Raw genomic sequence first — 70,146 nt, forward strand, 5'->3', positions numbered from 1 at the left:
TACAGTAAACTGATCCGTACAAACACATGCATCCGGTCATTTTAACAGCAGTTACAACCCCGCCCCCCCCCCCCGCCCCCCCCCCCCCCCCCCCCCCCACCCCCCCTTGTGGGCAGGGTGTTGAAAGTTGAGAGGATGCAGGGTGACGCACGCAGAGAACGGAGGCAATCGTAGCCCAGCGGCACATATTTACGCACAGACACCGCTGCCAGAATCACCCCACTTCTGCGTGTGCTCTTCCTTAAGGACTGTTCCACCTCCTTATCCTACCTGTTGGACTCTTTCTGCTCTCTGCCAGGTGAATTCCGGTGAGCTGACACTCCAGCCCTTACCTCAGGTTTGACTGGCTGGCAGAAAGCCTTTCGACGTCCAGTCGCCCTGAAGCATTGAGCAGGACGAGAGCAGAAAGGGCGGGAAAATGAGGTTCGATGCGCTCCGTAATCGAAAGGCACCCTCGCCTCGTTCAGGCGAAAACGCATCACCGGTCACTGTCATGTCACAGACATTGAATATCATTTCCCGCTCACTTGAAAGAGCTGGAAAAAAAAAAAAACACAGACATGTCTGGAGAAAGAGTTTAATGTGATTGGATGGAAGGAGAGAGATAGATAAGAAGCAGTAACTGGGAGAATATGGGCTGTTGTAAAGGGATCATAATACAGGGAAAACACAATTAATTTACCCGTTCCTCTCCTGCCCTCTAGTGGATAAAGCAGGCAATTATCCTTCATTCTGAGATGATCCACTGCGCAGTCAAAGCAAGTCAGTGGTGTGGCCCAGTGGTTAATTCTGTGCATCTCTCTTATGGGTAATTAACAAGAATCCCTGGTTCCCCCACCTTTCTTTTGATTTTTATTTTTTTTCACAAAGGAGTGGCAGGTACACTGAAAATGTGAAAATGAAATACGGTGACAGAGCAGATGGGATGTTCAAATTGTCGATGTACTCAATCACACACACCCAGCCCTGCACATTTTAACTGTATTTGTGAGGACCAAGTTATGGTGAGGGGATCCTGGCTCTACTCCCCACTTTGCAACTGCCTGAATTGTATGATCAGTCCAATGACATATCTGGACCCTTGCCGACCTTATTTAGTCTTTATTTATTACTTGAGAGTTACAAGGACACATAATGTGATTATTGTAATCCATTCTGTGACATTTATACTGCTCAAATTATTCTTTTGTTGTCTCCAACTGGGGAAAATTGTTTGTACTGCAGAGCAGGAACAAATGTGTGCAAGCGTGCGTGTGTGGGTATCCATGTTTATAACTTCCTATTTCCTGGAAAACCCTTCTGTTTCTTTAGTACAATCCTACACTCCCCACACATGATATAGCATGATATATTTCCAGAAAAGTTTCTCATCCAGGTCCGTTTATTAATTTGTTTGTTTGTCCAGGGGAAGTTCTAAGATGGCTGCTGCACAAACAATAGGTGTGGGCAACAGAACAGGAAGTGGCACATTGCAGTAATAACTAAGCTGAAGTGAAATGTAGACAAAACAGTGATTTGATCAGCACACAACCAACCAATTTAGACACATTTGGCTCCTTATTCTTGATAAGGGAATAACTTTAAAAACATTATCGTATCACAGATATGGAGCCTAAGAAATATAACAAGAGCTACAGGTCTAGTAACAGAATAGACAGGCTCAGTGAATGGCAGTTTACCATGTTCTGTCAGTCAGATGTGTTTGAACCAATCGGATGCATTTGTTGGTCTCCGCAGCAATGTAGGATATTGGCCCCTCATATCGCTGCAAAGCTCCTCCCATGTTCACACTCTCTCTTCCGTGCATTGCTTGGGTTACTAAACAGGAACTTTAAAACTTCCTCCTTCTGTTCGTCTTTTGGGTCTGTCAGTCTCTCAGTCTCTGTTTTGGGTATCCAGGCACCTCCTGAATCTCGCACAGCCTCTCCCCACTCCTCAGGAGCACACAGACAGGTGAGTCTGCCTCTGTGTACACAAACAGATCATTTTATAGATAGATAGATAGATAAAACACTCTCTGCGTATCCCTGACTGGGAATGTCTTCCGTGAAAACTTAAGAGGAAATCCGTCTTCCTGAAGCGTGTTTTACCTTGTCTGATGGAGTGTGAGGATAAGGAATGAGCATGTGTGTGTGTGTGTGTGTGTGTGTATTTGTGTGCACGGTTCTGCGTGGTTGCATGGTTGTGTGCATCAAGGGGCTCTGACGCTCTATTTGACGTGGCCGGAAGAAAAGGGCAAGCACAGAGCACGGCTGAGGCTCCTTCACGCAGATTTCTCAAATAGAGGAAGTTGGTGTTTCAGAGCTCGAGCTGTGCTTCCTCCATTAAAATAAGAAGGATCCGGTGTCGTTGCGTCGAGAGAGAAGAAATGCATCCTCCAGCTGATGCGGTGTTGCGAATGTCAGCTGCGTACACAGTCGGGCAGGGACACCACGGCGCTGATGCAGTCCTGTGCCTGGCAGGGTAGTTGCCATTATCAGGCACGTGGGCGTGTCGACACAGATACGGACGTCCTTTTTCTCGCCTGCTTTTGCATTAAGCGCTGTGGCTGTGTGCTCAAGCTCAGCTGGTTCTGAAAGTTTCAGATCAATCACCATGGAGAAGGGCCAGGGACCCCCCCAGGACGTACCCCCACCGTACACAGGGCCTCCGGCCAACTACAGGGGCACGGAGTCGGCCCCCCAGCCAGGTTTCTCAGTACCCCCCTACCAGGGAGGTAAGTGACTCCCCTTCCCTCTAACGCTGACACGGATAGATGGCATTGCGGCAAGTCTTGGCCTGGCAGTGGAAATCTTCTGGTTGAATGGGCACTCGCACCAGGGTTGTGTTAGGTGACCAGCCCAAGGTTTAAAAGTGTGCTTCTTTTTACAGTAGGCGTCTGAGACCAGAATCTGCATGCCAAGTGAGATAGAAATGCACAGAAGAATTGAGCTGGAAAGTTTCCGTGTTGTTTCTCTCTCAGTCTCTCTGTGTTCGGGATTTCGGTCTCAGACGTCACGTGAGCCAGCCGTGAGACGACCTTTCAGACAAACGTCTTTTTCTCTGTTTTTTTTTTCAAGCTCCGAATCCCGTCATGTACCCGCCACCGACCCAGGGCATGGGGGCGGCAGGGGTAATCTCCTTCCCCCCAGCTGGTGAGTCACCAGTGCCCTACCACCTCACCCCACCTTAACCCTACCCCCCCTCCCGGTTACATCGCCGCACACACCCTCATGTGAAGCATGTCGTCTCACTGAAGCATCAGACAGAAGCCATGTTTCCATGTGGTGTCATACCGCTATATTCATGGCTGTTGAGTTGCGGTGGGGCAGGACGGGAGCCATATTCACTTGATTCACGCGATTGGAGGACCGATTTGAATGCGCGCATCGGTTGGACGTGGTCCTCGCTCGCAGTGAGCCGCTTAATCACCGTTTAATTGCATCGGTGAATCGCCTCGCCGAATGATATTCGTGAGGAAGACTGACTTTCGGGGTAAGCTATCGCTCACAGTGCCCACCTACAGTACATCTCTTAAGCGGGACCTGTTCTTTTTACATTGCCGTGCCCTGGAGTAAAACAACAAACGTGTTTCCAGCACGACGGAGTGCTGCGCTGGTGAAATCTGCATGTCGCAGTAGGGTAAACCGCTGACGATCACAGCTACAATGTGCTGTCTATCACTGGCGTATGTTATGAACCAATCAAAGACTTCTTCTTTTTCAAGAAGTTATGCGGTCGCTTCAAATCAGCAGGCCACTTAACATGTGATAAATGTACCCATTATAGTATTTCATAGTGCCATCAATGCTGTATGCCTGCAATGGTGAAATCAGTACAGTGCCCTGTTATAAAACACTGCGAAGCTGGTCTATGTGTCCCCACAGGGTCCCAGGTGCATCTTATATCTGGCCTGTCAGATCTGCCCAGCCAGACCCAGTGCCCATTCTGCCAGACGCTGGTTGTCTCACGCACCATCCCCCAGCCAGGCCTGCTGACCTGGCTCATCTGTGGCTCCCTGGCCCTCGTCGGGTATACAAACTCATATTGTTACTTTTTTTTTTTTAAGGTTAAAATTAATTTAAAATACAGCATCTCCCAAGGCTCTCTAAGACTTTTACGGCCAACAACTGCCATCCCTGATCTGTAGCACTGTTCATTATATCTGTAGGCTTGAGAGCAGTGATTCTATAGTATTGTGCTGACTTCTTTTATAAAGGTAGATAACTAATAAAAGCACCGGCGTGTGTGTGTGTGTGTGTGTGTGTGTGTACTGGTTAATCTGAGTGTTGCTCGGTTTCTTCTGTTTCTCCCACAGGTGCTGGCCTTGCTGTCTTATCCCTTTTTGTGTAGACGGGTGCCAGGATGTGGAACACCGCTGCTCCAACTGCAACAACCTTCTCTTTGTGTACAAGCGCCTCTGATCTGCCCTGAGAGAGACAGAGAGAAAGAGAGAGAGAGAGAGATCAACTGGGAACCGCTTTACCTTCTGAAACTGTCTCCTTGATAGCCCATTTGGCTGCTTCTTTGTATAATTGGAAGCCCCACAATTAAAAAAAAATTTTAATGGCTTGAATTGGTTACTTCTGTTGATCGCTGCCGTGATCTGAAAGTATTTATTTCAATAGAGGGTTTTACACTCTGTAATATGTTCAGCTGTTGCACTGATTGTATGAAATTACCATGGCAATGACTGGAGAATGTAATTTCAGTGTGAAACTATTATAATAATTTTTTTCTGTTAGTTTCAGACTTTTATATTATTTTATGTTGGAGATTCCTGAACTGCAAATTTGCTCATTCAGTTAGTAAAGACTTGTCAAATGTGTTTCTAATCAACAAAAGTCAAGCATGTTGTTCATAATGTTCTAATTGTTTATCTGATCTTATAAGAAATAAGATATCTTCATAATCTTACACACCTCCTTCTTTCCTGTATTTCCTTAAATGTGCCAAGGTTACGTAGGTATTATTTTTCCCAAAACTTTGTCAATAGGCATCATGTTTAACGGTACCTGCATACCTTTACCTTTTACCTGGTTCTCAATTGTATTTATGTGTGGTTCCTCTAACTATTTCTGTGTGATTTTGGAGATCCCTGAAATGGATGTGAGAAAGGCATTGTCCTGTTCTGCACCTCATCTTTTAAATTAAAATTTGATTAAATCACGCTACTGGAGAGACTGTTTAAATTCGTTTCAAATGTAATCAATATGGTATTATAGATTAAACATGCTAAAACATCTGTTTTCTTGCTGAAAAAGTACGGGTTTATAGAGTATGAACTGAGGACCAACTAGCATAAAGTTTAAAAACGCACACCACCAGGGGGCACACATGCTAAACTAACTTTTTGGCCGAATTCCGGATAAAACAAACAGTTTTAATACACACATCCACATTACTGTACTTCAATAAAAAAGCAACATGTTCGAATTTCAATTTGATATGGAAATTGAAATTAGAATTATAAAACTGTCGACAGAAGTATTACATACTACGTTTGAATCACTAGCTATCGACTGTACTTCCATATTACTTTAAAAGTAGATAGCTGTAAATCTGGAGATATTTCTTATTTTTTTGGTGTTCTGTCGTTGCATAACAATGTATTTAGCGATTTTTTTTGCCCCCTATGGCCCCTTGTCGTTGCAGCTGCCTTTCAAAACTGCTCCTCTTTATTGTATCCCATAATGCTCTTTTCAGGAAATACATTCTATGGTGTACCATCATTTTTTGAAGAGTATCGCTGATTTCTCAGGCTTCACAATATCACAGAGCCGTCTTCCACGCTCTTTCTCAATATCTATATTATAACGTCTCCTCTTCTAAAACTGATGTGAAATCGTCTGTTAAAATGTCGTACTCCATTACGTTGCAGACGCAGTTGATCGACATTATGGAGGTGTTGGCCAAAGCGGCGGTGGCTGATATTTGCAAGCTTTTCGACGCCGAGTCCGCGGTATTGCGGTCGGAAATGTCTCTGAGTCAGTACGAAAACAAAGCACTGAAGAGAAAATTACTGCACATGGAGAGAGAGTTGATGACCGTACGGGCTATAAAAACGTCGGGAAAGGCAAGCTCCACCGAAGCCGACGTTGAACGAGGTATACAGTAGTTCATGCTAGCTCAGCATGCTAGTTTGAACATTTTGTTTCGATTAAATAATAGTGAACGTTATCTGTGCAGATGAAATGCATGAAAATTCCGCATAAAAGTGGTGAGTTAATCTAGTCTTCATCTCTTGCCCTCAAATTATAGGGGTGGAATATTCCTCCACTTTAAGTGTCTTGGAGAAAGAGCCTCACATGCACTTGTGGAAAGATGGAGTGCCCGTCGTGCATGACGCTGATGTTGACAGCTCCCTGCAGTCAGTCACCGAGGTCTGTCTGCGGAGACCACTGAGGTCTCAATGCGACAAGCAATCCCATGCCATGTTATTCATATTTAATGTTCAAATATTTAATGTCAAAGTAGCTATATATTATAGGTGGCTGAGCAAGTTTCGGTATTGTGTGGCTTTTTTACAGAATGGTGTATGAGTGATTGCCCCTGTGCACTGTGACTTTTTGTCTGCTTTTCTAAGTTTTCATTATGTTGGCATCTCGTGGTTTCTTTAATTCACTTTTACTGTTTAAAGCAAACAACGGTTGGGACTGGCTTACATTTTTCACCTGATATGAAAACTTTTTCAACATTCATAAACATTACATTACATTACATTTATTTGGCAGACGCTTTTATCCAAAGCGACGTACAAAAAGTATATACTCATGTGTATCTGGGTACGTACTGTATGATCAGACACCTGACGATACCCAGTCCTAGCCTTCCGTGCTGAAGACTGGGCCCCAGCTACGGGAGGTAATTGACTGACTCCTCTCAATTTATTTTTAAGAACGATGATGGGATTTAGCACATGGATAGTGAGATGGTGTGTGTGTGTGTGTGTGTTATTTTTGAAGACTAGGAGATGGGACCTGTTGAAAATAACTCTCTTTTCACACTTATTGCAGTTCGCAGAATCGATGGAGGAGAGGACTGATTTTTTTCTTGTAAAAGAGGAGAAATTTGAAGACTTTGGGAACAGTGACTCACAGAGTGGGACAGAGTTTGGCATGGAGAGTAAGTGCAGTCTGAAGATGGCTGAGTTAAATATTTGGGTGAATTGGTGTTTATGGAATGTTTTCTCTACATTTGATTGCCGGTTGTTTCTGTAAATAGTTTTTTTTTTTTTTTTCCTCCCCCATAAGAAGTTTTACCCCCTTTAAACACGTGAAACATAATAGTTAGTTTAAAATTTTTTCAAAGCTGCAACTTAAAGAAAATCAAAGCACATTGAGGAATAAGTAGTAGCAGCTGGACGTTTCGTTGTTAAACTGCTATTCGGGGGAGCCATTTCCCCCCGGCCTCTTGTTTGTTAACACCTGCTTCTCCTGACAGAGGTTTTGGAATGTGAGGCTCAAACCGGGGAGGGGCCTCGTCGCCGGGAGGCGGAGCCTGGCGCACACCCCGCCCTCCTTTCGGGAGCTGAGCAGGAGCTGGATTCGTATCCCGGGGCCGCGGGGACGGCGGGAGGCGAGGACCCCTGTGGGTTTTTCCTCTGCGGAGAGAGCCTCGGTGCGGCGAAGGAGGCCGGGCCCTGCGGGGCGGACGGCGCAGGAAACCAGTTCATCTGCACGTACTGCGGGAAGAGCTGCGTCTGCTTCAGCCAGTTCCAGAGGCACGTGCAGACTCACCTGGACGGGAGACCGCACGCCTGCGCCGAGCGCGGGGACGGAATCCCCCAGAAGAGCGGCGACGTTCGTCAGGACGTCCCGGCCGCGGAGAGATCCCCGGGAAAGGGAAATTTTGCGTGCGTTTATTGTGGGAAGGGTTTCTCTAAAAAGCAGTGTCTCGACGTGCACCAGCGGATTCACACGGGAGAGAAACCGTACCAGTGTTCCGAGTGCGGCCGGAGGTTCTCCAAGAAGTGCAACCTCAGTTTTCACCAGCGCACTCACACGGGAGAGAAACCGTTCAGGTGCCCCAAGTGCGGGAAGACTTTCTCCCAGAAATCCAACCTGAAGAGACACGAAGACAAGCACGTTCAGACTGCCCAGAGGGCCCTTAAAAAGAGCCGCTGCAGCTGCAGGCATTGTGGGAAGGTTTGCGTTTCTCCGTCGCACCTTGAAATACACCTGCGCACTCACACGGGGGAGAAACCGTACCAGTGCTCCGAGTGTGGGAAGAGCTTCGCCAAGAAGTGCAACCTCAATTTCCACCAGCGCACTCACACGGGAGAGAAACCGTTCAGCTGCGCCATGTGTGGGAAGTGCTTCTCGCAGAAGTTCAATTTGAAACGACACGAAAGCGTTCACATCATCGGGAACTCCTCTAGAGAAGAGTTTGTTCAGTTCAGTGCACTGTAGGGGGGGATTCCAGTGGGATCACAGGAGAAAAACCCCCAGCTGTGTGCAGAGCCCTTACGCATGGGGGCCTCTTCATCCAAATTCAACCGGGATTTAGGCGTTTTACCAGCTTATTTTTCCGGTTTTCTCCTAATTTCCTTCAGGCAGTCTTTGTGTATTTAAATGAATAAAACAGAATTTTAGACATGGTATAACAGATACAGGGGTCTAAAGATGTTCCAAAATGGTTGCTACTTTGGGGAGTTAACACAAATATGAATGTACTTCCTATGAAAATTAGATTATTAAAGGTCCAGGGTACTACATTTTAATTGTGGTTATATTTCCCAGAATTGATTGTCGTCTTAATATTTTTTTCAATTATTTAATCCAGTTATAACCATTAAATTGTAATAAACAGCTTTAGATTATTGTGACCTGTTCAGCGGGAAAGTGGGTGCGTATCCTGCACTCATTAACATTAATATCCGTAAGACAGTCCTATGTAAACCGTTCCTCAGCTAGACAGTTGATATGTGGACCAGGTCATCATCCTTATAGAATTCCTTCATGGTTAAAATCTATTTATTCTTAATCCTGGTTGTGCACCATGTGTTCATGCAATACACTTTTTGGGCACAGGGCCCTTCCCTGACATTTCTGAACTATAAGCCATAGAGAATAGAGAATTGAGGTTCTCTTCCATCCTCTAAACAGTTATACATTAAAAAGCTTTGTGTTTTTTAAAAACAGGACAGTAGTTTGCAACAATGTGTGTTTTTCTGTGTGAGCTCTGAACCAGAACAGCGATCTCTGGTGGCCAAAGACTATATTACAGGTAGACATAATCAAGGTTGGGTGTTTGTCACGGAAATATTAGCTGAAGTTGCGGGGCAGTCATGGCTAATTTTTTGAAAATCACGTAAAAATTAAAAGTTGAAGAAATCATGGAGTTTAAAAAAATAATAATTTATTGAATTAATATCTCATGCTCAGTGCAGCCGTGGCAAACAGTTGACATGCGCCGCTTTAGCAACAATAGCAAGTGCTTCAAAAAAATCTACAGACAGTTGCCAGCTGCTATCGCTGTACGAGTTAAATACATTGATAGGCTATTTTCCGTGGAATGTAAATATTATTTATGATGGAATCAGATTTCACATACTCAGAATGGGAATGATTTTCCTGCTTGTATTCTGTATATGGTCATGTGAAATGCAAGATGGACAGTAACTGAGTGCTCATGAGTAAAATAATGGATTTACAATCACTGCCTATGCCTTGTTCAGCCTGTGCAGGGTGGGTACTTTTAAGGGCATTCATTCCTTGGGCAAAATAATGTTCCATGTTCTTTTCAGAAAACCTGGGAATTGACTTAGAATAAACTGCGTCTTTGATATTTAACAGATGTTATCACTACTTTTTAACTTTTATGTTTGTACTTTCTGATGTGCAATGACATTGATTGAGAAATGATTTCATGCATAATTTGCGCTCCAGAAGGTGGTATTTCAAGGTATTTTATGGCTTTCCACGCTGTGGAGTGTAGTCTTAAAACATTTGTGTTAAAAATAATCACACTTTAACAATGGTGAAACTTTTATCTACTGTTGTGATCAGGCTGAACTTTGTATTTAAATTAAATTCATTTAGAAAAAAGACCTTCCTTTCTGACTTCTTTCTCCAAAAAATGATGTTACCAGTTAATACAATAGGAATAGCGGAATTTTTTTTAATATTCTTTTTTTTTTTTACCTTTTTCTCCCCAATTTGGAATGCCCAATCACTTTCACGCCACACAGCTCATTGGAGCCTGTGTTATTTTGTGAGAGTATAGATGAGCAAGTGTTCTTAGAATTTTTTTTTAGCTGGAAGCAGAGCTTGAAACAATAATGCAGTAATGACATTTGACCACAAGAGGGGGGGTCACAACTTTTACTACTCCAAAGAGCTACCTGTAATGTAGGAAAAACACTAGTGTGTTGGCCTGATTCACATAAGCAGTGGTGTCAGTCCTGGCCAGCGCCATTCCCAGAATACAGTAGGTGCAGATGCAGCTAGTGATGGTAACGTTACGTCTGTGTCAATCATGCCATCTTTCTCTCTTCTTCCTTCCTATTCCCCCGTGTGTACTGTCCCGTTTTCCTCGTTTCAGTGTGTGAGTGAATCTGATGGTGAGTGACACGTCTCGTCTCAGTGTGAAGGGCATTAGCTCCGTTTGTAAAACCGCTGCCTACCTGTGGTCTCCTGCACGCCAAAATTCACACTTGCCATAATCTGTTTGGGCAAACTTGTCTGGCTTCCTGAGTGACTGCCACATTCAGTTCAAGTCTCTCACTCACACTGGCATACCGAGCGAAATGGTACTGCCCCCCATCCTGTCTTCAGACAGTGATGTCACCACCCGCTCCAGCCTGACCTGCTCGCTCTGTGTCCTCTCACCTGCTGGCTGTCCCGTCTCTTCAAGCTCCTGGGGATTTTGGTGCCCTGCCGTGGTGGTCTGGTGGGGGTGGCTCTCTGCTATGCAAAGTGGGTACTGCCCCTTCTCATCTTCATACGATGATTACTCTGTACACTCCAGCCAACTGCAATCTGTGTACCAGACCGTAGTGGACAGTGCCTGGCTGTTGAGTTGCTGACTTCAAATAATCCCCCCCCCCCATCCCCCACGCACACGCATGCACACTCACACACACTCGCTCTCTCACACATACTCACATACCTAGTAAGGGCCTTGACCCAATCGCAGCTGCAGCAGGCTGGGGAATCATTCATTAGTACAGTGGCACTGGCATACAGAAACACACAGCTCCATAGAACAAAGCCTCTCACTCACACTCACACAAACACACTGTTTCTCTCTTTCCCTCTCTCATGCGTTCTCTGTCCAGCTTTCTCTCGCATGTTCTCTTTCTCTCTCGCTCTCTCTCTCTCACAGACACACAGTAACACAATGTCTCTGTCTGTTTCTCTCCCTTTCTCTCCCTATCTCTCTCTCGCTCTCTCATGCATTCTGTCTGTCCAGCTCTCTCTCGCATGCTCTCTCTGTCTCACACACACACACGCAGACACGCTGGCAAGAACCGTACTTGGTGTGACTAGAGGCCTTCAAGGCTGCTTGAACACACTTGCTGGGAGAAGTTTGGTTGTTGGTTTTCATACTCTCTCAAATTCAAATGAGCTTTATTGGCATGATGTATATAGGTGTGAGTACAACCAACAGAGTAAACACATAAAAAGGATTCAAATTTGTGCGTGCGTGTGGTATATGTGTAAATTAGGTGAAACGAACCATTAGAATGGTAACATTCAACAATAATGAAAAAAAAAATTGATTGAGAAGCAACCATTGTGTAGAGCGTGTGAATGGAACATTGTGTAGTGGGCTGGGGTTGATCCGGATGTATCTGTTGTGTCATTGCTTATGTGTTAACATTACTGGCTGTCCCTCAGTTTGTGGCATGTGGCGATGAATTGTGCAGCCGAAGCCACACTTTCTCTCCTCTCTTCCCAAGAGGAAGGGCAGCTTCTCTGCCTCCAAAAGTGTCTCGGATTCAGGACAAGTACTGTCTCCCTGCCTAACTGTATTTTTCACATTTTGTGAGGAAATGAAGCTCTGTCTCCACCTCCTGAATATTACTGAGGGAGCGCAACCTGTCCCCTCTGGGCAGCCAGGTCTGTCAGTGTCTGCTGGTTTCCATGGCCAGGTTGTGATCGCTGAGTCTATATTTTGTCAACGTTTTCCCTGTTTTTTTTGTTCACCGTGTACTTTCTTTTTAGGGCCTGATAGCATTCTAATTTGCTTTGTGTTTTTGTTTGTGTGTTTCTTGTGTCCCTCTCTTTCTCCCACTCTCTCTCTCTCTCTCTCTCTCTCTCTCTCTCTCTCTCTCCCTCTCTTTCTCTCCTCTCCCTCCTCTCCCTCTCCTCTCCTCTCTCTCTCTCTCTCTCCCCTCTCTCTCTCTCTCTCCCTCTCTCTCTCTCTCTCTCTCTCTCTCTCTCTCTCTCTCTCTCGTTTAATGACACTAACCACACGGCCCAGCGATTGCCGTTTTATCAGCCAGGCTCAGCCTTGTCCTTCTCTCGTTTATGTTTCCCTCCCTCCTCATTTCTTTCTCCGATGGAAGGGCCGTGTTGTGTGTGTCTGGAGGAATGCCACATCTCTTAAATGGCCAGGTGCCCCAAGGCGTCCCGACACTTACTCTGCGTTTCCACTGTGTGGGCATTTTCGGTGGAATTTTGTCATTGTACACAGAAGCACGTTCCCCGCTGGATGGGCCAGTTGCGATCTTGATAAGAACACTCGGTGTGTGAAGCAAAGGGGTGTTGGAGCGAGAGCGTCTCCGCTCCACCCACTTTCATCACAGTGAGAGAAAACGAGAAAATGGGGTTTCATAAGAGTTGTGTTGCTACTAAAAAGTGAGAGATGTATTTAAATTAAAATAATTCACCCGTATTTAAATATCCCTCAGTTAAAACCGCTGAGAAAACCTCAAGCACATGAACAAATGTTAAAATACATACCGACCGAATGCAGACTGAAGTACAGATTTTGGATTTTGGCTTATCTGGCTGTGGAAGGAGCGTTTTTCCCTTTTGTTGAATTTTATTGAAAAATATCAAGAAGTAAATCCCCAGCACAGGGATTGCTTGTAATTCAGCTGTTGCCTGTTGCCAGATATGCTTAACCAGGCACTTCTGAGGTCTAACTCGACCATATTGCACTACAAAATGATGCTCAGTGAAAAGACACAGCAAAGAATATTGGTGGGGGGCCGTCTGGGTAGTGTAGAGGTATAACCACTCTGCCGACCACCACAGAGACCCGGGTTCAATCCCCGGCAGCGGTACTTCCGGCTTGGTCAGACGTTCCTACGAACACAATTGGCAGTGTTTGCGGGTGGGAAGCCGGTGAGGGTATGAGTCCTGATCGTTGCATTAGCGACTCCTACTGGTTGGTCGGGGCACCTGTTCAGCAGGGAGGGGAATCTGGGGGAGATAGTGTGAACCTCCGCGCGCGTTACGCTCTCCCAGTCAAACTCCTCGCTGTCAGGTGAAAAGAAGCGGCTGGCGACTCCACATGTATCGGAGGAGGCGTGTGGTAGTCTACACCCTCCCCAGACTGACAAAGGATAGCGCATCGACCAGGACTGTGAAACACACGGGGAATTGGTATAACGACTAAATTGGGGAGAAAATGGGAGAAAATGCCAAAGAAAAAAATAAATAAATAAAGAATATTGGTGGGACTTACAAAAATTTGTTTTGACAGCAACAGTTTTTGCAGTCAAATCTGTGGAGATTTGAGAGAGCGGTTGGTATCGCTTGGGAGAATGGAGAATATGCCTAAGTATAGTATGTGTGGGATTAAGAATTTGTTTGACAGCACGTTGATCATCTGTGGAGATTTGAGAGTTTGGTTACGCTTCTGTATGGCGGGGCAGACAGCTCTTCTCCGCTTCCTTCTGCCGTGGCGCTAAGCCGGAGAGCCTTGGTGTCTGCGAGCAGGAGAGATGCAGGGGAATCCTTCTGGCTGGCTGAGATAGAGCAGCCCGCTGCAAGATCTCAGACTGAAATAATGAAGATCCATTAATGAGACTGACAAAGAAGACCGGGCCGCCGGTCTAGTGCTGTGATGATGATGTGTTTGTATACAATGCGTATCTGTGAACACGTCATGTTATCCACATGCAAGCACACATGAACACACACACACACACACACAGCTACACTTCTGCGTCCTGTGATTGTAAGGGACTCCCTTGCGTGCACTTGTATGTCTTTTAAAAAAATAAATGTCTGTGTGCTTCTCTCGCCTGTCAGACCCTCATCTGTATCTTAATCTGTTCCTCCTTCATCTAACTCCACTCATGCGTTCACCCTCTCGGTCTCGTTCTCAGTCCCTTCCCCACTCCTCCCCCGGGTTCCCATCATTACCAGCACTCAGTCTTGCTCTTTGTTTTTGTCCTTTGTTCATTTGTTTTCCCTTTTTTACCCCCTTGCACCCTCATCTTTTCAGAGCTGCCTCCTTTGCTCTCCCCCTCCCTCCATCTCTTTCTCTTTCTCTCTCTCTGTCTCTAATTTTTCCTTTCACAATTTTAGAAATCTCTTTCATTTTTCCTGTCACTGTTCCAGCGATCTCTCTCTCTCTCTCTCTCTCTCTCTCTTTCAATCTCACTCAATCTTTCAATCTCTCCCTCCCTCTCTTCTTTCTCTCTCTATCCCCCCCTCTCTTCCCCCTCTCTCCCCTCTCTCTCTCTCTCTCTCTATCCCCCCCTCTGTCCCCCCTCTCTCCCCTCTCTCTCTCTCTCTCTCTCGCTCTCTCTCTCTCGTTCCTGTTCTTACTCAGTCACACACATGCAGGATCTCTCCTCACCAGTCTTGCCACTGCTGTCCCTTCTCTCTCACACTCCTCCTCTCTCTGCATCTCTTACCAAATCATCACTGCTTTTCTTCTTCTCTCTCTCTCTCTCTCTCTCTCTTTCTCATTCTCTCTCACACACACACGCACACACACACACACACATGCCGACTGACTCCCAAGGACAGTGCACCCTCTCTCTCAGCCCCTCTGTCTGGCGCTGATCTTCGCAGGAGGAGGAAGAGGAGGAAGAGGCAGGACGGGTCCTGGCTCCTGGATGATGGAGCACAGCCACATCTTCTCCCTCCTGCCCTCCAACAGCAGCGCGTGGAGCCCAGGGCAGCTCCCCCCCAGCCCCCTGCGCTGCCCGCTGGGGCCCCTGCCCGTTATCTACTACAGCACCCTGCTCTGCCTCGGCCTGCCCGGTGAGTGTGTGTGCGTGCATGCGTGCGTGCGTGTGTGCATCTGTGTGCGTGCGTGTGTGTGTGTGCGTGTGTGCATATGTGTGCGTGTGTGCATATGTGTGCATATGTGTGCGTGTGTGCGTGCGTGCGTGTGTGCATCTGTGTGCGTGCGTGTGTGTGTGTGTGTGTGTGCATATGTGTGCATATGTGTGCGTGCGTGCGTGCGCGTGTGTGTCTGCATGCATATGTATGTGCATGTGTTTGTGTGTGTGTGTACGTGAGACTGCATACATGTTTTCCATGCACGTGTGCCCATGTGTATGAATGCATATGTCTGTTTGTGTGAGAGGAGAGAGAGAGTGTGTGTTTGTGTCTGCTTGTCTGTCTGTTTGCTTCTGTGAATGGGTGTGTGCGCATATGAGCGTGAGTGTGTCTGCACGTGTATGCGCTTGAATGTGTGTCCTTGTCTTCCAAGTGTCCCGTCAGCTGCATTTTTTGTCTCTTTTTCCTCCTTCGCTTTCTTATCTTTCCTTTCAAACTCAGGGGCAGCAGATGAGGGGTAATTTTCAGGGTTAACTTGCTGTTAAATAAGGCTCCGTTAATAAAAGCCCGCAGGACGAACCAGAGTGATGCCCTGATGTCAGAATTTTAGTCTTTTTTTTTTACATTTTTTATTTCTTCCCAATTTGGAGCGCTCGGTCGCGCGCTAGCTCGTGAGGCAGCCCCCGCCGCGGATTCGGGAGAGCGCCGGCGGGCATACGCTCTCCCCCGAAGCGTGTGATGTCATGTCAGCCGCCGCTTCCCGGCGCACCGCAGTCAGCGAGCCGGGCCTCATGCAGATATGAGTCACAGGACCACGCTCCGGCGGGCGCGCTCGCAGGGCCGCCGGCTGACCAGCAGGGGTCGCTGGCGCGCGGCGCGATGCCGTCGTGCCGAAAACCCTCCCCGTCCGTTCCGTGGGCGGCGTTAGAGCCAAACGTGCGTCGCCCGGCGGACCCGTCAGCCGCAGAGATCACCGGCGGCTTCTGGGTCTGATACCGGTCCGCGTGGCCCACACTGCCTAGAGAGGAAGAGCCGTCGATTGTGTCTGAATGTAGCAGTGAAGTCAATGGGTTTATTGGACTGATGAGAGACACCAGGAGGACTAGGAAGTCTCTGGCCGCCCGACTGTAGTTCAGTCTGTTCAGCGGAGCCCATAAGCCATGTCTAGCACACATTCTGCTGGTCAGCCGGGCCTTTATACGCTGATGTGGTACAACGCAGGAAGTTACGCTGAGTCTCTTGTGAGCAGCGGCGGATTGATCCTCCTTGGCCGTTCCATCCTCTGAAGCGTCAGCCAGAGGCTGGGTTGGCGGATGTGATTGCGGTCGCTGGTCTGCAGTTCAGTTTGTGGGCGCCGAGTGCACACCAGCGCTTCGCAGAAACCTGTCAGCAAACGGGTCACAGATATCTGGGACGAGTAAGTGTCATCCAGAAGTGGGCAGACAGAGAGAGGTTGAGAGACTGAGGATGCGCGTACACGTGTGTGTGTGTGTGTGTGTGTGTGTGTGTGTGTGAGAGAGAGAGAGAGAGAGAGGTGGAGAGCCATAGTGAGGAGATGTTTAGAGGAGAGGTATTGAGCTTTGTGCGGGAAATGTAGCAACGAAGCTGAGAAATGGCAACTTTTTTTGACAACTCCTTCACCACCTCGTTCTGCTATGTCCCACAGGTGCTGTGAATTATACCCCCATACCGCTGCCATGGCAACATGTCTTGCTGCAGATCTGTTAACTGTATTTTTTTTTTTGCTCGGGTCTCAACGTATCTCTTTAATGTCCTGTTGCTCAAATCACGGACCTCGAGGTGCAAAAACTGCTGGTTTTCCTCCCTCCCTTCGCCTGGCAGTCAGGTGTGAACACCGTCTGGCCAATCAGCAGCACTAATTGTTCAGTTAGTTACCTGGGGGAGAAGAAAACCAGGGCCGGATTTGGATTTGAGGTCCAGATTTGAGTATTCATACTCAAATGCGTCACGGCCCAAGGTTTGAGTCCATTTTTCCAGCCGCCACGTGACATGGATGTCCCAGGTTAAGTTGTGTTTCTTTCTGCATGAAGGCCTCTAGCTCTCTGCTGTCAGTTCATAGGTTAAATGTGTCAGTGTGGAGAACATGTTTAATGTTTTTTTTCAGTATGTATCACGTGGCTGCACGCATGTTGATTCATTATGCCCTGAAATAACACGTCCATAACCCAAAAATATGCATTTCAATCAAAGGTCTTTCTGTAGGGAAATCACTACAACATGCACACACACACACACACACGTACACACACATACACATACATCCACACGTAACGCACACATATACGCACATGCACAAGCACACACACCACACACACAGACCACACATCACACTACATCACACGTAACGCACACATACGCACATCACAACACGCACACAGACTCACACACAACACACACACAACACACTCACACACACACACACACACACTACACTCACACTCACACCACACACCACAACCAACAGACTAACTCCAGCGCCCAGAACCTAAGACGCCTCAGACCCTTAGAGGTGTTTTGTCTCTCTTCTCTGCCTAACAGTGTAAGGAGGCTCAGGACAAAAGGCTGGTCCAGAATTGGGCCATCCCATCAAGCGGGGGACGACTCAGCCAGCGGCCCTCGCGGGCTCACACCTGACCCCCTTTATTTGTGTGAATGAATCACACCCCCAGCACCCGTCCACATGCAGACGCCCCCCCCCCCCCCCCACAGCGACACACAGGACGGCAGCTCCTTCACCAAGCAGGAAGAAAGGAAAGGCCTTCCTTCCCTCTCCACTGCTTAATCACTTAAATGAGGCTCGACCTAGAACAGGCCTTCGCCATGACAACGCCAATCGCAATGATTTCTAGGGTTTTTAATCCCCCCTGCCCCGTGCACCCTGGTTTTTCGCGGAGCGCCGTGCCGCGCGACCCATGCGGGGCCCACGCGTGTTCCGGCGTGTTCCGGGGGGGCGTCCTTGGCGTGTTTGTCTACAGATTGAACAGATTTGCAGCCTGTTCTTGTGTCACACTGACACCGTCACCTGGAAGCCTGTTGTGCCCGGTTAGATTCCCTATTGTGAGCACAGATAAAGCAGAATGATTGCAAAGCCGGGAGGAGGGGGGTGGAGGGGGAGGAGGAGGAGGAGGGGAATTGTGGGGGGGCGGGTGGTGGGTGGGGGGGGGGAGGCAGTAAGAGTGATGTATGAGGAATGGAGGGAGATGGATGGAGAGATTGAAGTGCAGTTTTATTTTCACATTTTTATTCCATTCTCATTTTATTTTAACACCTTATTAGACTCACAATTATTGTTTTGTTTATCTATGCATGTTTGTATCACAAACAATATGGCATGGTAATTAAATATATTTTAAATTTGGATTGCACGGCATATGGTTACTCTGGTTAGTCATGCTGAACGAGTGAGAGAGAAAAAGGGAGTGAAGAAAAAACGAAATGAGGGAAGGTGTTACAGAGAGAGAGAGACTTTTTTATTGTTCCTTTACTGAAACACAAAAACTTCCCACGGTTTCCTTAAAACATATCCCAATCCCACATTTAGAAATCCAAATCTCCCACCCCTATCCACCCCCCCCCCCCACCCACCCCAAAAAAAGAAAAAAACAATGATGCCCAACACCTACACTCAATCTAAACATATTTTCATCTCTTCTTAATTTACCGCACAAACAGCATCCTTTTAAAATACTCAGATTCTACCAAATTCTAAGGCACGCAGAGACATAGCACCTACAAACTTGCAATACATCCATTGATTCCTTGGCAATATGCATTTGGACATTTGTCATGCCAATAAAGTATTCAAATAGAGAGAGAGAGAGAGACAGAAGGAGAGAGGAGGAGAGAGAGAGAAGGAGGGAGAAGAGAGAGAGAGCGACAGACAGAAGGAGGGAGAAGGAGAGAGACACAGAAGGAGGGAGAAGGAGATAGAGAGAGAGACAGAAGGAGGGAGAAGGTGAGAGAGAGAAATGGACGCATGGAAATAGACGCAGATGGCGTGCATACGTGTGCAGGCATGTGTGATCAGATGTGCATGTTTGTGCTTCTGTGTTGATCTGAATTGAGATGCCCCCCGTGACTGAAAGACAAACGGAACACACTCTCTCTCTCCCCTCAGAGCTCAGACCAAGAGTTCAATTAAGCTTCAATAGCAGGATGAACGGCAGCCGTTCTGTCACCAGGACGTAAATAATGATAACGGTTAATGGCACAAGCTATGACAGAAATACTGCTCCTTTTACTGCAATTACTACTGCTGCTTCTGCTGCTGCTACTACTATTACTGCTACTGCAATGGCTACTGCTACTGCTACCACAAATACTATCACTACTGCTACAAGTACTGCTGCTACTACTACTTTTACTACTGCTACTGCTACTGCTACTACGACTACTATCACTACTGCTACAACTACTACTACTGCTTATAATAATAATAATTATTATTATTATTATTATAATAATTACTATTATTATAATAATAGTAACAGGGCAACCATTAAGAACAAAAACATGTAATGATAAAATGACAGTGTATTTTAGGGTGATGTGATTCTGTACTTGCCTGTTTGTAGTGCTTAATATGCATGCTGGCACATTGTGTTGTGTGGACGTCCCTGAGAAAGACTTCACGAGCTTTAAGAGCCAGTGTCTGATCCATCTCTGCCCTTGCCTATCACACACAACTCCAAAGTGTGAAGTGCTGCAGTTCATTATGTGAAAATGTTCTATGCCAGTATACTTATTATTATACATCTGTCTTGCAAAGACACTCTGTTTTCGCATTTCTGGTACAAAGCTCAAGACTGCCTCTTTGGAAGGTCAAATATATCCTCATTATCTCTGTCTCCCTCTCTCTGCACCTTTCATTTCACTATTTCTTGACCCCTCTCTCTCCGTCTCTCTCTCTCTCTTTCACTTGCTCTAGGTCTTGTTTTGTTTCTGTTGCTCTTGCTGTTACACTCTTCTCTGTGAGGGGGTGTGTGTGTGTGTGTGTGTGTGTGTGTGCATGACTGCATGTACGTGTGCATGTGTGTGTGTGTGTGTGTGTGCACAAGTGTCTACTTGTGCATTGAACGAATGATAGCAGTGGAGCACAGTTGAATATCGTACTTCCTGCTACACTCATTTTTTTCTCCTTTGATGTAGCACGACTCTTAAAAGCTGAGTGTTTATGTGCTGCATTTTTTCCAGTCACTCTGGATAAGAGTGTCTGTTAGTCGGATGCACTGGAAATGAAAATGTCATCTTCATGTGATGATGACGAAGATGGAATCTGCCACTGGTTCTTCCTCCCTAAAACATCCTGTTCTTTTATTGCACTCACTTCCTTGTTCTCTTGTTGCTTGCAATGATTGCTAAATACCCCAGCGACTAATTTATGCTAATGCTCTACTTATCATTACCATAATCTTCTTTTATTATTTCCTTCCTACTGTCCTCTCCCTTTGTCTGTCTCCCTGCCCTCCTTCCATGTGTTTTCATTGTTCTTTCTATACTCTTTCTCTCCTCTTTCCCCCTTCTCTCTCTAACTCCCCCCCCCCCCCCCGTTCCCGCCGCAGCGAACATCCTGACGGTGGTGGTGCTGTCCCAGCTGGTCCTGCGGCGGCAGAAGTCCTCCTACAGCTACCTCCTGGCCCTGGCGGCGGCCGACATCCTGGTGCTCCTCCTCATCGTGTTCGTGGACTTCCTGCTGGAGGACTTCATCCTGGGGGCCCCGCTGCCCCCCTCCCTGGGCAAGGCGGTGCTGGCGCTGGAGTTCTGCTCGCTGCACACCTCCGTCTGGATCACCGTGCCGCTGACCGTGGACCGCTACGTGGCCGTCTGCCACCCGCTGCACTACCACGTGCTGTCCTACCCCGCGCGCGCGCGCCGCGTCATCCTGGCCGTCTACCTGGGGGGCCTGCTCTCCGGCGCCCCCTACTACTGGTGGCCGGACCTGTGGCGGGGGGCGCCGGGCGGGGGGTTCGGGCCGGGCCAGCAGGCGCTGGTTTGGGCGCACTGCGTGGCCGTGTACCTGGTGCCCTGCGCCGTCTTCCTGGCCCTCAACTCCGCCATCGTCCGGCAGCTCCACAGCCGCCGCGCCACCCTCCAGCTGCGCGGCCGCTACTCCACCGGCAAGACCACCGCCATCCTGCTGGCCGTCACCTCCGTCTTCGCCGCGCTCTGGGCGCCCCGCGTCATCGTCATCCTCTACCGCCTGTACGCCGCCGGCCCCGCCCCCGACCCCGCCCGCCCCCAGCTCCACCTGCTGGCCGACCTGGCCAACATGCTGGCGCTGCTCAACACCGCCGTCAACTTCTTCCTGTACTGCTTCATCAGCCGGCGCTTCCGCGGCATGGCCGCCGCCGCCATCGCCGCCTCCCTCTGCTGCCGGAAGAGGCTGCCGCCGCCGGCCTTCTGCGCGGGACACAGCCTGTCCGTCACCAGCAGCTCCCGGATCTCCCCCGCCGGCTCCCGCTGCATCAAGATGCTGGTGTACCAGTGCGACCGGAGCTCGGCCCTGTCTCTCTCTCCCCCCCAGCCCCAAAGCCTGTCCCCCTCCCCCTGCCGTTACCGCCCCCACCAGCCACTTCCTGGGGGCAGCTGACCGGCTCTGTTAGGACAGACCTACAGGGGTCGGGCTGTCAGGAAGAAAGTGATTGGATGGCGATGCCCCCTGTCTGCTCCAGGTAGGAGGGGATGGAGGGATGGGGGTTTGAGAGAAAGATGGAGAGGCCGGGGGGAGGGGGGGGTGGTGGAGAGGGATGGAGTGAGTGCAGCAGCCTGACAGACTGTGACCTCCGGAGCTGTACACCCACAAAAACAACTCCTGCAATAAAAAGATAATGCTCTGCATCGCCTGATAAGGAAAGGTAAAGAACTGGGAAAAACTCATGTACATTATTTTGTGTTATCTTCCTTTGCAAAAATGTCTATGCTTCACTTTTAAAATTGAGGGAAAAGCAGAAGAGAGAGATGCAGAGGCAGAGACCTAGCGGCTTATAAGTGCACTGTGCATTTTTAAATAACCACAAAAAGGTACAAAGTGGATGGGGTCTCTGCCAGTACTGGTGCCGGAGCGGGTGTACCAGAGAATTTTACGGGTGGACTGAGACGGGAGATTGAATCGCGGGCTGGGGGCAGGGGGGGGGGGAGACATTGGTGGAACCACCAATTTTTAGGTGTTCCAATCAAAAACTGGGCATGTCTAGCTAGGCCACCCAGGACACGGCACGCCACCGCCACCAGGGGTCTCTGCTCTCTGAACCTCAGAACCTCACATTCGCCGGTTTGTTCATTTACTGAAGTCATAACACCTGATTGGCAATCTTGTGGAAGTTCCCCTCAAACAGGGGGTTGATATCTATGGTTTTGATCCTCCAATCGGGAAACACAGGCAGGCAAAACCCAGAGAGAGCTCTAGTGAGATGCAGCTTGGAGCAGGTGCAGAACACGCGATGTCGAGCGTGGCGTACACACAAACACAAAGGGCCAGGCGATGTGCCATTTCTCCCCTCCCCTTGCATTTTGGGGTTCAGTCCCCTGCCATGGCACTTGCTGTGCTCCCCTCTCTGTCTGCTGCCCTCTCTGCGTTCTACCTGTCTGAACAAAGCAAAAATACAAAAGGTGGGCAGTCTGTCCCACTCTCCTTTAAAAAAAAAATAAAAAATCAGGGCGAGAATAGATGCTGATATCAGTTGGCCTGATTCTCATTTGTGTGTGTGTGTGCACCTGTGTCTGTTTGCCTGGCTGTCTGTCCGTCCGTCCGTATTACAAGTTTTTTGTTTTAACCTTAATTTCATTGTCGTACCAAAATTTCTAAAGATATATGGATGTGAAACTCTTTACAAAGTGAATGTTACAATTTAACTTGAATATGTAATGCAGTGCAATGTATTGATCGATTGATATTTATTCTCTGTTGGGTAGGTGTGCCTTCTTTATGTACATGTCTGTGAGGACACCAGTTCAGTAACAGTTTTTCTATAATATATCTTTTTTTATTTATTAATGTCCTACATTTTGCGTAAACATTTGTAAATGTAAATATGTACGCATGTGCTGTATTTGCATTTATCTTGTGTTTAGATTCCTCTGCTTCATATTCTAAGGTCAGTATTTCTTCACTGTTCCTTTTTCATGGCCGACCGCATGCGGTCGATTTTAATAAAACTCGATTGGCTGCACAGTGAGTTCCAGGTTCCAGAATTCAAAATCACATTCTAGAGCATCTCAAGTTGGTGGCTGATGAATTCAGTGCTGTTTTAAACCATAAATATATGAAAGCGAGGGTGGGTAGCAGGTCCCTGTATGTGTTTGTGCACAAATGGAAGGACTGAGAACCATAGTATTACAGCATACTTTATGCATACTTATTCTTTATAGGAGGCCTTGCTGTAAACAACATGCAATATTTCTAACAGGGGAAATGGTAGTGGGGTATTCTGTGCAAAGTACCTTTTTTTCTCTAGCTAACGATTTTGTGGCATTTTTATTTGTTGGCAAGTATTTTCAATTTATTCTCTTGTATCAGCTGACAAATAATCCTCTTTTGAAATGCACCAGGAAATTTGATGAATGTACTTGCTACATACATAAGCCTGGTTTCAATCAACATTTTTTCCTTCACTTTGATTCTTGATTAAATTCAAATGCTTGCATTTTTCATGACAAACACAGTTTGGCGTGTTTGACAGCGACCAAAATTAATGTGTCAAGCCGAGACTGCGTGGAAAAAAAATCTTGAATTTAATTGCAAAAGTCAAAGGTGCAATATACAAGGTGGAATTATTTTTATTTTTTAATGTAAACATATACCCTGCTTCAATAGGATGGAGGGTAGAATGAGATTTCTGTGGACCAATTAGTGGCTCAAGAGGGATGCAGAACAGTAAAAATAAATCAGTTTCTCTCTCGGCAGCAAGAAAATTTAACTCATTCTGCCAGTGTAATAATAATGAATTGTAATAATATGTGTGTACTGTACAAATTAATTAGAAAGAGCATTTGCCATTTGCCTCAAGTGTACAGGATGAAACTCTGCTTGGAGAGTAACTACGCTACACATTACTTGACTAGCGCAAAAGAGGATGCCATTCGTTAAGGCAAGGTGAATTCATAAACTCGTCAGCCTAGAACCGTCATCATCTCCCGGTATACAAACAAGCAAATTCACTGATTTTCCCGAACTCCTTCAGGACGTTCAGTGAAATTCAGACGCGAGAAACTAGAAAGGCAAAACACCTCTGTCTTAACCTCGCATTCTCTTGTTTTTTTTTTTTTTTTTGCTGTTTGGCTCTGGACACTTTTATTCAATCTACCCATACCTCTTGTTTGTCAAAATTCAGCAGTTCTACTGTGAAAGCGCTGCTAAATCCCGTCCTTTGAAACGACATGTCTCCCTCCTGTGGCTAAATTGTTAAATTGCAATGGCCTGGCTGGACCGAGAACACTCGGAAGATTATTGCGCGTGATTGTTTTCAGATCTCGGAGATAAGCACTAGAAAGGCGTGGGCGACAGCAGCGGGTCAGGTTTGACGCATCAAAGAGGGCAGTTAGTGAGTCGCGACCAGAACTGCTAGGGATCAGCAATACCGCGACAGGATTCAGACACGGAATCGAAGGTCTGTACCAACGCAAAACGCACGTAAGCCGTTTGTCTGTCATCTTTGCAGCTACATGGCAACATTAAATGCACGCGCAGGAGTGTATAGCTAGCTGCGGGACATCGCAATTGCGTATGAATACTTTATTTACCAAGGTCACAATTATTCATCCTTTGCCGATAGGTTATATATTGTTATGAATCTGCTTTTTAATAAATCCACGTTTTTATACGCAATATAGAGTACTTAGATTATTTTCATTTTATTATGTAGCTTTTTAAGCATTTATGCGGCAGCAGTAACGGTAGCTAATTTCTGGACCGTTGAGTCAATGTTGTTTAAATAATAATAATTAAATAGATAACATTAGTGATTTGGGTGGGTTTTACCGTTGTACCATCGTCTTTGTCTTTTGTGGACATGCAGATTGTATAAAATGGTATTACAAAGTACACCACATGATGTCAGTATTGGAGCGATCACTTTAACGTTTTGGCTGGCCGTAGCTTACTCGTTTGTTACGTGTGGAATAACTCATCACAATAAAGTTCGTTTCAATGCCTTTTCGTATTTATGTCTGACCTGGCTGTTTATTTATTTAGAGAAAAAAGAAACTAATGGGAAATGAACATAATTATGTAAACAAATTTGACATTTTTCCCAGGATGAACTTTACTGCGTGTATTTCTGAAAGTATTTGTTTATAATACTAATTAAGGTTTCCTGGCTCTCATCTAAAAGAACAAATCCTTATCCAGGACGCGAACCTGCAATCTTTGGGTTTCAAGTATATTACATTATATTTACTTAGCTTATCCAGTGTGCCTTATAAAAATGGAGAACATCAGTGTTGGTCTCAGGAATGCAAGATCACTAAGAAAATTAAAAGAAATAAAAAAATTGAGTTAGACAAACAAACCGGCAATCATTATTATAAACACAAGTGAATACCAGTACAAGCTAAATGTATCCTTTCACAGAAATACCTATAACGTTACTATCACAGATGGAAATTCAAGAAGAATTTCTCCCGTGACCATGACCCAATTTTCCTACCCTTTCTTTTAAAAAGAATATACCACTCCAAAAGTACCACCCCACCCCGCCCTCCCCCCTTCCTCTGTGTTTCCCCTCTGCAGTCCAGTGGGTGGAGAGTGGGACCGTGGTCGAGTCTTCCTCTTGGGCTTTGGGGGGGTGGGGGGGGGGTGGCTACAACAGCCTGAAATGCGTTGTGATTTGTCCTTGTTTGCAGGGTGAACTTTGAACCCCGTGGGGTTGATTTGATATAGCGCACAGACCAGGGGCCGGGCCCAGAGCCTCTGAGACAGACGGCCACACAGCGTCGTCGCCACCATGGGCATCCCAGCCATCGCGCTTACTCTTAGCCTGCTGCTTGGCACGACCACCGCCCTGCCAGACCACCGCTCAGGTATGCCGCTGCCAAGAGGGTGTTGAAATAAGAAGGGGGGGCATTGTCATTTGAGTAGGTTTCTCTGCCCTGGGAGATGGAACCCATTTTCCTGTGCATGGTTTCACTTCCATTCAGTTGTGGGACGCTTCTGTGCAGAATTATTTGCAAATCAAAGAGCACCGTTTCTTTCTTATTGGTTCGCAAGAACAGAAAATGACAGTTGGTCCTGCTGGAGGCAGTGGCAATGTATATTTGGAGCCGTAGAACTGAAGCAGGTTTACTGTTAGCATAATCGGCTATCCTGTGAATCCTATGAAACTGTTCTGCATTAAATCTAGACGCTGATAGCTGGAGAAGGAAAAAAAAGGTTTGAGGTTTTAAGGGAGTTGTGATGAAGTCGGAAGAGGCCATGATAATCCTGTCTTCCTATGCTGATTGAAGATCCACTTCAGGGGGTGGGGGAGGGGCTCAGATAGACCCAGACTGAGGAACAGAGTGTTCCGGCCTTCCGTTCCATTCGCTCACAGGCAGGCCTTTTGTGCGGTCGATTCTCAGCCCTGCGTGCTTTGTACGACTTCCATGTTAGTTTCAAGAAATTTACCACCACCCCACCTCGCCCACCCACCATTGTGGTCAGCTTCGGTGCACTGAACAAAGTAGCACAACGACATCAGTTTAGAACTGATGCCAATAGCAACATAGTTGTTAGCAATGGATGCAACATGATTAGCAGGAGGTCATTTTTAGCATGCAGTGTCGTGTTAAACGGCGCAAAAGCCTATGAGTCGGTGTGACTCCCCCAGAAGCAAGAGGGGATTTGGGAACAACGCGCCCTTTTGCTTGTAGTGTGTGTACCATGGAGGGGTCAAAGTTAATGTGTGGCCGGTGTTTATATTTGTACAGCGCTGTTCTCGGTTTGGCTGAAGCAAACTGCGGGTTAATGAGTGTCATAGCAAAATTCATTTCAGAACCACTGTGCATGGGTTAGCAATATTTCTGCTATTGATCCAACTACTTCCTCCTTCATTAAGCTTGCTGGAACAACGTAGAATATTCCAGAACACAGGAACAGTGTAAATGCTACATAATTAATACATTTGGAAAATATTCTTATTATGGAAGAACCCATCCCCCCACCCAACAAACCAACCAAGGTCTTGTGACCTCATTTCAGATTTAAATGTATTTCACTGTAGAGTAAGCTTTCTTACATTATGTTACAGGTTAGTATTGTTTACAGACTGTAAGGGATGGATGCACTTTTTGGAGGCCAAGCACAAAGGGTGTTTGTTTCTTCTTCTTCTTCTTCTTCTTCTTCTTCTTCTTCTTCTTCTTCTTCTTCTTCTTCTTCTTCTTCTTCTTCTTCTTCTTCTTCTTCTTCTTCTTCTTCTTCTTCTTCTTCTTCTTCTTCTTCTTCTTCTTCTTCTTCTTCTTCTTCTTCTTCTTCTCCTTCTTCTCCTTCTCCTTCTCCTTCTCCTTCTCCTCCTCTTGCTAAAATTAAAATTTTGCAAGTATGTCTAATATGGCTGCAAATTTGTTATGCATAACTCCCATGCTACTGTTACGGTTAGGGTTACAGCTAGAGTTAGGGCTAGAGTTTGGGTTACAGCTAGGGTTGGGGTTTGAGTTACATCTACAACTAGAATTAGGGTTACAGCTAGGGTTAAGGTTAAGATTAAAGCTAGGGTTAGGGTTAGGGTTGCAGCTGCAGCTAGGGTTAGGGTTTGGGTTACAGCTAGGGTTAGGGTTAGGATTAGGATTACAGCTACAGTTAGGGTTAAGGTTTGGGTTACAACTAGGGTTAGGGTTACATCTACAGCTAGGGTTAAGGTTAGGATTAAAGCTAGAGTTAGGGTTAGGGTAACAGCTAAGGTTCGGGTTAGGGTTAGGATCAAAGCTAGGGTTATGGTTAGGGTTGCAGGTGCATATAAGGTTAGGGTTAGGTTTACAGCTAGAGTTAAGGTTAGGGTTACAGCTACAGTTAGGGTTAGGGTTTGGGTTACAGCTAGGGTTAGGGTTACATCTACAGCTAGGGTTAGAGTTACAGCTAGGGTTAAGGTCAGGATTAATGTTAGGGATAGCGGTAAGGTTGCAGCTGCAGCTAGGGTTAGTGTTTGGGATAAAGCTAGGGTTAGGTTAGTGTTTGGGTTACAGCTAGGGTTAAGGTTAGGGTTTAGGTTACAGCCTGGGTTATGGCTAGGGGTAGGGTTACGGCTAAGGTTAAGGTTATGGTTAGGGTTAGGGTTATGGATAGGGATAGGGTTACGGCTAAGGTTAGGATTACGACTTGGGTTAGGGTTAGGGTTAAGGTCATGGCTAGGGTTAGGGTTAGGGTTACGGCTAGGTTTTGGGTTACGTCTAGGGTTTGGGTTAAGGTTTCGGCTAGGGTTAGGGTTAGGGTTACGGCTAGGGTTAGGGTTAGGGTTACGGCTAGGGCTAGGGTTAGTGCTAGGGTTAGGGTTAGAGTTGCGGCTAGGTTTAGGGTTAGGGTTACGGCTAGGGTTTAGGTTAGGTTTACAGCTAGGTTTTGGGTTATGGCTAGGGTAAGGGTTAGGGTTATGGCTAGGGTTAGGGTTAGGGTTACGGCTAGGTTTAGGGTTAGGGTTCCGGCTAGGGTTAGGGTTAGGGTTACTGCTAGGGCTAGGGTTAGGGTTACTGCTAGGGTTAGGGTTAGGGTTGCGGTTAGGGTTAGGTTTACTGCTAAGGTTAGGGTTAGGGTTGCGGCAATGGTTAGGGTTAGGGTTAGGGTTACGGCTAGGGTTAGGGTTACGGCTAGGGTTAGGGTTAGGCTTCCCGCTAGGGTTAGGGTTAGGGTTACTGCTAGGGTTAGGGTTACACCTAGGGTTAGGGTTACGGCGAGCGTTAGGGTAAGGTTACAGCCTGGGTTAGGGTTAGGGTTACGGCTAGCGTTAGGGTTAATGTTTCGGCTATTGTTAGGGTTAGGGTTACGGCTAGGGTTAGGGTTAGGGTTACCACTAGGGTTAGCGTTAGGGTTACTGCTGTTTTTTAGGGTTAGGGTTAGGGTTACGGCTAGGGTTAGGGTTAGGATTAGGGTTAGGGTTACGGCTAATGTTAGTGTTTGGGTTACGGCTAGGGTTAGGGTTAGGGTTACTGCTATGGTTAGGGTTAGGGTTAGGGTTACTGCTATGGTTTGGGTTAGGGTTAGGGTTGCAACTAGGGTTAGGGTTAGGGTTACGGCTAGCGTTAGGGTTAAGGTTTCGGCTATTGTTAGGGTTAGGGTTACAGCTTGGGTTAGCGTTACGGCTAGCGTTAGGGTTAAGGTTTCGGTTAGGGTTAGGGTTAGGGTTACATCTAGGGTTAGGGTTAGGGTTTCCGCTAGGGTTAGGGTTAGGGTTACTGCTATGGTTTGGGTTAGGGTTAGGGTTTCGGCTAGGGTTAGGTTTAGGGTTATGGTTAGGGTTATTGCTATGGTTTGGGTTAGGGTTAGGGTTGCGACTAGGGTTAGGGTTAGGGTTACGGCTAGGGTTAGGGTTAGGGTTACTGCTAGGGTTAGGGTTAGGGTTACGGCTAGGGTTAGGGTTAGGGTTACTGCTATGGTTTGGGTTAAGGTTAGGGTTGGGTTAGGGTTAGGGTTAGGGTTTCGGCTAGGGTTAGGGTTAGGGTTACGGCTAGAGTTAGGGTTAGGGTTAGGGTTTCAGCTAGGGTTAGGGTTAGGGTTAGGGTTAATGCTATGGTTAGCGTTAGGGTTGCGACTAGGGTTGGGGTTCGGTTTTCGGCTATGGTTACGGTTCGGGTTACTGCTAGGGTTAGGGTTAGGGTCACGGCTAGGGTTAGGGTTAGGGTTACCGTTAGGGTTAGGGTTACAGCTATGTTAGGATTAAGGTTAGGGTTGCGATTAGGATTAGGGTTAGGGTTACGGCTAGGGTTAGGGTTAGGGTTACATCTAGGGCTAGGGTTAGGGTTACCGCTAGGGTTAGGGTTAGGGTTACTGCTATGATTAGGGTTAGGGTTAGGGTTGCGACTAGGGTTAGGGTTAGGGTTACTGCTATGGTTTGGGTTAGGGTTAGGGTTTCGACTAGGGTGCGGGTTAGGGTTACGGCTAGCGTTAGGGTTAATGTTTCGGCCAGGGTTAGGGTTACATCTAGGGTTAGGGTTAGGGTTACCGCTAGGGTTAGGGTTAGGGTTACTGCTATGGTTAGGGTTAGGGTTAGGGTTGGGACTAGGGTTAGGGTTAGGGTTACGGCTAGGGTTAGGGTTAGGGTTTCTGCTATGGTTTGGGTTAGGGTTAGGGTTACGGCTAGGGTTAGGGTTAGGGTTACAGCTAGAGTTAGGGTTAGGGTTACTGCTATGGTTTGGGTTAAGGTTAGGGTCGGGTTAGGGTTAGGGTTAGGGTTTCGGCTAGGGTTAGGGTTACGGCTAGGGTTAGGGTTAGGGCTAGGGTTAGGGTTAGGGTTACGGCTAGGGTTAGGGTTAGGGTTAGGGTTACAGCTAGGGTTAGGGTTAGGGTTACAGCTAGGGTTAGTGTTAGGGTTAATGCTATGGTTAGGATTAAGGTTGCGACTAGGGTTACGGTTAGGGTTTCGGCTAGGGTTAGGATTAGGGTTACAGCTAGGGTTTGGGTTAAGGTTACAGCTACGGTTAGGGTTAGGGCTACAGCTAGGTTTAATGCTAGGGTTAGTGCTTGAGTTTTTTTTTTTCCATTGGAGACGACTGTCTATGTGGAATGATGTATATTTTAGATACTTGCAGACATTCTTTTGTGACCAGTGAGCATTGCTCCAGCTGATACATGAGCTTTTGTTGGTTTGTGGTCTAAAGCAAGAGAATTTACTTACTGAAGTACCTGCAATGCTGCCTGCACAGTTATGTTATGTTTCCAATGGTTGTACATATGATCACATTATAGTGTTATCTCGCAATTACAGATGTAAGCATCAGCTTTAATGTGATGCTGGTATTACCTGAGAAGAATGGTCTGAGGTTGCATGTACTGTAGCAAATATTTCAAAGCAAAAATAAGGTTAAACATAATTTTAAAAAGTATAATCAGGGAATGTACACATGTACAACCTCTGGAGGCACAATGTCACAGTACAAGCTATTGTGCATTGCAGCATTGTAAAATACACTTCAAATGAACCCGAAATGACGTTCCTGAGAATTCCTAATTTTGAGATAAAAGGTTTTTGCCATTGATAGATTTAATGTGGCATGTTCCCACTATTGTTTCAGCCAATGTGTGGTACGATCCAATATGGTACACATGAAAAATATCTAATTATCACTAGGAAACAGGGGAGGAGGAATCAATATGTTTAGTGCTCCCTTGCAACAATACGCACACTGTTTAATGCTCCCTAGTTGCACAGGCAATAAATTGCTCTTGGGATCATTAAACCGTGTGAAGAGATATTATTCCTTATATCTGTCAGGTTATGGGTCATGATTTAGATAGCTTAGAGAATGGCAAAGCCTGTGTGCTTCATAAATGTGGCCATGAATGTTGGTGATTTACTGACATATAAAACTGGGCTTGTAGCTCAGAGACTACAAGTTCCGTCCCCAGGAGGGGTACTGCCCTCAAGCAAGGCACTTAGCCTAAATTGCATCAGAAAAAAATGCGACTTTTTAAATAGGTTGTGTGTTTAAAAAAAAACATAAATTCATTATATATTTTAAGCCATGTAAGTTGCTCTGGATAAGAGCATGTGCTGAAGGCTTAAATGTAAATGTACAATGAGAGAATTTTGACATCAGGAATAACGATGTGAGTGCAGACAGGATGATGAGAAAGCCAAATATAGGAAAAGCTTCACCCTGTTCTCCTGTTATGTAATGTATAGACTCCTGCTGTGTTACAGTTATCCCTTCTAAACCAGTTACCAATTAGTCTTTCCTGGATGCAACGTGAATAACTCATTAAAGAACATATCGGGTTGAAACATTAGTTCAGTGTGTATACCTGGAACCAGTGGTCTATTTGTGGTAAAGGCTGCCTGTTGACTTTTAAGATGAAGTCTTATCTGAGAATATTGTCGGTTTACAGTTGCTGTTTTGCTGTCCGGCACCCGCATCTCTGGTTTCACCATTAATTTTTGGAAATATGATGTATTCAATTATATTTCACTATAAATATCTGAAAACTCATTGTATTCAATTCAGATGTATTTCGTATATTTGATTAAATGAATTGAATACAATTAATTTTGTGGAGTTTATTGTGATAAAATGATTTCTCCACTGAATCAGAAAAATACAGAAGTCATACATACATAGTCTTATGTCCAAGAACTGAAAAAATTTGACAAATATGTGTTTTAACTGCTTGAATGAATACAGAAGGGAGAATATGTAATAAATATGAATAAATAAATAGAATACAAAGATTTTTCAGGCATTTATGGTGAAAAAATGATTTTGCACTGAATCAGAAAAATATAAAAGACTATAGTCTTATGTCCAAGAATTGAAAAAATGAGAAAATTTTTATTATATTTTACATTTGAATGGATACAGAATAGTGTATTTAGTAATTGATTAAATAAATTGAATACAATTAGTTTTTAGGATTTATGATGAAAAAATGATTTTTGCACTGAATCAGAAAAATATAAAAGACTATAGTCTTATGTCAAGAATTGAAAAAATGTAGAAGATTTTTATTTATATTTATGCAATTGAATGGATACAGAATAGGATGTATTTAGTAATTTGATTAAATAAATTGAATACAATTCGTTTTTGGAGTTTATGATGAATAAATCATTTTGAACTGAATCAGAAAATTCATAAGACTATAGTCTTATGTCCAAGAATTGAAAAAATTGACAAGTTTTATTGTGTTTTAACATTTGAATGGAACAGATTGGGAAAGAAAATATAAAATGAATAAATAAATAGAATACAAAATTTTCAGGATTTATGGTGAAAAAATGATTTTAGGACGAACTAGAAAAATATAAAAGACATAGTCTTATGTCCAAGATTGAAAAATGAGAAACATTTTATTTATATATTTATGCAATTAATGGATACAGAATAACGTATTTAGTAATTTGATTAAATAAATTGAATACAATTAGTTTTATGGATATTTATGATGAAAAAATGATTTTTGCACTGAATAAAAATATAAAAGACTATAGTCTTATGTCCAAGAATGAAAAATAGAAGATTTTATATTAATATTTTATCATTTGAATGGTACAGAATGGAATGTATTTAGTAAATTGATTAAATAAATTGAATACAATCGTTTTGTGGATTTATGGTGAAAAAATCATTTTTGAACTGAATAGATAATAAGACTATGTCTTATGTCCAATAATGAAAAAATTTGACAAGTTATATTGTTGTTTTAACTTTGAATTGACAAGATTGGAATGATTAATAAATATGAATAAATAAATAGAATACAAAACATTTTCAGGCATTTATGGTGAAAAATGATTTTGAGGCGAACTAGAAAAATATAAAAGACTATAGTCTTATGTCCAAGAATGAAAAAATGAGAAACATTTTATTATATATTCTATGCAATTGAATGGATACAGAATAAGATATTTAGTAATTTGATTAAATAAATTGAATACAATTGTTATGGATTTATGATGAAAAATATTTTTGCACTGATCAGAAAAAATAAAGACTATATCTCTATGTCAGAATAAAAATTTGACAAGTTCTATATGTGTGTTTTAACATTTATGGACACAGATTGGAATGATTAAAATATGAATAAATAAAATTGAATACAAAGATTTTCAGGCATTATGGTGAAAAGACTTTGAGCGAACTAGAAAAATATAAAAGACTATAGTCTTATGTCCAGAATTGAATGAGAAACTTTTATTTATATTTTTATGCAATTGAATGGATCAGAATAGTACGTATTTATGAATTTGATTAAATAAATTGAATTACAATTCGTTTATTGGATTTTATGGAATAAATATTTTGACTGAATCAGAAAATATAAAGACTATATCTTATGTCCAAGAATTGAAAAAATGAGAAATTTTATTTATATATTTTATGCAATTGAATGGATACAGAATAAGGATGTTATTTAGTAATATTGATTAAATAATTGAAAAATTTTTTGCAGGATTTATGGTGAAAAATATTTTGAACTGAACAGAAAATTTCATAAGATAAGTCTTATTCCAAGAACTGAAAAATTTGGACAGTTATTATTGTGTTTTAAAACCATTTGAATGGACAAGATTGGAATGATAATAAATATATAAATATAATAGAATGAAAAAGATTTTCAGGCATTTATGGTGAAAAATGATTTGGAGGAATAGAAAAATATAAAAGACTATAGTCTTATTCCAAGAATGGAAAAAAAAAACATTATTTATATATATATTAGATTGAATGGATACAGAAAATGACGTATTTAGTAATTTGATTAAATAATTGAATACAAACATTTTAGGATTTATGATGAAAAAATACTTTGAGCGAACTAGAAAAATATAAAGACTATAGTCTTATGTCCAAAATTGAAAAATGAAATTTATTAATATTCTATGCAATGAATGGATACAGAATATGTAGTATTAGTTGATTTGATAAATAAATTGAATAATTAGTTTTTGAATTTATGATGAAAAATATTTTTGCACTGAATCAGAAAATATAAAAGATATGTCTTATGTCCAAGAATGAACAAATAAGAAGATTTTATTATTTTTTCAATGAATGATCAGAATATGATTTAGTATTTGATTAAATAATTGAAACAATTGTTTGTGGAGTTTATGGTGAATAAATCATTTGACTGAATCAGAAAATTCATAGACTTGTCTTATGCCAGAACTGAAAAAATTTGAAAGTTCTATATGTGTTTTAAATTGAATGACACAGATTGGAAATGATGAATAATTGATAAATAAATAGAAAATTTTTCAGGATTTATGGTGAAAAATTGACTTTTGAGATAGAAAATATAAAGACTATAGTCTTATGTCCAGATGGAAAAATGAAACATTTTATTTATATTTCTATGTAATTGAATGGATACAGAATATACGTATTTAGTGATTTGATTAATAAATTGAATACAAAACATTTCAGCATTTATGGTGAAAAATGACTTTTGAGGCGAACTAGAAAATATAAAGACTATAGTCTTATGTCCAAGAATTGAAAAAATGAGAAACATTTTATTTATATTTCTATGCAATTGAATGGATACAGAATAGTACGTATTTAGTGAATTTGATTAAATAAATTGAATACAAAGTTTTAGGAATTTATGATGAAAAAATGATTTTTGCACTGAATAAGAAAAATATAAAAGACTATAGTCTTATGTCCAAGAATTGAAAAAATGAGAAGATTTTTATTTATATATTTTATGCAATTGAATGGATACAGAATAGGATGTATTTAGTAAATTTGATTAAATAAATTGAATACAATTCGTTTTGTGGAGTTTATGGCGAAAAAATCATTTTTGAACTGAATCAGATAATTTCATAAGACTATAGTCTTATGTCCAAGAACTGAAAAAATTTGACAAGTTCTATATGTGTGTTTTAACCATTTGAATGGACACAGATTGGGAAATGATTAATAAATATGAATAAATAAATAGAATACAAAACATTTTCAGGCATTTATGGTGAAAAAATGACTTTTGAGGCGAACTAGAAAAATATAAAAGACTATAGTCTTATGTCCAAGAATTGAAAAAATGAGAAACATTTTATTTATATATTCTATGCAATTGAATGGATACAGAATAGTACGTATTTAGTGAATTTGATTAAATAAATTGAATACAATTAGTTTTATGGAATTTATGATGAAAAAATGATTTTTGCACTGAATCAGAAAAATATAAAAGACTATAGTCTTATGTCCAAGAATTGAAAAAATTTGACAAGTTCTATATGTGTGTTTTAACCATTTGAATGGACACAGATTGGGAAATGATTAATAAATTGAATAAATAAATGAGATACAAAGATTTTTCAGGCATTTATGGTGAAAAAATGACTTTTGAAGCGAACTAGAAAAATATAAAGACTATAGTCTTATGTCCAAGAATTGAAAAAATGAGAAATTTTATTTTATTTTCTATGCATTGAATGGATTCAGAATAGTACGTATTTAGTGAATTTGATTAAATAAATTGAATACAATGATTTTGGAGTTTATGGTGAATAAATCATTTTTGAACTGAATCAGAAAATTCATAAGACTATAGTCTTATGTCCAAGAATTGAAAAATGAGAAGATTTTTATTTATATATTTTATGCAATTGAATGGATACAGAATAGTAGTATTTAGTAATTTGATTAAATAAATTGAATACAATTCGTTTTGTGGAGTTTATGGTGAAAAAATCATTTTTGAACTGAATCAGAAAATTTCATAAGACTATAGTCTTATGTCCAAGAACTGAAAAAATTTGACAAGTTCTATATGTGTGTTTTAACCATTTGAATGGACACAGATTGGGAAATGATGAATAAATATGAATAAATAAATAGAATACAAAGATTTTTCAGGCATTTATGGTGAAAAATTGACTTTTGAGGCGAACTAGAAAAATATAAAAGACTATAGTCTTATGTCCAAGAATGGAAAAAATGAGAAACATTTTATTTATATTTTCTATGTAATTGAATGGATACAGAATAGTACGTATTTAGTGAATTTGATTAAATAAATTGAATACAAAACATTTTCAGGCATTTATGGTGAAAAAATGACTTTTGAGGCGAACTAGAAAAATATAAAAGACTATAGTCTTATGTCCAAGAATTGAAAAAATGAGAAACATTTTATTTATATATTCTATGCAATTGAATGGATACAGAATAGTACGTATTTAGTGAATTTGATTAAATAAATTGAATACAATTAGTTTTATGGAATTTATGATGAAAAAATGATTTTTGCACTGAATCAGAAAAATATAAAAGACTATAGTCTTATGTCCAAGAATTGAACAAATAAGAAGATTTTTATTTATATTTTCTATGCAATTGAATGGATTCAGAATAGTACGTATTTAGTGAATTTGATTAAATAAATTGAATACAATTCGTTTTGTGGAGTTTATGGTGAATAAATCATTTTTGAACTGAATCAGAAAATTTCATAAGACTATAGTCTTATGTCCAAGAACTGAAAAAATTTGACAAGTTCTATATGTGTGTTTTAACCATTTGAATGGACACAGATTGGGAAATGATGAATAAATATGAATAAATAAATAGAATACAAAGATTTTTCAGGCATTTATGGTGAAAAATTGACTTTTGAGGCGAACTAAAAAAATATAAAGACTATAGTCTTATGTCCAAGAATGAAAAAATGAGAACATTTTATTTATATTTTCTATGAATTGAATGGATACAGAATAGTAGTATTTAGTGAATTTGATTAAATAAATTGAATACAAACTATTTTCAGGCATTTATGGTGAAAAAATACTTTTGAGGCGAACTAGAAAAATATAAAAGACTATAGTCTTATGTCCAAGAATTGAAAAAATGAGAAACATTTTATTTATATATTCTATGCAATTGAATGGATACAGAATAGTACGTATTTAGTGAATTTGATTAAATAAATTGAATACAATTAGTTTTATGGAATTTATGATGAAAAAATGATTTTTGCACTGAATCAGAAAAATATAAAAGACTATAGTCTTATGTCCAAGAATTGAACAAATAAGAAGATTTTTATTTATATATTTTATGCAATTGAATGGATACAGAATAGGATGTATTTAGTAAATTTGATTAAATAAATTGAATACAATTCGTTTTGTGGAGTTTATGGTGATAAAATCATTTTTGAACTGAATCAGAAAATTTCATAAGACTATAGTCTTATGTCCAAGAACTGAAAAAATTTGACAAGTTCTATATGTGTGTTTTAACCATTTGAATGGACACAGATTGGGAAATGATTAATAAATATGAATAAATAAATAGAATACAAAGATTTTTCAGGCATTTATGGTGAAAAATTGACTTTTGAGGCGAACTAGAAAAATATAAAAGACTATAGTCTTATGTCCAAGAATTGAAAAAATGAGAAGATTTTTATTTATATTTTCTATGCAATTGAATGGATACAGAATAGGATGTATTTAGTGAATTTGATTAAATAAATTGAATTCAATTCGTTTTGTGGAGTTTATGGTGAATAAATCATTTTTGAACTGAATCAGAAAATTTCATAAGACTATAGTCTTATGTCCAAGAATTGAAAAAATTTGACAAGTTCTATATGTGTGTTTTAACCATTTGAATGGACACAGATTGGAAATGATTATAAATATGAATAAATAAATAGAATACAAAGATTTTAGGCATTTATGGTGAAAAAATGACTTTTGACGAACTAGAAAAATATAAAAGACTATAGTCTTATGTCCAAGAATTGAAAAAATGAGAAACATTTTATTTATATTTTCTATGCAATTGAATGGATACAGAATAGTACGTATTTAGTGAATTTGATTAAATAAATTGAATACAATTCGTTTTGTGGAGTTTATGGTGAATAAATCATTTTTGAACTGAATCAGAAAATTTCATAAGACTATAGTCTTATGTCCAAGAACTGAAAAAATTTGACAAGTTCTATATGTGTGTTTTAACCATTTGAATGGACACAGATTGGGAAATGATGAATAAATATGAATAAATAAATAGAATACAAAGATTTTTCAGGCATTTATGGTGAAAAATTGACTTTTGAGGCGAACTAGAAAAATATAAAAGACTATAGTCTTATGTCCAAGAATTGAAAAAATGAGAAACATTTTATTTATATTTTCTATGTAATTGAATGGATACAGAATAGTACGTATTTAGTGAATTTGATTAAATAAATTGAATACAATTAGTTTTATGGAATTCATGATGAAAAAATGATTTTTGCACTGAATCAGAAAAATATAAAAGACTATAGTCTTATGTCCAAGAATTGAAAAAATGAGAAACATTTTATTTATATATTCTATGCAATTGAATGGATACAGAATAGTACGTATATAGTGAATTTGATTAAATAAATTGAATACAATTAGTTTTATGGAATTTATGATGAAAAAATGATTTTTGCACTGAATCAGAAAAATAGAAAAGACTATAGTCTTATGTCCAAGAATTGAAAAAATGAGAAGATTTTTATTTATATATTTTATGCAATTGAATGGATACAGAATAGGATGTATTTAGTAAATTTGATTAAATAAATTGAATACAATTCGTTTTGTGGAGTTTATGGTGAAAAAATCATTTTTGAACTGAATCAGAAAATTTCATAAGACTATAGTCTTATGTCCAAGAACTGAAAAAATTTGACAAGTTCTATATGTGTGTTTTAACCATTTGAATGGACACAGATTGGGAAATGATTAATAAATATGAATAAATAATAGAATACAAGATTTTTCAGGCATTTATGGTGAAAAATTGACTTTTGAGGCGAACTAGAAAAATATAAAAGACTATAGTCTTATGTCCAAGAATTGAAAAAATGAGAAACATTTTATTTATATTTTCTATGCAATTGAATGGATACAGAATAGTACGTATTTAGTGAATTTGATTAAATAAATTGAATACAATTAGTTTTATGGAATTTATGATGAAAAAATGATTTTTGCACTGAATCAGAAAAATATAAAAGACTATAGTCTTATGTCCAAGAATTGAAAAAATGAGAAACATTTTATTTATATTTTCTATGCAATTGAATGGATTCAGAATAGTACGTATTTAGTGAATTTGATTAAATAAATTGAATACAATTCGTTTTGTGGAGTTTATGGTGAATAAATCATTTTTGAACTGAATCAGAAAATTTCATAAGACTATAGTCTTATGTCCAAGAATTGAAAAAATGAGAAGATTTTTATTTATATATTTTATGCAATTGAATGGATACAGAATAAGATGTATTTAGTAAATTTGATTAAATAAATTGAATACAATTCGTTTTGTGGAGTTTATGGTGAAAAAATCATTTTTGAACTGAATCAGAAAATTTCATAAGACTATAGTCTTATGTCCAAGAACTGAAAAAATTTGACAAGTTCTATATGTGTGTTTTAACCATTTGAATGGACACAGATTGGGAAATGATTAATAAATATGAATAAATAAATAGAATACAAAGATTTTTCAGGCATTTATGGTGAAAAAATGACTTTTGAGGCGAACTAGAAAAATATAAAAGACTATAGTCTTATGTCCAAGAATTGAAAAAATGAGAAACATTTTATTTATATATTCTATGCAATTGAATGGATACAGAATAGTACGTATTTAGTGAATTTGATTAAATAAATTGAATACAATTAGTTTTATGGAATTTATGATGAAAAAATGATTTTTGCACTGAATCAGAAAAATATAAAAGACTATAGTCTTATGTCCAAGAATTGAAAAAATGAGAAGATTTTTATTTATATATTTTATGCAATTGAATGGATACAGAATAGGATGTATTTAGTAAATTTGATTAAATAAATTGAATACAATTCGTTTTGTGGAGTTTATGGTGAAAAAATCATTTTTGAACTGAATCAGATAATTTCATAAGACTATAGTCTTATGTCCCATAACTGAAAAAATTTGACAAGTTCTATATGTGTGTTTTAACCATTTGAATGGACACAGATTGGGAAATGATTAATAAATATGAATAAATAAATAGAATACAAAGATTTTTCAGGCATTTATGGTGAAAAAATGACTTTTGAGGCGAACTAGAAAAATATAAAAGACTATAGTCTTATGTCCAAGAATTGAAAAAATGAGAAACATTTTATTTATATTTTCTATGCAATTGAATGGATACAGAATAGTACGTATTTAGTGAATTTGATTAAATAAATTGAATACAATTAGTTTTATGGAATTTATGATGAAAAAATGATTTTTGCACTGAATCAGAAAAATATAAAAGACTATAGTCTTATGTCCAAGAATTGAAAAAATGAGAAACATTTTATTTATATATTCTATGCAATTGAATGGATACAGAATAGTACGTATTTAGTGAATTTGATTAAATAAATTGAATGGATACAGAATAAGATGTATTTAGTAAATTTGATTAAATAAATTGAATACAATTCGTTTTGTGGAGTTTATGGTGAAAAAATCATTTTTGAACTGAATCAGAAAATTTCATAAGACTATAGTCTTATGTCCAAGAATTGAAAAAATAAGAAGATTTTTATTTATATATTTTATGCAATTGAATGGATACAGAATAGGATGTATTTAGTAAATTTGATTAAATAAATTGAATACAATTCGTTTTGTGGAGTTTATGGTGAAAAAATCATTTTTGAACTGAATCAGAAAATTTCATAAGACTATAGTCTTATGTCCAAGAACTGAAAAAATTTGACAAGTTCTATATGTGTGTTTTAACCATTTGAATGGACACAGATTGGGAAATGATTAATAAATATGAATAAATAAATAGAATACAAAGATTTTTCAGGCATTTATGGTGAAAAAATGACTTTTGAGGCGAACTAGAAAAATATAAAAGACTATAGTCTTATGTCCAAGAATTGAAAAAATGAGAAACATTTTATTTATATATTCTATGCAATTGAATGGATACAGAATAGTACGTATTTAGTGAATTTGATTAAATAAATTGAATACAATTAGTTTTATGGAATTTATGATGAAAAAATGATTTTTGCACTGAATCAGAAAAATATAAAAGACTATAGTCTTATGTCCAAGAATTGAAAAAATGAGAAACATTTTATTTATATATTCTATGCAATTGAATGGATACAGAATAGTACGTATTTAGTGAATTTGATTAAATAAATTGAATACACTTAGTTTTATGGAATTTATGATGAAAAAATGATTTTTGCACTGAATCAGAAAAATATAAAAGACTATAGTCTTATGTCCAAGAATTGGTCAAATTCTATATATGTGTTTTACCCACTTGAATGAATACAGATTGGGGAATATGTAATAAATGTGAAAGAACTGAAAAAAGGAAACAAATTCTATATATGTTTTATAGATTTTAATGGTTACACAATAGGAAATATGTGTGTCTGCTTCTGTCTCGCTCGTCTTTATTGATGATATAACAGAAGATAGCAGGATGATTTGGGTGGAGTACAGACAGATTTGTTCTGGATATGTACAAAGAAAGTCCTCCTCCCTCATTAACCGGCGAACCATACTGGCAGCAAGACAATGACCCCAAACACACAATCAACAACCAAAGCATTCATCAATGGACAAAAGTGGAACATTTTGGACTGACCGAGCAGGCATGCGTTCACGTGCTGAAGAGGAGGGCTGAAGACAGAGAATAAATTGAATATAAAAGGCAGAGTAAATTGAGAGCAAAATGCCTAAGACTATAGTTGTATATCCAATAAGTGAAAAAATAATAATAATCAAAAGTGTGCTTCACCAAAAAAACAAAATACATGAGGCACTTATAACCATACTCTAATCCTGCCCAAACACTGACCTAACCATGAATCAAAACAATTATTTTGAAATATATATATATATATATATATATATATATATATATAATTTCAGTTACACATACATTTTACATATGATTACATTTGACATATTACATTTTTCATATTAATCAATCGTATGTTGTACACTACATTTTCACTCAGGTGCTATTCTCTTGTGAGGAACTCAACCAGTAGACATCAGTAAAATATCAAGCTTTATTTTATAACTGTGTTTTTACTATTCAAATTTAATTACATATGACCTATTACTTTTACCTTTCACTTGGAAGTGTCCTACTCTTGAGCAATGTACATAAATTTACTTAAAAATATTAATTTAGAAAATTTAAAAAAAGGATTTATTTTGATTTAAATTATAAGGTATATTGCTTCAGCAAAATGTTTTCACAGAAGAATCACTTCAGTGAACAAATTTTATCTTTTATGAATTTGTAATTGCTTTTGGGAGCCCTTGGGTGTTATGGAGTGTTATATAATGCCTGTGGTCCTGTCTCCCAGTTTTCATTGAGAAACAGGATGCCAGTGCCGTCATGTCCCGACACAGGAGGGCCAATGTCGGCAACGAGGAGACCCTCATGACTGCCAACCTGGAGCGCGAGTGCGTGGAGGAGGTGTGCAACTACGAGGAGGCCCGTGAGATCTTCAAGGACTCCTACCGCACGGTGGGTACCCGCTGCTGCCGTGCCCTGTAGGGGGCGCTGTAGGCAGTGTACCACTGTACCACTATTCAACATGGCGCTGGGCGGCTCGGTCACTGCGTGGCACCGCAGGGAACTGGACCTGCAGCTCAGTGTCAACTGCAGTAAAAACAGTTTTAAAATGCATGTGGTGGGCTGAAGGTAAGCAGACTGTGAGGAAGACTGACGTCATTTTCTTTGAAGTCGTTTTCCTTTTTTTTTTTTTTTTTGAAAATCTTACTGAACTTGTGCTTTTGTCTTTCCAGGACATTTTCTGGTCTGTGTATGTCGGTGAGTACAGAGTGTTCGTGGTATGTGTACATAGACAGGGCTCCAGTGTTTAGTTCCAATTGAGGGGTCCCTGACCTTCAACCTTTTGACCCTAAAGCCACACATCCTCTGACGAAATTACCAGGCATCGCTCTCGCCTCCCACATTCGGCCACTTGTGGGCGTGTTTTCCATTTTTAAAACAGCGTTCCTTAAATGAATACCGATCATATATTCTGGAAATCCCTACACAGCAATAAATAACAAGTTCTTAACAGAACTATGTGGAATGGGGGGTGGGGGGGATTGGTTATCGCACCATGTTTCCCGTCTTTTCGGTCGCTCCTCCCACTCGCCTCGAATTGCCAGCTATCCCAGCATGCCTTGCAGATGCGAAAAAAAAACCGGGCTCCCATTGACATGAATGGAGGCGATAACGAAGTCTCTTCCCGTCGGAGGACGTGTGGCTGTACACTGACCCCCGCCCCGCCCTGTCTGCATCCCCATGCGCAGACGGAGACCAGTGCCTGGGAAACCCCTGCAAGAACGGGGCCATGTGCTCGGACAGCGTGGGCGGCTACGACTGCGTCTGCAAGTCGGGCTTCTCCGGGGCCCTCTGCGAGACGGGTGAGCGTCCCGCCGGCCGCTGGGGCACCTCAAATAGTCCGAAATAGTCCGCTGCGATGACCCCACACCAGTCCCGCGCACGGGCGCGCGATGAGGGCCTGTTCGTTTATTCGCATGAGGCCCACCGACCCAGGCCCCTGACGTTTCAGCCGATCCCATCTCTTCTCTTGTCCCCAAACCCTGTGCAGACCAGACCGTCTGCATCCCGGACAAGACCAAGGGCTGCAGCCAGTTCTGCAAGCCGGGGTACCAGTCCTACGAGTGCTCCTGTGCCACAGGCTGGAAGGTCAAGGATAAGTTGAAGGACAAGGAGAAGTGTATTCCTGCTGGTGGGTGTTGCTCCAGCTCTCTGTCATACTGAGTCTTCCTCCTAGGAGCAGATGGAGAGGAGGAGGGTGTTATTATTATTGTTATTATTCATTATTTAATATTATTTTTTATTTAATTACCCCAACATCCTTCTGACTGCACTACTTCCTTTTATTACTGTTTTTTACATTAGTGGCCAGAACTTGCAGATTCAGATAATAAATACCTTTGCATTCTCTCTCTCTCTCTCTCTCTCTCTCTCTCTCTCTCTCTCGCTCTCAGTCATTCTCATCTGACCTCATTCCGTTTCTCTTTTAAATGTCACACGGTTGCTGTGTAAAAATGTAAACCTATCTCTCTCGCTCTCCCGCCTTCTCACTTGATCTTTGACCTCTCTCTTGCCCCTCCCCCACCCAACCCCTGGTCTTCAGTGGCATACCCTTGCGGAAAGGTGGACAGTCTAAGTCAGTGGGACAGGAGGAGGTCCGCCAACATCCGCAGTGGCTATGAGGGACTGAGCTGCAACGCAGGGGAGTGTCCCTGGCAGGTAGCTACCTTTCCCCTCAAAACACTGTTCTCCAAACCTCTCCTCAACCCAGTCCTCTCTCTCTCTCTCTCTCTCTCTCACTCTGTCACTCTCAATGGATTTAAACAATTAAAATAGAGTCTATTAGCTTTGCGGGAGGCTTTAAAAAATATATATATATTTTAGAAAGCTGAAGACCAATTCCATCCACCCAAAAATAAAATATGATAGTTATAAGTTATGACATGATAAGTTGTGAGAATGAGTGACAGAGTGGTTATCTCTTGGTTGCTTTATTTCCGCTATGACTGCACTGTGTTGCTGAGTTTCCGCTGAGTCCCTGCATCCCTACTGCGCTTCTGTCTCTCTGGAACCCAGGCGCTGCTGCGCAACGAGGAGCTGAACTGGTTCTGCAGCGGGGTCATCCTGAAGGAGAACCTGGTCCTGACCACGGCGCAGTGCGCTACCAAGTACAGCCGCTTCCACCTGGCCGTGGGTGAGTGCAGCCCGCAGCAATGCCGTCGGACGCCGGCCTTGTGCCCGCGCTGCAAACCTCCACCGCGTGTGCTAAGCTCAGACTAGCACAGGCTAACTCAGGCTAGCACAGGCTTGCTAAGGCTAGCCCTGGAGGGGGTAAAATAAGCAAGTGCACGATGCTGCAGCAGCTAACCGCTCTGTTTGTGTTACACAAATCAAAGAAGAGAAGTACATCCAATTTTTGTGAAGTAACACAGGGTAAAAAATGAATTCAAGGCAAGGGAAAAAGAACAGGTCGGCAGACTAAGGCTATAACTGCGCAGTGCTTTAGTGTCCCCTGTGACTTATTTGCAAAAAATATTTTACCTGAGGTTTTCGCCCAATGAACCGGGTCCCCAAAGTAATTCTGGTCCCCTGTGCTGTCCTCTGTCCGACGCAGGCAAGAGGGTGAAGGAGTTTGAGGAGGGCGAGCAGACCCTGCAGATGAAGAAGGTGACCCCGCACCCCCTGTACGTGGAGGGTCGCCCCGGCAACGACCTGGCGGTGGTGGAGCTGAGCGAGCGCATCGCGTTCAAGAGGACCGTGCTGGCGGCCTGCCTGCCGGAGCGGGACTTCGCCGAGGGCGTGCTGATGACGGGCGAGTACGACGCGGCGGTCACCGGCTGGAGGGACGCGCCGGAAGGTTCCGCCGACGTGGAGGGCAGCCTGACGCTCAACCACCTGGCCTACGAGCCGCTGACGGAGTGCAGGGCGCGCCACGCCGGCCTGGTCACCAACAAGATGTTCTGCACCACGCCCCGGGCCAAGGCCGACTGCGCCCTGGGGCCCGGCAGCGCCGCCGTCACCCTCTACCGCGAAGTCTTCTTCCTCACCGGCGTGCTGAGCCGGCCCCCGGGACACAGCTGCCAGCAGGGCTACGTCTTCCAGAAGGTCTCGCGCTTCCTGCCCTGGCTGCAGCCGTTCATGGCGTGAAGAGGCGGAGGTGGAGCTGAGAAGGAGAGGAGGCGGGGCTTATGAGTAAGGGAGGAGGGGCCGAGGAAGGTGCGGTGCATTGTGAATGGGGAGGAGCTAGGGAAGGGAATGGTTCTCGACATCAGGACTCAGAGGAGTCCTTGTGTGTTATTAGCCTCATCTTTAAAGCAGGCCTTCACATTTTCCCTGTTTAGTGCTCAGCATTAATGACACTTATAGCATTGTTCTAACTGTCTTTCCACTTTTTCACTGTCCTTTGCACAAGAGATGACATAGCATGTTAACGGGCTTGAGCAACATCTCTGTGTTAGCAGATGTTTTGAGCTGAATCGGTTTTTTTTTCTTTTGTAGTTCTCCACTTCCTCCACAGGGTGGAGCTCTATCATCTAAATATTGTAAAACGTCACTGTTGAGTAACAGCTCTAAACATGAAAAATAGAACAGCATACATTTATTATTATTAATCAGTTATTATTATTATCAGTTTTAAAAAGATATATATATCTGTTTAGGTCTGACCATGTCACTACTTTGTTTCTACTGTTCTTAGCCAGCTGTTAAACATGTAATAAACCCAATGTTAGACATAATATTAGTGATGAATGAAATAAATAATGTAGCTCTGACTGAAGTGACTCATGCGTTGGTGTCGGCTGCATTATCAGGTGCGATTAAGACCGAAATATTAATAATTAATCCCTCTCTGTTTCGAACTGAAAGCTTAAACCAGTGCACCTGCCGCTGGAGCTAGCAGTTCTGTGAATGAGCACTAGAGATAGCGGGGATGTCCGGGGGCCATTGTGAGCTTTTAAGGGGGGGGGGGGGGTGGTTTAGAGGGAGGAGGGACGATAAGAACAACATGTTCTAATAAGGCCGTTTTCTCAGATCCACAGTGGATGCAGTCAGCTGCGGGTGGAGAACCCCCATCACTTCTGTTCACAGTCGACACTGTTCTCTCCACCTCGCTGTAAGATAAAGGCTGCTTTTGCTAAATAACACACGCATGCTCATGTATGCAAACGCAAACGTAAACTTACATATGTGCACACACATGCGGACACTCACACACACACACACACACACACACTCACACGGGCGCTCACACATACACACACATATGCATATGTACGCTCACCCCCCCCGTGTTTCTGCCATTTTCTTTCGATGGTCTCACAGCCTTCTGTCTTGGCAACTCCTGCACAGTGGGGGGGGGGAGTGTTTGAGTCAGACAGGAAGAGAGAAAGAGAGTGAGAGATATGAGAGAGAGAGATAGGCAGAGAGGGAAAGAGAGAGAGAGGGAGAGAGAGATGAGGGAAACAAAAAACATGCCTGGCCACTTTTTTCTTTTTTTGATCGGGCACCTGAAAGGGACGCCCCAAGTGCTTGGGCCCTCACAGCCTGTTGCCATGGCATTCTCCCAGGAGACTGCTCCTTACTCCCGAAAATCCTCTAGCTCTTTTTTTTATTTATTTGTGAAGGAGATTAATCCCCCTCTCCCTCCCTGCTCTCTGCTTCCTTCCTGCGCCTGGCTCTGTCCGAGCTCCTGCCACTCTGCTTCTCCCCCCCAGGCCTGGAGCAAGGGCAAATATTGGGGGGGGGGGGTGGGGTGACAAGCTGGAGAGAAGGAGGGAGAAGGAAGGATAGAAGAGAAGAGAAGGGGTGAGGAAGAGAAGGAGGGGAGACGAGAGAGGAAAGGGTGTGATGAGTCAGAGCGTGATGAGCCGGGCGTATGATACATTATCTCTGGCACAGATGGGTGCCGTGAATAAAAGAGGATAAACGAGTGGAGGTACACGGCGTGTAGAAAGTCACCGCGGTGTAGGATTCTCGCAGCTCCACATCGCTGCCAGCGTGCATGCAGGCTCCCACAGACCAGCTAGGAGATGCACTGAGCCTCCTACAGAGTCTGCAGAAACTAGGGCATGATGGCTGTGTGTGTGTGTGTGTGTGTGCCTGCATGTGTGCGTGTATGCATAACATATTAGTATGCATGTGTGCCTGCTTCTGTGTGAGTCTGTTTGTTCCCAGTGCAGGCATGCTTGCATACATACGCCTTTGCATACGCCTATGAGTCTTTGTTAGCTCAATGCACACATGCCTCCGTTTCTGCAAGTCCCAAGTGCACGCATGTGTGCATGTGCCCCAGTTTCTGCTCATGTGCGAGTGTGTGCGCGCACGTGAGTGTGCAAGCGTGTGTGCAAGCGTGTGTATGAGCGTGTGTATGAGTGAGTGTGCGAGTGAGTGTGCGAGTGAGTGTGCGAGTGAGCATGCGAGCGAACGTGCCTCTGACTGCGGAAGAGGGAGGAAGAGAGAGGGACGGGAGTCCTGCAGCTGTACACCTGTCTGGAGCAGAGCGGCACGAGGCCTCTGTGCTCCTGAAGTCCTCCAGCACACATCCAGAGGAGAACCTCCTCATGTCTGTGTCCCTAATGAGGACCTCCCCCTTCAGTCTGCAGTTCCCACACTGCCTGTGCTCAGGGCTCCCGCTACCCAATGGGGCTGCGGAGTCAAACTCCGTCCACTCCGGCGGGCAATGCATTGCATTTGGCAACCCCACCAAATCATGGATAATCTCCTTACCCCATATAACACAGACTGGCCCTGGGCAGAGATCGGCCACAAATCCACAACTTACTCCCTTTCAGCTGTGTGTGTGTGTGTGTGTGTGTGTGTGCGTTTGTATGTGCGGGAGAATGTGTGTGCATGCGAGTGTGAGTGTGTGTGCGTGCGTATGTATTTTTAATGCCGTACAATGCTTTGTAATCCTCTAACCTCTTCCCCTCTGCTCTAACATCCAGCACCCCTTCCCCCACCTAATTGCACGCCACCCCAATCCTCGCACACCCCCACCCCCCTCGCCCTGCTCGGTGTGCTTGTGACCCGGTGCCGGGCCCACGGCTGTGTGGGTTGCCAGACGCCATCAGTTTCCACTTGGGCAGGTAATTGTGCAGAGACCCGGCTTCCCCATTCCCCTCCGCTGCACCAGACCCACTGTCTCTTACATAACCACAGCCACAGCCCAACAGCACTGCTTACCGGGTGTGTATGATAATGTATCACTGTATATAATCACAACAACAAACACAGAACACACAATAACATACACACACACACACAAATACACAAGTACAGACACATACATACAAACGTGCACACACACGCACAAACACACACACACAAATGCACACTTGGACACATACACACATGCGCACACACCCGTAGACACACACTGACCCATGCATGCACGCACACACCCACAAACATGCATATATAAACACGCACACACACAGGTTGGCACACACGCATGCACAGACACACTCATAAGCATCTATCACTCCACATGATCACACACAACAACATACGTGACTGTGTTTATCAGTATGCAAGACTACGTGCACACGTGGTTTGTACCGCCCTGTCTGATGAAACAAAGCGCCCGTATGCTAATGCAATATGCTGTTCAACATGCTAGATTACCCACATGGCTGTGCAGGATGCCAGGTGAACTAAAACACAGAGCCACAGGGGCAACAGCAGCGGATTGCTCTGGCGGACCGCACGGTCGACCCTTTGTTTAATCCGAACCCTTAATTCCTGATTTGGCTCGTCTGTTCGTCCCTTGTTAAGGGGCGTTCACGGGACGGTGAGCAATCAATCATCGGCGGGACCCACAATGGAGACCAGTCCGTCCCACGCCACTCCGCGCCTCTCTGCTGCGGGTCGGGGGGGGGGAGGGGAGCCCCAGTTTCGCAGGGTGTAAAAACAGGGACCCGCTGCTTGGCTTCAAGACAGCACGTCACCTGACCCCCCTCCAACAGCTCCGATTGGCTGAGGAAACAAAACACCGCCCTCCCCCCTCAAACGCCCTTCGCAACCCTAATCCGGCAGGGTTGTGACGGACTGAAAGCCGCAGAGCAGAGCTGCTAAAACAGAGCGAAACGCTGGAGAGTTTAAAATGTGAGTCACGCAGGAAAGGTCGGCCCCACCCCCCTTTCGGGGCTGGTGTTCCAGTGCCCCCTACTCACAGGGCGTGAGCATCGAGGGGTAACCAGATCGGCTGCCCTCCCCTCCCTAAGAACCCGCCGTCGCCCTGACAACAAGACACACAGTCCCTTCTCAGAGGTCACGACCTTGCGCTCCTTCTCGGCAAAAGCCACAGGGCCGAGGCCCGGGGTTTAAGTCGCCGTGGCGACAGTGGTCCCGAACGCGCAGCGCAGATGAGCTTGTGGTTTACGTCTGCGATTACTTAGTGGAAGGTTAATTACAGAGATAAAGTCAGCAATTTTCTTCAGGCAAAGGGAATCCCCAGGTGCTAGCTGACAGATACGGAAGGTGAGTGTGTGTGTGTGTGTGTGTGCGCACGCGTGCGTCTGTGTGTGTGTGTCTGCACACCTGCGGCGAGGTGTCAATCTCTCACTGACAGACAAGACTACTTCAGCACGCAAACACACCTACAGACAGGAAAAGTGAGTCACACAGCATACTCACTGTACAACAGTTAACAGTCTTGCAACAGTTAACAGCCAACAAATCAACAGTAAGCACAAAGCAAATATTCTGGATGTCCAGTCCAAATGACAGCAATTAATTTAATGACGATTATCAAAGTCTAATTCTGTCATGCCTAATGAGCCGTCTGTCTTTACATCACCTGTCATGTCAAATGCTATAAAAGGAGTGAGAATATTACTCATTTACTGCATGGTCACCTTCTGTTTGCTAATTAAGATTTTTAAAAAGTGTGGCACATAAAAAATAATGGGTGTAAAAGTGTCAGTACTGACAGGCTCTTATTGCTTATTACCTTTTTACTACCTGCTCTCCTTGTTAAATACTGTATGTATGGAAGTTACTCACACTTAATTGAAAGTAAAAAATCAGTCGTAGGGTCCCTCAAAGCGTGCTGGTGGGCCATAAAGATAAGTTTCAAAACGGCCAGAGAAAAGGATATCAGGGTGACGTCTCTCAGAAACATGACCTCATATGGGGTAATAATGGAAGTGCACCTGTGGGTCAGTGCTTAAAAATAACATGTTCTTTCCTGCCACCCCCCTCCCCCCGATACATACAAAAACACACACACACACACACACACACACACACCTGTATCCTTTGTCTCTAAAGGACACCGCCCCCCATCCCCTCAGGAAGCTGGGGGAGTAGAGATAGAGTAGTGGGGGAGGAGGACGGAGAGATGACGGGAACAGAGCAAAGTGGAGGACAGTGACAGACAGGTGGCTGGCAGGAAGGTAATCAGCTTAAGTCCAGGGAAGGAGGAGGAGGAGGAGGAGGAGGAGGAGAGAGGGAAGAGTGAGCTCACAGGAGAAATAACAAAAAAAGAAAGAGACAGAGAGAGACCTTTGGGCTTAACTTTCATTTGTTAAAAACAAGAAAAAGAAATATTCACCAATATTGACCTCCATCCAAAAACAAAACACAGAACAAAAAAGGAAAAAACCAAAAAAGGAGAGAGAGAAAGAGAGAAATAGAGAGAGAGAGAGAGAGAAAGACAGACACTGGAGCATTGTATTTGTTAAATAAGGGATGCTGTAGATTCTGAGCAAACAGTAGGCCCCGTTGTCTGTTGGATTTTGACTGATCTGTCAGGTCACGTACGGGCGGGCCCAGCCCCCCCCGTCTCACGCAGCTTTATGGGCCGACACAAGAAAAGGGGGGGGGCGAAGGGGCGCCGCCCCGCCGCCGGCGCCGTCCCTCACAGGGTCCCCCGCAGCGCCCCGCACACTCGTTTTTTTACTTTTTTTTTTTTTACCGTGCTTCTTCACAGACGCCCTTTCCCAGGGTGACTTCATGCACTTTCGCACGCATTTCCAGAGGAGAGGAGAGGAGAGGAGAGGAGAGCGGGGGAAAAGCGCCCCGCTCAGCACTAACGGGGCCGAGCCGCCACGGGGGACCGGGGCCCGAGTCCTGTGGATCACAGCTCCGAAACCAGCCATCTACCGCAGCAGCTGCACTGCCTTTTACTACAGGCCTCTCCTGTAAAAGAGATTTTAATCTCAACGAGAGACCTGTATAAATAACTGACAATAAAAATACACATTTTTTAAGGCATCTGGCAGATGTTCTTATCTGCAGCCATTTAGACAGTAAATTCTTTTTTACATGCGATTCATTTGTACAGCTGGATATTTTTACTGCAGCAATTCGGGTTAAGTACCTTGCTCCAGGCTACAACGGCAATGTCTCACCTGGGTTTTGAACCTGCAACCCTAGAGTTGCACGCTCGGTTCCCAAACCACTATACTGCACTGTCATCCCAATTTATCATTTATATACTTTCTCTCATCCAGAGCAACACTGTGCATACTGTAAAGTGAAATGAACACCAGCATTAGGTGCCAACAAAATACCACAAAAAAACGAACTGTAACAAACATAATATTGTGCATACTCCCCAGACCGTAAGTAATGACCAAACGGCCTGTCCTGTGCACTACAGTGGTTCTCACTGAGAGTGCCCCTCAGAATGGGAGATATTAATACAAGAGTGCAGCACATGGGACTGTGCCATTAACTTCAAAGAATGACCAGTGGTAAAGCAGGTTGGGATGGTTGGGGAGAGGTGGGGGGGGGCGGGGGGGGGCTAGTGAGGAGGCGAGGGACAATCCGAAGACGCGCGGGAGCGCCCGAGAAAAACCAATCGGCTGGTTCCTGGACGAGACCGCCGTGCCGCGCTCCGCGAGAAGCCAGCGGGGGGCATTCCGTTTCTGAGGGCACACCCCCAGGCATGAGCAGCAGGCCAAGAATCACTTCCTCTATAAATACGACGTGTGAGACACCAGGAGCCCCCCCAGAGCCGCTGCGGACCCTCTGAAGGCCCCCCCCCCCCGGCCTATTCCTGTACGCTCACATTCAACACCCACCCCACACAACACACGCTGAAGGCTGATGACAGTGGAAAAAGGTGGGGGGGGGGGGGGCAATGGACTCCCCCCGTCAGTTACCGCAGCTGGCCCCCCCCCCCCTTCTCTGTTACCACAACCGATAGGCCGGGGGAGTAAAAAAAAACACGCGTGTGAAACCGAAACCGGTTTCAGCTGCCCCCTCCATAGGCGCGGCACCGACGTCTCCGGGACGTTCCGATTCACCTCGAGCGAAGGGCGCTGTACGGAGGTCAGCCTGCGAGGACGAGCGCCGCCGCGTGAGCTACGGAACAGCGCGGGGCTCGGGTTCGAGTCCTCCTGCTCGCCGAAACCACAAACCGGGGTCTTCGTCAGCGCTCTTAGAAGGTCGTCAGAAAAAAAAAAAGTGTTTATTTACTATGCAGTAAAAAAGGTTCACTGCTAAGTCAACTCTTACAGAGATTATATGAGTCCAGTAAAGATCCAATGTGTTTTCTCAGAGTAAAATGAATTAGTTGATTTGACTGAGAACATTTTTATTGAGGTGGGGGTCATTCTACACATAGTGAGCCTTGACTGAGCTGAACAAGTTTGGGGCTCCCTGGCATTAGGGTCTAGACATAATCTACAGGCACTTAGCAGAAGCTCTTATCCAGAGCGAATTACACAACTTTTAGCAATTTACATAGTACCCATTTATACAGCTGGATATACTTGAACTACTTCAGGTTGCGTATTTAGCTCAAGGCTACAATGGTAGTGCCCTACCTGGGAATGAAACCTGAAACGTTTAGATTACCAGCCCAGTGACCAACCATCATACAACACTGCCACCAATCAGAGGACACCAATCAGAGGAGGGTCCGAAGGGAGTCTCCAGAGCTCCAAATTCCCTATGAAACTCAAAGGTTTGTCTCTCTCGACGGCATGACTGGGAAGACCCGAAGTGTCCAACGATGGCAAGCGTGACGCAGTGTGCAGCAGTGGCTTCTGGGAACGGACCGCTTCGTGCACAAGGCGCTCGGAGCCTCTCCAGCAAGATCTCAGCTGAGAAAAAATGTGATTTTTTAATGCTTCATTTATAAATGGCCAGTAATGTATTCCGCCAACAGTAAATCTGTGTGATAAGGGAGAGAAGGGAGAAAGCGAATATAGAGCATCATTAAAAGGATGAAGGCGATAATAATCATTGCTGTGACTGCTTATAGGCTATATGCTAATTGGACTCATGTTGCAGTTCAGCAGCTGAAAGCTCCGGATAGGTGCTTGGGCATGGGAGGGGAGGGGGCAGTCAATCAAATCTACAATGGTCAGAACCTACTAGAGAGCAATGGGAGAAACATGGAGGTCTGAGAGAGCTGAGATTTGTCATGGCTGATCATCCTTCCTAACACTCCGCACCCCCCCCCCCCCCCCCAACCATCGACCTACCTCCAGTCTGTCTCTGAGCGACTACCCACTCAACTCCCCCAAACAGAGACACACAGAAAATGCGTTTCCTTTGTCAATCCCTGCACACAGCACTTGTAAAGCTACAGTAGCACCTGTCAAACTGTTACATGTCGTCTCTTACCATGCCTGTGGCTGAGTGTTACCTCTGGTTTTGCCTGTTTGATTGTGCAGCTTATGACAGAGAAAGGAAAAGACAGAATGACAGAGAGAGAGTGAGAGAAAGAGAGAGAGAGAGAGAAAGAGAGGGGAATGGGAGACAAAATGGGAGTGTCGTTCTGCTGTCATATTGCAAGGAACGCTGCCTTTGCTACCGCTTTCGAATTTCTGGCACGTGCTGACGGGCTGCATTGTAGAAGAAAGGGCGCCGAGGTTTCGGTTTTTAGAGTGGTAACCGTGGGGCCTGCCCAGCAGAGCTCAAAGCCCAGATAATTATAAACTCCCTCGCTGTGAATGGCCGTTTGAGTTGCAGCTGTTCACGCGGGTAAATGTTGGCACTTTTGTCTCCCATTGATTGCGCATGGAAATGCATAGAACGTGGGAGGATTAAGTCCGCTGCGGTTCCACGGTACCGGGAAATCAATGCCGTTGTCACTCACCGCTGCCTTGTAAGCGTTTTTCAATTCAAGCCCCGGTTATTCAAATCTGAGGCGAAGGCATCCATATCTGTCCGAAACGCACGCAAGCAGCAGCAGCAGCATCATCAACAACAACTACTACTGACGAACGGGAAATCGTTACAACAAACGCGCTCGCATTCAGATACGCTTCACATTCTCATCAGGCAGCGAGCGGAGAGCAGGCGCGGGGGGGAACTGTCAGTCACCGCACGCCTCTCTGTGAATTGATAGAGTTGAACAGCTGAGGAGGAGCGACTTCGACTGAGAGAGAGAGAGAGAGAGAGAGAGAGAGAGAGAGCATCACGGCACACCGTTTCGGAGGATTGCTTCTCCTGCAAGCCAGTCCGAAAAGGGGGAAAGAGACAGTGGGAGTGGGAGCTATTATACTGTAAAGGCATTAGTCTAAGTACTACCCGGATCATTGTTTTCATTACTGTCCACGCAGGGGGGTGCAAGACCAACGAGAATAAAACAAAGCACCCCCAACCCACCACCACCACCCCCATCCCCGCGAGACAATAAACTGGACATACTGCTATATGAGCGCCAGGTTCGCAGGCGAGCTCCTCAATATCCGAGGAGACGAGCGGGGGTGACAACCGCCTCCGGGATTCTATTTTTGGGGTCGGAGGAGGAACGCAAAAGACAGAAGAAAGAAGAGAAGGGTGGACAGCAGACGCATCCCTAATTCTGTCATGCTTTCTCTCGCTCTGGAAAGGGATTAACATACTGCGGGTTATGCGGATCACCGGGCTCACACACACGGGTGATGCGGTCCGTCGGGAGGTAGAGAGTGGGGACCAGTGAGACTAGATTCTGGCTGCCTGACTGCCTGTCTTTGGTGTCCCAGCACAGTGGGATAACGGACAGTGTGTAGTCAACACTTTTCATTTATTTCACCATTTCTTTACTTATTTATGACAAGACAGTTCTTTGGTGAACGCAGCTCTGAACAAAGGAAATAAGGAAAAGGCATCGCGAAAAAAACCGATCTGCAGTCCTAAATAAGTCCGCTATCCTGTTTTATAGGACTAATAGGCTGCACAAGAAGAGGGATATTGTGTGGTTGGAGGTGCATCATCAAACCCCGCACCCAAATTTGTTTGAGGCTCTGCGTTGAGTCGTTGCGTAAACGCCAAAGGTGCCTGAAGAGTGCTATCGCAAGCTCAGCGGGGGAGTTTAAATACGAAATGTGACATTTATTAAATCTCCTAAACACGTGACACGTGCGTCCAGCAATCGAGGATCTGTTTACATCTCACAAGGTAGGTTCCCCCAACCTTTCCGATCGCATCGATCGACCGGTCAATGAGATCGGGGTGGATGCTTGTGCGGTTCTCTCTGTGTCCATCAATATCACTAGCCTCATTCCATGTCTTGAACGCGCCGCCCCTGTCATTTAATAGAACTGTAGCGATCTGTCACGTGTCGTGTCGCCACACAAAACGTTGAAGTTATGTTGTGACCATCAATCATCGAGGTGAATACGTGAATACGCGGTGCTATTGCACCAAACGCGGTTTTAAATATGCATGGTAGGTGGAATATCTGTGTGGTCACGTGGTCGAGCTTCTAGAGAGGGGTCAGATATAAGTTTACACTGGGTGACTGGCACGTGGCCCTGACCTCTGGGGTCACTGGAAAAGCACCCAGAACCTTAACCCATTTGCTGTAATTATAAACACCGTAGGAACAGGTCACACATTGTTCATCTAACGCACCATTCATGCGCAGGTAATCACTGTAAAAGTAAATGTACAGGACCAAATGCCCATGTCTTTCATGCAGTCTGCCTGGAATTAAATGAAGCTTTTTGGTGGTAATGTTACAGCAATTCAATGCTTCTAACAGCCTATTCATTGTGTTTGCTCAGTGTTGGTGGGCAGGAGTTGTATTATCCAATGGCAGTACTATCGTCTGTATATTTGGATTACATATTATACAATATAGGAAAGTAAATTGTATCTGTTTTTGTAATATAACATATGTCTGTTTTTGTTGTTAAAAGACCTTGGACACATAAATGACATCCTGGACACATATGCACTGACCTAGTCCCCCAAAGCACACACACACACACACACACACACACACACATATTCACACGCACATTAGCGATGAAGCGATGCTCTTTTTTTAGATATGCGGATCATTCCCCTTCCCCTGAAACAATAGTTTGTTTTAAAGTCCAGGAGCCAAACAATAATTTGTGAACCTCCCTGTAGCCACTGCCATAGTCCGCATTGTTTTGTGAGACTTTCTAAAAAAAGACTTTTCTGATGAGATATTCAGTTTCAAGGCTCAGCCAGTTTGGTCAGCTGCTGCTCTCGATACCCCAGCTGTTATCCTGTGTCGAGAATTTGGCACCAGAGTTTCAGGACGGGTTCAGGGTCATACCTACGTTTTTGGCCCAAACATCATATAGTAAGGAGTTATGTTGTTTGTTTATTTGTTATGTGTTTTTTTAATGGTTATATGTTGGACACTGGGTGTCTCAGAGTGTCCCTTTCTTAGACACCTGGGGGCAGTTTCACAGGCTCAGATTAAGCCTAGTACTAGACCAAATTCAAATTTGAATGGAGGACTAAGCTTAATCTGTGTTTGTGAAACTGGCCCCTGGCGTTATAGGGTGTGGAATGAGGGGTAAAGGGTGGTATGATATTCTGTCATGGTCTGAAGTCAGGACTTCAGAGGAAGGGCTCAGAGGTACCTTCTCTGGGAAACGTACCAGTATGTATGGACCTGTATTCAACTGGCAGGACCTTGTGTGTGTGTGTGTGTGTGTACGGATGTGTTTGTACGCGTGTGTGTGTGCACGAGCATTCTGTTTGTGTGTGCGTGTGTGTGTGTGTGTGTGTGTGTGTTGTGTATGGGTACATGTGGACATGTGTTGGCACGTGAGTGTATGTGGGTTTATACGTGCCGTACTGTGGAAGAAGGTTAACAGCACTGTGAGCTTAATGTTGATCCAGGAGGCAGTGGGGCCACAAGCTTCCAGATACCCTGATTCTTGCCGGGCTAGTTCTGATGAGAAGACTACTCTCATAACATTAAAGTGTTCTTCCCACTGCATTATTTCTCATATATTACTATGCTTTTTCTAAACCGTGATGCCCACGGACTGCGATTCGAACACCAGTTCAAAGGGGGGAGACATCGTGCTGGCTTGGAACTGACATGTTCCTGAGTTCCAAGCCAGGCCCTGCGATGGGGAGAGATTAAATGATCTGAGTGTTAATTGCCAGCCCAATTAGCATATGGTCACAGTGTGAGACCAGTCACAGGCTAATGAGTGCTAATTACCAGATCTAAGCATGTCTTGAGGGGCTATCGTGGGGATGGGGGTGGGGGTGGGGGGGGGGGTCAATTTACACCTTCAGAAGTAACTTCTTTTTTCAAACGTTTTTGCTCAGTGTCGGTTTTGCAAGCGGTGACTGGCGGCAAACTGTTGGGTTGTGCAAAGATAGGCAGATTACATCACTTCCATGACCTTATTGTTAAAAAAAACAAAAAGTTATCATTGTAAGAAAAAGATATGGCAGTGGGGGCTTTTCATATGGGACGCAAGTGATTAAACAATGCAGGGGGTTAACTACCTGTCCAGAATCCAGATCCTGGGGAACCCCCCACCCCCCTAGCTAAGATGGTAGAGACAGTTAAGCATAAGTCAGTAAAAAAAAAACAAAAAAAACTTTACAGTAAAAAAAAAAAAAAGTGATATTGAGAAGTTACTGATCATGTGAGGCAGGTAGTTTGTATTTAAACCAAAATTTAGTCCTAAATTTTAGTCCCTTATTTACAAACCCGTATCTTATCTATTTGAAAATTCCCTGCATCGTTTCATTGCAAAACAAGCACATCTTTTTCCTTTTGATGTTTGTAACTGTCCACTGTCTTGTGTACCATTGTAACTCTGTGATTTATGTCAGGTGCCACCTTGCAAAAGAGATTGCGATCCCAATGGGTTTTTTTTTTTACCCGGTTAAATAAAGGTCAAATAAAAATAAAAAATACATGCACACTCACTTCCGCGGGGCAGTCTGCAGGCCGTCGCCTCTTTTCATCGCCAAATCCAGCAGCTGAGCTGCGCGTTCCCGTTCCGCCAGAGGCGTGCGGGTCACACACACACACCTAGCGCCGGCCCACGCCGGATCCACCAGCATTCTGCTGCTAGTAGAACCAGGGACATAAATGTAAATGAACACACAGACATTAGGAAGAATTCTTTTTGTTGCACACAGAGAGTAGTCAATGTGTGGAATAGCCTGCCAGGTCACGTAGTAGAGGCAGAAACTCAGGGGATTTTTCAAGACTAGTCCTGATACAGTGTTAGATACTATCTAGTCTGTAGGTAATCAGAGCACTAATTTAGTTAGTAAAACGAGCGAGCATTGTTGGGCTGAATGGCCTGTTCTGTTAGGGGTGTCAAGCTTCTGTGCCACGAGGGGAACAAAACCTACCGAATGAAACGCACCCCTCCGCGGGCGTCGCTACCCCCAAATAATCTGCCTTTAAAATCAGCCAGGCACCGCCACTCGATTAGTCAGGCAACATGCTAACAAAAAAAAAAAGAGTAGCCATTGCTTGTGCCTCCGGCTTACCGAGCACAAGCAGAACAGGCCCATTTAAAGAGCGCACTGCTGCGCACAGATGGTTGGTGAACTGCATGTGAGGGAACAGTGGTGCCCTCATAACGTTTCCCTCCAATCAGCTCAACGCTGAACAAACCTTGTGCCTGGATCCAATTAGCGATGGTGCCCTCTATTTTTTTTTCTCCTGCCGTTATCAACAGATGAATTATCTCTCATCTATTGGAACTTTCCTGAAATCAATATGAGTCGCTTCCCTTTAATAGGCACATCAATCAAGCAGCCAAATTAATAGCCAACTATGCAGTTACTACAGTTTGTAGTCTAATTTAGGGACACCCGCATCACAGCCGCTGTGATTTATTGAAATCCCAATGCATTAAATATGCATTCAATTCCTAGCTAAGTGCATTCCTTAGTTCATGCTCTACTAAGTACATTTCTTCAATTTCGGTATTTTTGGTAACATTATCACATAGAAAGATATAGTTACATTGGTGGCCGTTAGTCTGTAATTATTGACAATGTGGTAAAGATGTTATCTATGTAAGAAATTAGTGGTTTAGCCTGGAGTAACTGAGTACAACACAGCTGATTGGCAGATCAGTTTCCTCTGTTCTTGGCTGTAGTTGGCCAGAAAAACACCCTCTCCTATGTGCAGGCCAATTGCGAAGCTTTACACCAAGAGTGTATTTTGGAAGGATGGCCTTGGAAGCTTTGGGTACACATTTTTGTGAATAGCAGGCTGCTCTTGAGGAGAACAGGCCCAGGTTTTTGTGCAGGTGGTGCTCAGGAGCAAAACCATAGAGAAATGCCAGAATTACTGGTTGCCCCTTTCAGTGTATCATGACATTTTCTTGCAATATTGCAAATGCTGAGAAAAGAGACGATAAAAGAAAATATTTGATGCTGTGTAGCCTTCCTGCTGTGTGCAGTAGTGTGTAGCAGTGCGGTAGCAGTGTGTAGTGGTGTGCAGTAGCAGTGTGCTGTAGCAGTGGATGTAAGATGACTGTGCTGCAGGTTCTGTGCAGTAGCAGTGTGTAACTGTGCAGTAGTGTGTAGCAGTGCGCAGTAGCAGTGTGTAACTGTGTACAGTAGCAGTATGTAACTGTGCTGTAGTAGTGTGTAATTGTTTGTAGTAGCAGTGTGTAGCTGTGTGCTATAGCAGTGTGTAACTGTGCAGTAGCAGTGTGTTGCTGTGTGCAGTAGCAGTGTGTAGCGGTGTGCAGTAGTAGTGTGTAGCAGTCTGCAGTAGCAGTGTGTAACTGTGTACATTAGTAGTGTGTAACTGTGTGCAGTAGCAGTGTGTAGCTGGGTGATAGCAGTATGTAGCGGTGTGCAGTAGCAGTGTGTATCGGGGTGCAGTAGCAGTGTGTAACTGTGTGCTGTAGTAGTGTGATGTTGTAGTAGCGTGTGTAGCTGTGTGCTATAGCAGTGTGTAACTGTGTCAGTAGCAGTGTGTAGCTGTGTGCAGTAGCAGTGTGTAGCTGTGTGCAGTAGCAGTGTGTAGCTGGGTGCAGTAGCAGTGTGTAGCGGTGTGCAGTAGCAGTGTGTATCGGGCTATAGCAGTGCAGTGTGCGTAGCGGTGTATGTTGCATAGCAGTGTGTAACTGTGCAGTAGCAGTGTGTAGCGGTGTGCAGTAGCAGTGTGTAGCTGTGTGCAGTAGCAGTGTGTAGCTGTGTGCAGTAGCAGTGTGTAGCTGTGTGCAGTAGCAGTGTGTAGCGGTGTGCAGTAGCAGTGTGTAACTGTGTGCAGTAGCAGTGTGTAACTGTGTGCAGTAGCAGTGTGTAGGTGTGTGCTGTAGCAGTGTGTAACTGTGTGCAGTAGTAGTGTGTAACCGTGTGCAGTAGCAGTGTGTAACTGTGTGCAGTAGCAGTTTTGTAACTGCTGTAGTGTGTCAGTAGCAGCGTGTAGCAGTGTGCTGTAGCAGTGTGTAACTGTGTGCAGGAGCAGTGCATAACTGTGTGCAGTAGCAGTGTGTTTCTGTGTGCAGTAGCAGTGTGTAACTGTGTGCAGTAGCAGTGTGTAACAGTGTAACAGGCTTCATAGAGGATTCCTTAGCAGCAGCGATGCAGCAGAACTGGTGAGAGCTGGATCGTTCACTATTACGTAAGAGAGAGAGAGAGAGAGAGAGAGAGAGAGAGAGAGAGAGAGAGAGAGAGAGAGAGAGAGAGACAGAGAGAGAGAGAGAGGAAGAGAGAGAGAGAGAGAGAGAAGAGAGAGAGGATGGGGTTGAGAAGAGGGAGGATTGGAGAACACTGTTTTGTGTTGGAGGGGGGTTTTCGGAATGATAAATCTTTCACAGCTCCTCTTAGAACATGTCAACCACATAAGAGGGGTAATTTAAAAATTAATGAAAAATATTTGCTGAGCCAAAGAGAGAAGCAAATGAAGATTAACTGTGAGAAAATGAGGAGGGATTGAGGGAGACAGAGGGAGAGAAAAGAGAGACAGAGAAATAGAGAGAGGGAGAGAAATGAAACCTTCAGAGAATTCTGGAGAGTGATTAAGCCTGCGGTGACTTTGTGCCGTAGTGGGGGTGGCTGGACAGAGGGTGGAGGGCGGAGCATTTGTCTGGTGAGCCCTCGCTGTTTTGGGACTGGGGCTTGGGTCTGACCGTTTGGTTTAAGGAGCGTGGGTGCGGGAGGGGGGAGTGGGGGGGGGGGAGGCCCACGGTAAGCCCCGGGGTGGGCGGTGCCAGGGCTCCGGCGGCAGGGGCGGCACGGGGAGCGGCACGGTCGGGGGTTCGGCGCTAGCCCCGCTAACGCCAGCCGAGAGGCGAGAGGGAGATGAGATGAGATGAGACGAGATGGTGATGCGGGAGAGAGGGGGGAGAACTGCAGGATTAGGATGAGCCCCGCCCCCTTCTTTTTTACCACGCACTGTCTCCCTAGCCCCCTCCGCCCCAAACCAGTGATGCTCCCTGAATAGTGAAAAATCACCAATCAGATTCTGTCAGTTTAAATATGCATTCATTTTCCTCGAGATTCACAGGCTGTACAGTAATTAAGCATTCAGTGGTCAAAATGCCCACAAGAGAGACGAGGTTAACGTTCTGGTTTCCCTAACAACATTACAAAATAACCAAGGGACCCTCAGTGTTACACAGCGTAGTGTGCTGCTAAAATAAACGTCAGAGGACGAGTGTAATATCACGTATTTCAAGTGCACGCATGCAGGCTGTGTTTCATTTCCAAAATGGCCGTTAAGGCGTATGGGCTAATATATCTGAAGTGGCAGCGAGAGAGTGCGGCGGCGAGGTTAATGGGTTTTAGGTACGGCGCTGGTCCGTACTCATTTTCTTCCCCCTCCCTGCTTGTTTACGGTCTCCTCTGCTCTGGCAGTCTCGGCTCGGCGGGGCAGCCGCGCGGCGCAAGATGGAGGCCGCCGAGCCGATTCAATAAAACCTAATTGGATGTTTTATTTGCGGAGGAAATGAAACGGGGTTCGGCCCGCGGAGCCGCTGAGGCTTCCTTCCGGCGCTTTCCGCGCGCCGCGGGCCCCTTCCCGAGCTCCGCTCCGTGACGCACGGGCGCCTCGGTGTGTGAAAACGGGGGGGGGGGGGAATGGCGGAACTCTGACTTCACACAGGATGGAGGAAGAGAGTCACGACTTCCTGCTGCCAGAGATATAGGATATCAGTGTAGCACAGTGCACACACACGCACACACACACACTGTCGCACATGCTCACACACCTGCATGCAAACAAACATACACACAGATGTGCACACATGCACGCACATGCTCACACACCATGCAACAACATCCGATGTGCACCAAACACATGCCACACCAGATGCGCAGCAAACACACAGCACACAGCAGCACATGCAAGCACACACAGAGCAAGCATGCACCACAGAGCAGCAGCACAACACACGCGCACACACACACACACACATGCATGCATGCATGCACGCACACACACACACGCACACACACACACACACACACCCTGTTCCAGCTGCTCAGTGGGCTCTTAGTAATCTGACTGTGTCATACTGTGTAAAGCAGCGCATTGTTTCACAGCTGAACTAAACCTCCCTGTGTCTGTCTGCCTCTCTCCCTTTCCTCTCTCATTCTGTTTCTCTCTCTCTCCTCTCCCTTCCCTCTCTCATTCTGTCTCACTCTTCTCTCCCTTCCCTCTCTCATTCTGTCTCTCTATCTCTCACTCTTATCTCCCTTCCCTCTCTCATTCTGTCTGTCTGTCTCTCTCACTCTTCTCTCCCTTCCCTCTCTCCAGTCAGCGATGGCAGGATTCCCCGTTCTCCTGGTCCTCTTCCTCTCCCTGGTGGCCGGCGGCTCCTCGGAGGAGGAAGAGGAGGAGGCGGCGCCCTTCGGCTGCGGCTTCCTGGGCCTGCGGCGGCCCTACACCACGCTGTGCGACCTGGAGGCGGTGTGGGGCGTGGCGGTGGCGGCGGCGGCGGCCGTCGGGGCGCTGGCGGCCCTGCTGCTGGGCCTGGTGCTCCTGGGGCGGCTGCGCTCGGTGACCGAGGCCGAGAAGCGCAGCGCGGTGGGGCCCCTCCTGCTCCTGCTGGCGGGGGTGACCGGGCTCTTCGGCCTCAGCTTCGCCTACCTGCTGGAGCGGGACGAGCGGCTGTGCGTGGTGCGGCGCGCCCTCTGGGGGGTGCTGTTCGCCCTGTGCTTCTCCTGCCTGCTGGCGCAGGGCTGGCGGGTGCGGCGGCTGGCGCGGCAGGGGCGGAGCCCCGGCGGGTGCGCGCTGGTGGGCGCGGCCCTGGGGCTGACGCTGGTGCAGGGCATGGTGGCGGCCGAGTGGCTGCTGCTGACGGTGCTGCGGCTGGGCCAGCCGGCCTGCCAGTTCCAGCCGCTGGACTTCGCCCTGGCCTGCAGCTACGTGCTGGTGCTCCTGCTGGCCGCGCTGGGCGCCGCCGCCCTGTCCCTGTGCGGGAAGGAGCGGCGCTGGCGCTGCAGCGGGGCGTGGCTGCTCCTCGTCTGCCTGGCGTCCGTCCTGCTGTGGGCCGCCTGGCTGGGCTTCTATCTCTACGGCAACAAGGCGCTGGGCCACGCCTCGGACTGGGACGACCCGGCGCTGGCCGTGGCGCTGGTGTCCCAGGGCTGGGTGCTGCTGCTCCTCCACGCCGTCCCCGAGGCTCACCTCTGCCTGCGCCCCGCCCCCCAGCCCTCCGCCCCCGACTACTTCGACACGTCCCAGGCGCCGTCCCGCATGAGGGAGACCAGCTTCGACGAGGACGTCCCGCTCTCGCACCGCCAGTTCGTGGAGAACCAGAGCTACGCGTTCGACGAGCACAGCGCAGGTATGCGAGGAATGCAGCCGCGTTGTGTAACACTGTGTGAAAGTTATTTGGAGTTTTTTTTTTTTCTTTTGTGAATGAAGATTCGGGAGAGGAGATTTCCCTAAAACATTGTCTCTACTCACTCATCCAGACTCCTGTTCCCTCCATTCTCAATCCAAACCCTTCCCTGTCAGAAGTTTCTGGTACCACTCCTCTTCATCCCAACCTTCTTCTTCCTCTTCCTCTTCCTCTTCCTGCTCCGTGAGGTCCACGGAGGGGTCAACAGCCTCTTCCTAAAGGCCAGGTGTGATCCCTTCCTCGGACGTCCGAGCCCAAAACTCTAAATTTAAAAAAACGAAATCCCTTCTTTTTTGTTCTGGAAGCTCTTTTCTACCGAATGTTCAGACTGCTCCAGCATGTGTGCACGTGTCTGCATGCGTGTGCTTGCGTGCGAAATACGCGGCGGGGTGTGCGAGAAGCCGCCGGGCAGTCGTGGGTAACCGTGGCACTCTGTTCTTGCAGGGTTGCGTGCCGGGGGGAATGGGAGCAGTGGAACAGGACCCAGGCCCAGCGCCCCCTTCCGGAGCAACGTCTACCAGCCCACCGAGATGACCATGATCCTGAACGGGGGCGCGGTGAGCCCTGCGACCGCCACGCGCAAAACAACTGCAGCTCAGAGTAACTGCAGCTCAGAGTAACTACAGCTCAGAGTAACTATAGCTCAGAGTAACTATAGCTCAGAGTAACTACAGCTCAGAGTAACTACAGCTCAGAGTAACTACAGCTCAGAGTAACTACAGCTCAGAGTAACTGCAGCTCAGAGTAACTACAGCTCAGAGTAATTATAGCTCAGAGTAACTGCAGCTCTGAGTAACTACAGTGTGAGCGTATGTGTGAGTGCGTGTGTGAGAGAGAGCGTGTGTGAGCATGTGTGTGTGTATGTGTGCGAGTGTGTGTGTGGGAGAGAGAATGTGTGTGTATGTGTGCGAGTGTGTGTGTGGGAGAGAGCATGTGTGTGTGTATGTGTGTGAGTGTGTGTGTGAGTGTGTGTGTGAGAGAGAGCGTGTGTGAGCATGTGTGTGTGTATGTGTGTGAGTGTGTGTGTGTCTGTGTGTGTGTATGTGTGCGAGTGTGTGTGTGAGTGTGTGTGTGGGAGAGAGCATGTGTGTGTGTCTGTGTGTGTGTATGTGTGTGAGTGTGTGTGTGAGTGTGTGTGCGAGAGAGCGCGTGTGAGCGTATGTGTGAGTGCGTGTGTGGGAGAGAGCATGTGTGTGTGTATGTGTGTGCATGTGTGTGAGTGTGTGTGTGTGAGTGTGTGTGTGAGTGTGTGTGTGTGTGTGTGTGTGTGTGTGAGTGTGTGTGTGAGTGTGCGTGTGAGCGTGTGTGTGAGTGTGTGTGTGAGAGAGCGCGTGTGAGCGTATGTGTGAGTGCGTGTGTGAGAGAGAGCATGTGTGTGTATGTGTGTGAGTGTGTGTGTGAGAGAGAGCGTGTGTGAGCATGTGTGTGTGTATGTGTGCGAGTGTGTGTGTGAGTGTGTGTCGCTGCACTGTGACAGAGTGTGAGTGTAGCAGCTCCCTCAGAGTGAGTGATGACGCTGTGCTGCAGTCCCTCTCCTGAGTGATGCTTCCTGTCGGCAGGGCTGTCTGGCCCCTGTGTTTTCGCACGATGAATAGGGGCTGTGGGTGTCACTGGTGGCTGCCCTCCAATCACAGCCTCTATATATAACCCCCACAGACTGTGCAGAACAGGAGCCTGGGATGGGAGATACAAACGCTGATCTAACGCTGCTGCAACGCTCATGGGACGCATATATCCATTAGCAACCTTACGGTTAGGCTCTGGAGTGCTAAAAGAGGATGTATTTCTACTGCAGATACCGACACACATGTACTTGCACGCACGCACGCACACACGCACACGCACACACATACACACACGCATACACATATGCACACAAGTAAAACACATTGCAGGCCAGAATACATTCAGCCAGGAATGCATAAGCAAAGGTGCTCTCCATTTCATTTATAAATCAATGTATTTTAATGACGGGTCAGACAGCTGGGGGCGGGGCGCGGTTGGGTGGGTCGGCTGGGCGGGGTTCACAGCAGGTGTATTCCCATACTCAGTGAGGAATGGGTATTTGGTGTGCCTGGGCGTGGGGGACCCCCAACCCCGGGCTTAAAACGGCGAAGGGCGGGGACGTGTGAACCATTAGTCTGGGCAGGGAGAGGCACAAGACGTCTGATGGTTATGCTAGAAATGCATTTGCATTTTCATTCCCCCCCCCCCCCCCCAACTGCAGTAGTGTTAGACTAACAGGTTAGTCTGTGCACTCCTGCCTGGGTTTCGAGCAGGTCAAACCAGGAGGCTGCGATGCATTCGAACTTCCTGTCTGTCTGTCTGTCACCTCATAGGTCCCGTCTGCACCCCCCACCTACACAGGAAGACAGCTTTGGTGAAGGAGGGGCGGGAAGAGGAGGAAGAGGTGCCTGTATCCGAGGGGACTGATGAAGGGTCTTTGAGGCAATTTGGAGGAGGATGCTTTTTTCTTGGTACCAACAGGGACCCCCCCCGAAATGCCGTGTACAGAGAGGCAGAGGACACCGTGGACGACATTCACACAGCTGTGCGTGACTGGGACAGGGCTGGGGCTCGGGAATCGGAAACACGGGACTCAGGACTTGGGGACTCGGGACGTGGGTTTTGGGATTTGGGATTCGGGACTCGGGATTCTGGGCGGGGAGAGGGCGGGGCTGACAGAACAGGGTAAAAGTGAAGATGTGCCAGAAAGCTTAGCAACTCGCCGCAGGCAAGATGTGGTTTTTATTTTCTCCTTTTTGAAACGTCTGGAAACTGTGTTAGGCAAGAGCGGCATTTTAGAACTCAGAAAGCTGATAAATACTTCCACTTTTTATCGTTTTATTTAACTGATATAAAAGTGGTATATAAAAGCGGTAATGATCTCCAAATGAGTTTCAGTTTACAACATCACAAATGGATACTGTGGAACATAAACCTCAGTGGTTTTGACTGGTTCTTATTTCTGAAGGAGCCCATAATGATAATATAGAACAGCTTTAACAGTAGGAAATTAGCGTCTAAAGTTTTTTAATTTTCTTTTAGTCTGAGAAACAGTTCTGGCCACTTTGCAGTATGAGGCTAATTTGGAATCTGTCCTCGTTGCTCACGCCTACATGAGACACACTGACCCTTAACCCCTGACCCCAGGGGAACATTTAACCTCCTGATGGAGCTTATTACAGGTAAACACACCTGATTCCTCACCAGGATCCGATGTGTACCCCCAAAATATGAAGGTAGTGGTGGTGGTGGGGGGGGGGGGCGGGTCTTGGGCGTCTGGGGAAACGCCTTAGCTCTCCTCTTCCTGTTCCCGAGATAGCAGGCAGCTGTTGGTCGGAATCTGAAAGCAGAAAGTGAGGAGAGGACTCAGAAACAGAAACAGCCCAGAAACAGATCAGTGATCAGGACAGCTGAAACCCGTTTCTATCAGGTGTGGTCAAGCAAAAATACAAACAAAAAATTATCACGAGGCCTGCCTGACCACTGGGGGGGGTGGGGGGGGAGGGGGGGGCTGACTGAAGACTGTTTGCAGGCTCAGATCATGAAACGTCTGGGGTGTTGGGGAGGGGGCTGGGATTGGAGCTGAAAGCATACGGGCATTGGTGAACTGTGAATCTCTGACAGACGGCCGTCTCCTGTCCCCGGTGTAAGGCTTGTTTCTCAAGATTGACAAGTATGACAGTTTTAGCCAGTGCCACCCATCTCGACGGTGCCTACTGTGGTGGACTCACTTTTATCCACTACAGATTAATCTCACTCATCTTAGTGAAGAGTTAGGGACCCATTCAATCTCTCCATTCGTAACGATGAAATCTTAAAACCAGGTTTCTGGTGATCGCTAAAATGTTTTTTTAAGAAGTACGTGAAGGCAGACGATTGTCAAGATGAAAGGAATTAGCTGCTTAGGGGTGGCCCTTGTTTGAAAGAGCAAGCCTGTTAAGCATGCAAACCAGTCAGAAACAGGTTTGCGATCATTAGCGTACGAAGGTCAGTCCCCTTCTTCCCCACACCCACCATTGTCCTCCATGGCATGTCATTTGCAGTGTTATTAAAATACTGTAAACACTGTGTTGCAGGGAGGTGGTGCGAATGGAGGAAGCGGTCCTGGAAATATACTCACTTCCCACCTTCCCTAACTCGCTGGGCAGCTCCCTTAAAGAAAAAGCAGTTTCTCCTTTTTACCATTAGGTGGCAGAATGGGCAGAAAAGGAGCTGGTCTGTCCCGTTCTTGCTGGTTTGTTTCGAACGGTGGCTTTAGAGTGATGGTGCTTCGAGAGGTTGTGTCTTACTGTGAAAGACAATGTATGAATTTGTGTTAACCTAGATGAGGGAATGGTGTGGAGGGATGAGGGTAGCACTGTAATCGAGACCCAGTTTCTGTGAGAGACAACATCCTCCTGGGAACCAAATATCTGCGTGAGGGAGACAGTCTGTACCATAGTTATTATAACAAGATGATCCTCTCAGTTCTCTTTGTGCCGTTAGAATCCCTGTGCTTCTCCCAATACACTTTCAGTAAAAATCCATTTCAGATTCAGTTCAGCTGTAGTGGTTGTGGATTAATTACTATTATTTTTTACTTTAGATTTTTTTTAAAACTAGTCAATCAAATTTACACTACTCTTGCTAATATTTTTTCAGTTGATGTGTGACTGGATTGCTGTTCATAAAATGTTTGGTTGGTTTTTTATTGTTTGTTTTTGAGGAGTTGTCTCTTTTTATATATATATATCTATAT

General features: G+C 44.7%; 5 protein-coding genes across 9 annotated transcripts in view; all 5 read left to right on the top strand.

Annotated features, from left to right (window-relative positions):
- The first annotated feature begins 1,786 nt into the window (after positions 1-1,786).
- Positions 1,787-5,153, top strand: LOC135243230 (lipopolysaccharide-induced tumor necrosis factor-alpha factor-like). 4 transcript variants are annotated; one of them, XM_064314901.1, is made up of 5 exons: positions 1,787-1,953; positions 2,580-2,716; positions 3,060-3,134; positions 3,846-4,011; positions 4,298-5,153. In XM_064314901.1, the coding sequence occupies exons 2-5, from the start codon at positions 2,596-2,598 to the stop codon at positions 4,401-4,403; spliced, it is 468 nt and encodes a 155-aa protein (XP_064170971.1). In that variant the 5' UTR covers positions 1,787-1,953; positions 2,580-2,595; the 3' UTR covers positions 4,404-5,153. The 4 variants fall into 4 exon arrangements, with proteins under 4 accessions (XP_064170971.1, XP_064170973.1, XP_064170974.1 ...); XM_064314903.1 differs by having other exon boundaries at positions 3,867-4,011; XM_064314902.1 differs by having other exon boundaries at positions 1,788-1,953; positions 2,586-2,716.
- A 109-nt stretch (positions 5,154-5,262) lies between these two features.
- On the top strand, positions 5,263-10,030 carry LOC135243229 (zinc finger protein 782-like). The gene is made up of 4 exons (XM_064314900.1): positions 5,263-6,086; positions 6,241-6,362; positions 6,996-7,104; positions 7,423-10,030. The coding sequence occupies exons 1-4, from the start codon at positions 5,837-5,839 to the stop codon at positions 8,388-8,390; spliced, it is 1,449 nt and encodes a 482-aa protein (XP_064170970.1). The 5' UTR covers positions 5,263-5,836; the 3' UTR covers positions 8,391-10,030.
- Positions 10,031-14,678: 4,648 nt separating this feature from the next.
- Positions 14,679-21,899, top strand: LOC135243381 (probable G-protein coupled receptor 139). The gene is made up of 2 exons (XM_064315167.1): positions 14,679-15,152; positions 20,756-21,899. The coding sequence occupies exons 1-2, from the start codon at positions 15,005-15,007 to the stop codon at positions 21,781-21,783; spliced, it is 1,176 nt and encodes a 391-aa protein (XP_064171237.1). The 5' UTR covers positions 14,679-15,004; the 3' UTR covers positions 21,784-21,899.
- A 2,693-nt stretch (positions 21,900-24,592) lies between these two features.
- On the top strand, positions 24,593-47,174 carry proza (protein Z, vitamin K-dependent plasma glycoprotein a). 2 transcript variants are annotated; one of them, XM_064315166.1, is made up of 9 exons: positions 24,593-24,822; positions 26,034-26,210; positions 43,190-43,353; positions 43,635-43,659; positions 44,151-44,264; positions 44,453-44,593; positions 45,005-45,120; positions 45,478-45,595; positions 46,016-47,174. In XM_064315166.1, exons 2-9 carry the CDS (start codon positions 26,135-26,137, stop codon positions 46,546-46,548), a joined length of 1,287 nt encoding a protein of 428 aa, XP_064171236.1. In that variant the 5' UTR covers positions 24,593-24,822; positions 26,034-26,134; the 3' UTR covers positions 46,549-47,174. The 2 variants fall into 2 exon arrangements, with proteins under 2 accessions (XP_064171236.1, XP_064171235.1); XM_064315165.1 differs by having other exon boundaries at positions 24,593-24,799.
- An 8,076-nt stretch (positions 47,175-55,250) lies between these two features.
- Positions 55,251-70,146, top strand: part of gprc5ba (G protein-coupled receptor, class C, group 5, member Ba) — a 17,273-nt gene continuing 2,377 nt past the window's right edge. Inside the window, exons 1-4 of the mRNA XM_064315328.1 lie at positions 55,251-56,742; positions 64,313-65,345; positions 65,847-65,959; positions 67,742-70,146. The exon at positions 67,742-70,146 is cut by the window's right edge and continues 2,377 nt beyond it. Of these exons, the coding sequence (XP_064171398.1) occupies positions 64,319-65,345; positions 65,847-65,959; positions 67,742-67,786 (1,185 nt within the window). The 5' untranslated portion in view covers positions 55,251-56,742; positions 64,313-64,318 and the 3' untranslated portion in view covers positions 67,787-70,146. The remainder of the gene's footprint in view (positions 56,743-64,312; positions 65,346-65,846; positions 65,960-67,741) is intronic.

This window comes from Anguilla rostrata, chromosome 17, assembly GCF_018555375.3.
Source record: "Anguilla rostrata isolate EN2019 chromosome 17, ASM1855537v3, whole genome shotgun sequence".
Taxonomy (NCBI): domain Eukaryota; kingdom Metazoa; phylum Chordata; class Actinopteri; order Anguilliformes; family Anguillidae; genus Anguilla; species Anguilla rostrata.

Coding starts and splice junctions, on each gene's coding strand:
- LOC135243230 (XM_064314901.1), top strand. CDS start 2,596: ATGGAGAAGGGCCAGGGACCCCCCCAGGACGTACCCCCACCGTACACA. Junction 2,717..3,059: donor AGTACCCCCCTACCAGGGAG/GTAAGTGACTCC, acceptor TTTTTTTTCAAG/CTCCGAATCCCGTCATGTAC. Junction 4,012..4,297: donor GGCTCCCTGGCCCTCGTCGG/GTATACAAACTC, acceptor TTTCTCCCACAG/GTGCTGGCCTTGCTGTCTTA.
- LOC135243229 (XM_064314900.1), top strand. CDS start 5,837: ATGTCGTACTCCATTACGTTGCAGACGCAGTTGATCGACATTATGGAG. Junction 6,087..6,240: donor CGAAGCCGACGTTGAACGAG/GTATACAGTAGT, acceptor CTCAAATTATAG/GGGTGGAATATTCCTCCACT. Junction 6,363..6,995: donor CCCTGCAGTCAGTCACCGAG/GTCTGTCTGCGG, acceptor CACTTATTGCAG/TTCGCAGAATCGATGGAGGA.
- LOC135243381 (XM_064315167.1), top strand. CDS start 15,005: ATGATGGAGCACAGCCACATCTTCTCCCTCCTGCCCTCCAACAGCAGC. Junction 15,153..20,755: donor GCTCTGCCTCGGCCTGCCCG/GTGAGTGTGTGT, acceptor TTCCCGCCGCAG/CGAACATCCTGACGGTGGTG.
- proza (XM_064315166.1), top strand. CDS start 26,135: ATGGGCATCCCAGCCATCGCGCTTACTCTTAGCCTGCTGCTTGGCACG. Junction 43,354..43,634: donor TCAAGGACTCCTACCGCACG/GTGGGTACCCGC, acceptor TTGTCTTTCCAG/GACATTTTCTGGTCTGTGTA. Junction 45,596..46,015: donor CCGCTTCCACCTGGCCGTGG/GTGAGTGCAGCC, acceptor TGTCCGACGCAG/GCAAGAGGGTGAAGGAGTTT.